General features: G+C 37.5%; 1 long non-coding RNA gene and 1 other non-coding gene across 2 annotated transcripts; both read left to right on the top strand.

The window, feature by feature from the left end:
* The first annotated feature begins 6,492 nt into the window (after window positions 1–6,492).
* LOC143411963 (uncharacterized) lies at window positions 6,493–30,778 on the top strand. Its single transcript, XR_013092932.1, has 3 exons — window positions 6,493–6,593; window positions 21,531–21,631; window positions 30,566–30,778. It is a non-coding gene; the product is annotated as an uncharacterized LOC143411963 (long non-coding RNA).
* On the top strand, window positions 12,874–12,980 carry LOC143379767 (U6 spliceosomal RNA). The gene has a single exon (XR_013088545.1). It is a non-coding gene; the product is annotated as a U6 spliceosomal RNA (small nuclear RNA).
* Window positions 30,779–66,054: the final 35,276 nt, after the last annotated feature.

Raw genomic sequence — 66,054 nt, 5'->3', positions numbered from 1 at the left:
ATACAAAGACAAGTGCATGTGAAATCAGAGGGTGACTTGGGTCAATTCCTACACCAGGACTTTGGAAAGATTCACTACTAAGATATGAACTCTTGAGGTACCAGTCTATGTTTTATTACTTTTACTTCTTGAAAAATATCAAACATAGATCATGACGACAGACAAAAGCCAGTTATTACCTTTAGTGAAGGGAAACTGTATAGTGAAATTCATTATTTGTTTCTGACTACGTTTCTGTTTCCAGATCAATTTTCTGGGCTTCATTAATGGCTTCAGACTTGCATATGGTCCATGTATATCTAGGTGGGCCGGTGGCCTTCTGGAGAATTGCTTTAACTGAATTGTGCTTCTGGGTGACTTTGAGGGGATTATGCTATTCACCTGTGTCAGCAGATTGTTGGAAACAGCCCAGGACAATTCATCATCACATTTAATGTACAGGTATTGTTTAAAATGGATTTCACTATACTTCATAGTGTCTGTTTATGAGGATCCTTAGGAGACAGGCTTCATGGTCTTAATATATATAAAGAATATTTGTGCTTCACTTGACAAAATGGTTTGATTTTGTAACATAGATACCAGAGTCTAATGGGTTCTTGCAAAGATTGCTAAAAGCTAAGAGTAAATTTGTAGCTCAAGGTAAGCAAGGACTATATATTTCACAAACTGGGCTAATTCCTGGCCCCGTTTCCATTCCTGTTCCCTATCCTAATGCAAGTTTTTTTGATATATAATGTGTAACTTTCAAAACTACCTTAAATTCTTTTTGATGCAGACTAGTACAGGAACGTGAGCTCTAGAGTCAGAATGTTTCCTTTCAAATTGCTGTTTCACCACGTACTGACTGTACCTTCGGTAAATGCTAGAGATTGGATCTGGAATGTGTTGCATGCTTGGTCACTAGCCTGTGGCAATACTGGGAGGTGGTGCAACCTTTCAGAGGTGGGGCCTAGGGGAAAGAAATGAGGTTTTTTTGAACAGGACATAGGGACCCCAGCCCTTTCCCCTCTCTGTTTCCTGTGTGCCACAAGAACAGTTTCCTCAAAAGCTACTGGGCCAAGTGACCATAAACTGAAACCTCCAAAACCATGATCCAAAATAAACCTTCCCTCCTTATGAGTATATTTATCTCAGATGTTTGTTACAGTAGCAGAAAGTTGACTAGCAAAGTAAATAACTTAATGACATGAAACCTCAGTTCTTTCATCTGCAAAATGTATGTGACAGTTTTTGCTTCACCGAGTTTTATAGGAGGTAAGTCATGTCAAGTACTAAGTACAAGGCCTGGCCCATAGAGGACATTCAACAAATGCATGCCATTGTAACAAATGTTATTTAATGTTCATATTAATAAAAAAATAAAGAAACACATATGTGAAAAAATCTGACTATAATTCTTAAGAAATTAAAACAATTCTGCTTCCTCCTGATTTAGTTGAAATTTACATGCCTTGATATTAATGACAAGGAGCCATTTTCAGGAAATAGATTTTCAAGTGTTAACAACTCAAATCAGGCAAAAGATTATACTTGATAATAAGCATCCGTCATAGATAGTTAAACGGAAATACAGTAGCTTTTCTATTTGTGTCTCTTTTCCTGCACATATAAGCTAGTCTTCTGTCTTTAGTCTGATGGGTCTATTTACATAGTAGTTCTAGAAATGTTGATGAAATGCAGAATATTTCTCTCCCTTGTATTTAAATGAAATATTGCACAGATAATTTCAGAAGGGAATTTTCCAGACAGCAAGAAATAGTTCTCAGCAACATGAAACATCAGGAACAATGCTAGATCTAATTCTGCAAGAGCATAGCCATATGCTGAGTGCACTATTTCATTTCTAAGGACATAGATTTAATTTCATTTGACAACCTGGCATCAGAGTTTTCCTCTGGTCTTTTTTTCCCCCAAATAGCCGAGTAATATGAAAATGAAGCCTAATAGTAAAAGATTAAATTTGGGAGACATGACTTTCAGGACACCAAGATTATTATGATGCAGTAAATGAACAAAATAGATTAAGGAAAATGCCAATGATATTTGTACAATATAAACACATCTAACACATAGCTAATGAGAATCCTATGTGCACAATGGAAATGTCACTGTTTTTCTAGCTTTTTTTTTCCTAAGCCATTTCCATCTATCATATTTGTAAAATCCATGCAGGAATTCTTAATGGTGTTATAGTAAATTATGTAACATTTTTTTTGTTAGCAAGACAAAAGAGGAATCTTTTTGTATTAGCAATGGTGTTTCATTTTCTTCAATGTTAACGAGCCCTTTGGAATGTTCCTTTATTTAAAATGGTTAAAGCTAGCAAATTTATTTTAGAGGAATCTGGCTATAAAAGTAACCCTTCCTCAGCAGAATAAAATAGACATTATTATGGCTGTATGTATACAGGTGACTGTATGACCAATGTGATTCTGCAACTTGTACAATCAGAAAAATGAGAAATCATGCCCCATTTGATTCAAATGTATGAATTGTCAAGATCATTGTACTGTCATCTATAACTAAAAAAAAATTGCCCTTCCTAACTTATATCTAAATATTTGAAGATTTTTTTTGTTATTGTATAAGAAAATAATGATAGATTACAATTTAGTGCAAAAAAATTAATTTGAAGGTTTATCTTATTCCTATTCCAGTAAATCCATTTATTTGTGTTACATAGCTTATTTTAGCTCTGGTTATGCTGTTTTAAAAATATAATAAATATTTATCTACTTTCATAGCATATGACCAGTGATTCTCCATTTAAATTTTATTTGTTGATTATACATTGTGATAAAAATGTAGAATTCTACATTGTGATGAAAAAAAGTAAGTTATAAATTTGAGGACCAGTGATATTTTCTCTTTTTCTTTCTTTAGTCTTCTTGTATGATTAAAAAACAAACAAAACAAAACAAAACAAAACAAAAAAAAAAAAACCAACCAAACAAACAAAAAAACAGCCCCAAGGGAGTCTTTGATCATATGTTTCAAATTGTCAGTCTAACATTGGGCTAGCTTGGTAACTTTATAGACATCAGCTGTCGGCAATGGGTATGTACGTCGGGGACATTGATATTCTTATGGCCAGCTAAGTGGTTACCATGTTGCCTTGGGAACACCAGCTCATCCTTCTCCATCATATTTCTCTTCTGTTCCTAGGAGACAAGGAATTCCCATTCTTTCAGAATGTTGCTCATTAAACTGCTCAGGAAACCATGGTCCAGGATGACACACAGAGCAGTCATTAATGTGTGTTTAAAACGTCTTTTTTAAAAAAATCTCATTTATTTTTGTACAAGTCAGTGTTACTATTGCAACTTTTGGACAGTAAGACCACATAGTAGAAGGAATCAAAGATTTTCTAAAGTCAGCTGGGGAATTGAAAATAGAAGTTAAAGTCTAGAACTCTAACCACTTATTGTAGACTTCAAATGTTTTGGCTTTCAGATAATGCCATGAAAAATTCTGTTTTGATTAGAGGACTGACTGTTTCTTTGTCAATTGTCTCAATTGCACTGAAATGAATGCACCTATGGGGAAAAAAACCAAACTTTGGTGCGGCATCTATTATTGCCTGATACTTCATATCCATCAATTCATTTTATTTCTTATGGCATCCCTAAGTGGTAAATATTGCTGTCACCAATTTATAGATTAAGAAAATAAAGCAAAAAGACAGATCCAAAGAGATCTAGGATGAATCCCAAGTTTTTGGTTTAGGTTTGGGATCACTATGCCAAAGTGGGGGAGGGATTGTTAAGGGACTGTGGAATATTTTCAGATTTTACTACAAGTTTCACGTACATGGTAGCAATGTGTAATGATAAAGAGTGAAAAAAGTCTTCTCACCCTGGGGGTGTGGCAGCTTGCTCTTTTCCCCAGAGGATCAGTGACTCCAAGATTCAAGGGCAATGCACTGTTTTCATATTAATATAATCTATGATATATTGTATAATTAACATTTAACACTTCAAAATAAATGAAGACCCTTCAAAGAACATTTTTGAGAACTTGTAGTGAAATCCCAAAGTTTCTTCAGGCAGGGCTTTGCTCCTGCTCCCTTCTGTCGTTGGGGTACTTGATGACAAGTTGGACAACTCTGAAGTGCTCACTTTCATTATGGTGGTATTTCCCTGGCTCACCAACTCACGTCATGGCACGCTTTCAAAGTCTATGAGAATTTACTTCGTAGAAAAGCAACTTTGGAAAATGAATTACTCTCCCTGAGAGGATAGCAGTTCCCATATATATTAAAAAAAAAAAAAAAGAACTCTTTTAGCAATGGTTGGATATAAAAAAGTTTCTGTAGAGCAAAGCCAGTTAGCAATGTGGTGGACACTCGCAATGAGAATTTAAAAAATGTTTTGACGCTATGTGCCTGTCAGCAGAAATACCAGAATCCTGAAACTCTCCAGTGTCTTTCTCTGGCAGTGTCCAAGAGAGCTCAAATTGTTTCTTTGATGGTCATTAAAAAATGTCCTGGGATGGTTAGAATTGACACCCTCTGTAGCACCCTGTTGTACCTCTTCTCATAGTTGTGACTGCCCCCAGTGTTTGCTTCTGTACCTCTTCATGGCTCCCTATCCTGATGGTAGTCCTCTCTGGCAGATAGCGTCCTCCTAGTGTGCAATGCTCCTGTGATATCCAGTACTTCCCCTAGCATTGTTCTAGGGGTTGTTTACTATAATTGCTCATTTAACTGTTTGTCTTTTCTGCCAGACTATAAGCTCTCTGAAAGCAGGGCCTGTTGCTGTCTTAACCACCTTAAAAAGGAGTTGTTTAAATACATTGGATGAACTGATGATGGAATGGCCCTGGCCAGTGCTTTTTCAGAACTGGAAGAGGGCTCTCTTCTCAGCAGAGTTATAGTTCTTTACAGGCTTCTAGAAAAATCACTACTGCCCTTCCCACCTTTCCTTTCCCAGGAAACCAGGTCAAGTTCCTGTGAGTCTAGGTTACAGAATGTTTGAGAAAGACCAAGCAGTTGCTTCTGCAAAAAGTTAACCAGTGCTTAGGTCAGAGTCCAGATGCTGCTGACCCTTACCTTAGGGAAGAATGTGGTTCATCCAAAGCCAGTAATATGACATAGGAGGTGGCTATTGTCCTCCCACCTTATGTGACCGTCTTAGCCCACGGACTAAACCATCGAATTCAATAAATGGAGATGAAAACATGCTCTGGACTCAGATTGCTGAGGTTGAATGCCAGCCCCGTCACTCCTAGAGGGGTGACTTTGGGCCAATTGCTCTGCCTTGAGAAACTTGAGCTGCATCTGTGAGGTGGGGCTAATTAATACCAGCCTACTTCACATGGTTGTCATAAGAATTAAAGGAGACAAAACTTGAAAAGTATTTAACACAGTGTCTGGTATGTAGCACATACTATAAATGTGAAATATGCTAGTATTCTTATAGAAAATTCTAGAACATTCTAGTATAATAATTTTATATATGCTGGAACTTCCTGAAAGTGTGCCACATACAGATCCCTCAGTTCATGTATGCACACATGCATACAGAGAGAGAGAGAGAGAGAGAGAGAGAGAGAGAGAGAGAGAGAGAGAGTTAATATAATCAAACAAGAAACTAGCTTGCTTATTCTGGAAAATGGGTTAATTGAATCAAGCAAAAGAAAGGCATGTGTATATTATGAGTCTCTGACCTAACCGGGGAGGGGAGTGGGGGAACAACAAGAAACACAGCAGAAATAGTAATCTATTCCAAGAAAAAACAATCTCCCTGGCTGCTGGCCCATTGAACTGTAGCAACCTCTGCCACTGAGGACGTTACTCCCTGCCCTCGTGTTCCGTCCTAACTGCTGTGGGATACTGAACCTGGGAACTTGTTTTTAACTGAAGGAAAAGCCCATCAGAGTACTCAAGAGGTGGAAATATCGTCAGTGTCTTCCAGGGTGACATGGGCTTCTGGTACTCACCCCTGGAGGTCAAAGTGCCCCAGCTCAAGCTGGGGGAGCCATCTGGAAGAACTAAGGAATTCCTCAAGGAACCCAAGGAATTCTTCAGAAGCATCTGGGCTTTCCTCAAGGGGGGCCGCAGTCTAGCCCATATCATGGTGAAACCAAGTGAAGGGTTCTGCTGCCCAGTAGTGAAAAGGGCCTCCTTTTTGCAGGCTTGTGAATATCAACGAATGCAAAAGAAAGAGCCAGAATGTATTGCAAAAGTTCAATTGCAACTTGGCTTCTAAAGCTTGGCCAAAGGAACATATGAACACTGGGGTGCTGGGACTGTGCCTGAAGTAGAGATGGGAGAAATCTCTGCTCTTTGTTTTTCTGTTTTTCTTACCATTCTTATAAACTAGGCCAAACAGTCTCCCCAAAGTCAAAATGAAGCACGTTCTTCACCTGAACAGAGAAAGAATCCAATGCAAAGAATATACAAGCGGATTCTGCACACATAAGAACTTAATGAATATGGAAAAGCAATTCCATTCTTTAATTCAGCAAATATTAACCAGGCACTCACTCGACGTCAGGCTCTGTGCCAGGCCCTGGGAATATGATAGAAAAGAGAAAAGAGTTCCTTGGTCGCCAGGTGTTGAGAGCGGTAGAAGTGTGGCAGGGAAAAGGTAAGGGGAGAAAGAACAAGAAGGAGCAAAATCTTCCCCTCTTGATTTCTTGGCACCTTATGGAAAATTCAATTGACCATTTATGTGTGGGCCTGTTTCTGGACTCTGAATTCAGTTTCATAGATCTGTGTGTCTGTATGGCTTTACAGTATGTCTTAAAAGCAAGTAGTGATTGTTCTCTTTTCCAAAATTGTTTTGGCTACTTTAGGATTCTGTGTTTCTGCATAAATTTCTACAAAAACATTCTTCTTGGATTTTGATTGAGTTTGTGTTGAACAATAGATCAATTTAGGGGCACTTGTCAAGCGCTTTAGCAATATTCAATATTTGTATTACTAGTTTAAAAAAATCTAACCATTGTAGGGTGCATAGTGATGATAGCTCATTGCAGTTTTATTTGTATTTCCCTAATGGTGAATGATGTTGAATGTACTTTTATGTGTTATTTTGTTTTTGCCATTAGCATAATCTTCTTTGGTGAAGTTTCTTTTTAGATCTTTTGCCCATTAAAAAAAAAAATCATACTGTGTGTATATATGTGACTGCATGACCAATGTGATTGTACACTCAGAAAAATGAGAAATTATATCCCATCTGATTCAAATATATGATATGTCAAGGTCATTGTACTGTTATGTGTAACTAATTAAAACAAACAAAAAATTGAAAAAAAAAGAAAAAAATCAGGTAATTTGTTCTATTATCAATTTTTAAGAATTTTTTACAAGTTCTTGTTTACCCATATATTTTTTTGTGCATTATAGTTGCACATAATGGTGGGACTCATTGTTACATATTTATACTTGCACACAATATAAAAATACAATTTGGCCAGTTTTACTCCCAGTGCTTATTATTTTTCTTATGGCTTAGTAAAACTCCATTCTGTGTATACACCATATTTTCTTATCCATTTACCCATTGATGGACACCTAATTAGATTCCATAGTTTGGTTATTGTGGATTGTGCTGCTAAAAACATGGGTATATATGTATCACTATAGCATGGTGCCTTTAATTCTCTAGGACAAACACTGAGGAGTGCTATAACTGAGCCATATGGTGGTTTCATGCCTTGCCTTTTGAGGAAGCTACATACTGATTTCCATAGTGTTGTACTAATTTACAATCCCACCAACAGTGTAAAAGTTTTCATTTTTTTCCATATCCTCTCCAATATTTATTACTATTTATATTCTTGATGGCTGCCATTCTGAGTGAATGATATGAAATCTTAGTATAGTTTTTTTAAATTTTTATTTTTATTTATTTTTCAATTGTAGTTGGACACAATGCTTTAATTTTATTTATTTTTAATGTGGTGCTGAGGATTGAACCCAGGGCCTCATGCATGCAAGGCAAGCGCTTTACCACTGAGCTACATTTATTTTTTTTGATATTTATTTTTTAGTTGTAGTTGGACACATTATCTTTATTTTATTTAGTTATTTTTACGTGGTGCTGAGGATCGAACCCAGGGCCTCACACATGCTACGCAAGCACTCTACCACTAAGCCACAATCACAGCCCCTTAGTATAGTTTTGATTTGCATTACCCTAATTGTTAATAATATTAACATACATTTGGTGGCCATTTGCATTTCTTCTTTTGAGAAGTGTTTGTTGAGTTCCTTTGCCCATTTATTAATTGGGCTATTGGTTCTGTTGGTGTTTTTGAGTTCTTCATATATTCTGGATATTAATACTCTGTCAGAATAGCAGCTAGCAAAGATTTTCTCCCATTCTGTAGGTTCTCTCTTCACATTCCTAATTGTTTCCTTTGTTGTGCAGAAGCTTTTTAATTTGATGCCGTCCATTTATTAACTCTTGGCCTATTTCCTGAGCTTTAAGAGTCCTATCAAGGAAGGCATTGCCTGTGCTCTTTTGACACAAGTCCTTTACCAGATTTATATTTGCAATTTTTCTCAGCCTGTTTCTTGTCTTTTCCCTTCTCAACTGTATTTTGAGAAACAGAAGTTTTAAATTCTGATATCTGCAAGTTTTTACTTATGGTTTATGTACTTTGGGTTTTAGGAAATCTTTGCCTAGTCCCAAATCACAAAGATTTTTCCTCTTGTTATTTTGTGTAAGTTTTATGGTTTAAGGTTTTCCACTTAGGTTTAGCATACATATTGAGTCAATTTTCTTTGGTAGTGTAAGATAGGGGTTAAGAGTGGCTTTCTTTTATCTTATAAAGTTGCAATTTTTTCAGGCCCATTTGCTGGAGAAATTATCCTTTTGAAATTGTTTCTCTTAAAAACTTAACCATTGAGTCAAATCCTCAGCCCTTTTTAGTTTTCATTTTGAGACAGGGTCTCTCTTAGTTGCTTAGGGTCTCTCTAAATTGCTGAGGCTGACTTTGAACTTGAGATCCTCCTGCCTCAGCCTCCTGAGCTGCTGGGATTACAGGCATATGTCCCTACTCCTGGCTGGAAGGATTTTTAAAAAACCCTTTCCCCTATTGATTTCTTGGCAGCTTATGGAAAATTCAATTGACCATTTATATGTGAACCTGTTTCTGGACTCTGAATTCAGTTTCATAGATCTGTGTGTCTGTATGACAACACCATGTTGTCCTGATTATTTTAGCTTTACAGTATTAAAATCACTACTTAAAAGCAAGTAATGATTGTTTTCTTTTCCAAAATTGTTTTGGTTATTTTAGGATTCTGTGTTTCTGCGTAAACTTCTGCAAAAATATCCTTCTTGGATTTTGATTGATTTTGTGTTGAGTCAATAGATCAGTTTAGGGGCACTTGTCAAGTGTCTTAACAATACTGAGTCAACTGAATTATGAACAACGTATGCTTCACTATTTATTTAGAACTTTAATTTATCTTTGCAAAGTTTTAATGTCTCTTCATCTACATACTATAATGATTTTGTTAAATTTATTTCCAAAGAATGTATACTTTGTGATACCAATGTATATATTTAAAATTTTAATTTCCGTTTGTTTGCTACTAGCATAGAGAAATACAATTGATTTTTCTATGTTGACTTTATATCCTGTGATCTTTTTAAATTTACTTTTTAGTTATGGTTGCTCTTTTGGTAGACTCCTTAGGATTTTCTATGCAAATAGCCTCATTTCTAATGCATAATTAGAGTTTTATATATTACTTTCCAAACAACTTAAACTTTATTTTGGTTTCTGGCCTAACTAGAAACTACCTTTGAAAAGCATTGTCAAGAGGAGACATTCTTCTCTTCTTTACAAGCTTAGGAGGAGATACTTCAGTTTTACATTATGGGATTACCTAGGTTTTTGGTGGATTTCCTTTATGGGGTTGAGAAAGTTTTCTTCTATTTCTAGTTTGCTAAGGGTTTATTTTTTAAATCATACATGGCTGCTTGAAATTTGTTAAAAACTTCTGCACCTTTTCAGACAATTATCTATTTTCTTTTTTGTCTGTTAATATGGGAGACTACATTTATTAATTCTTATATAGTGAATCAATCTTATGTTTCTAGGATAAACCCCACTTGATCATGATGTATTATTTTTACATGAACTGGATTTGATTTACTAAAGTTGTTAAGGATTCTTTTCTCTGTATTCTTTAGGAATATTGGTCTGTAGCTTTCTAGTCTTTCATATTTATTTCAAAGTCTTTTTTATTTGTTCTTTTTACATATACATGACAGTAGAATGTATTTTGACATATTATACATACATGAAGTATAACTTATTCTAATTGGGATCAAATTCTTGCATTCTTGTGGTTGAACATGATGTGAAGTTACTTAAATTTCTTTACTAGTATTGGTATCGGGATAAAATCAGCCTCATAAAATCAATTGGAAAACATTTCCTTCTACTCTTTTGTAGGATTGGTCTTATTCTTTCCTTAAATACTTGGTAGAATGCATCAGTAAAATCCTCTGGACCTACAGATTTTTCTTTGCAGGAAGGTTTACAATCATAATTTTGTTGGATATTTAAATTATTTTGTTCTGAATGAAAAAGAATGGCTGGTCATTTGTTCTGATCTTTCAAGGAACTTATTAATTTTATATAATTTGATGAACTCATTGGCACACTTTTGTAACATTCCTTTGTTATACCTTTAGTGTGTAAAATTGTTCATTCCTGATGCTGGCCACTGTGTCCTCAGCTTTTCTTGTCCAGTTTGGCTAAGGACTCACGAGTTCTACTTTTCAAAGAATCAGCTTTTGGTTTTATCGATCTTTTCTCTTTGTTGTGCCTTTATTATTTTATTAATTTCTGGTTAATTCTTTTCTTCCACGTAGTTTGGGTTCTGTTGCTCTTATTTTTTTTTCTAGTTTCTTACGGTGGGATCTTAGATAATTGATTTCAAACTTTTCTTCTTTCCAATGTAAACATGTTATAAATTTCCCTTTTAGTGCTGTTTTAGATGATCCCACACCTTTGATAGATGCTGCTTTCATTTTCACTCTGTTCAAAATATTTTCCAATTTTATTTGTGATTTCTTTTCTTGACTACTGTCATTTAGAATCATGCTGTTTAATTTACAAATTTTGGAGCATTTCTAGATATCTTCCTATTTGGGTTTCTAATGAATTTCATTGTCATCAAAGAAAATACTTTGTATATTAATCCTTTAAAATTTATCAAGACTTGTTTTAGGGTCCATTGTGGTTTTATCCTGATAAATGTTCTATGCGTACTTGAAGACGTTTAGCCTGCCTTTTTTAGGTGGAGTTTTTTTTTTTTTTTTCTGAGTACATAGATTTGTTTAATCTGACACATTACATCAAAACATCACACTGTACACCATTGATAGGTTATTATTTCTATGTATTTATGTATCCATTAAAAATAAATTTAATGTAGATTTCAAAAATAAATGTCAAAAACCTCTCATTTTATTCTTTGATTTTTAAAAGCCATCTAAAAGATTAAAAAACAAACAAACAAACAAAAAAAAAAAAAACGTTTTCAGCTCCCAGACATAGATCTTTTCCTATAACAAAATGCCTGAGATAATCAACTGAAAAACAGGGAAGGTTTGTTTTGGCTCAGAGTTTTGAATGCCTCAGTTCATGGTTGATTAGTCCCATTGCTTTTGGGCTAATGGGGAGGCAGTATATCCTGTCAGGAACGCATAGTAGATTTCAGACTTAGAACAGTATTGAAGTCCACAACTGGGTTGGGGTTTTAGCTCAGAGGTACAGCACTTGTCTAGTACATGTGAGTCCTTGGGTTCAATCCTCAGCACCTCATAAAAAAATAATTAAAATAAAGGTGTTATGTCTATCTACAACTAAAAATGTATGTAAAAAAAGTCCACAACTATAATTTTGATTGGTTTTTCTTCATGTATTTTGAAGATCTGTTGGCATTGTTCTGTTTTCTGATGAACTGATCCCTTTATTACTATGAGCACCTGATCTGAAATTTACTTTGTCTAATATTGATATAATCAATTTCCTTCTTTTGGCTTAGTGCTTACATAGCATATATTTACCTATCCTTCGTCTGATCTTGGGAGTAATTTTTTGTGAAATTTCTTTTATTGCTCTTTCATTTTTAACCTGTCCATGTCTGTAAAGTCTGTTTCTTGTAGACAGCATATAGTAGGATCTTATTTTGTACCTAACCTGATAATCTGTGTCTTCTAATGTGAGTATTTAGACCACTTACTTTCAATACAATTGTTATCATGGATGACTTTAAATTTACCTTTTTGATAATTATTTTCCTTCTGTACCATCTATTTTTTGCTTTAGTTTTTTCTTTGTTCCTTTATCCGTTTGCATTAATCAAATATTTTTATGATTCAAGTTTATCTCCACTATTGGCTTACTAGCTTAACCTCTTCTTTTATGATTTTTAATTGTTTACTCTAGAGTTTACAATATTTAACTAGTCACAGTCTCTTTTTAAACAATATCATATCACTTCACATGACAAGTGAGAACCTTACAGCAATATACTTCTATTTTCTTCCTCTTGTTCTTTGTACAATTATTGTTACACGTATTACTTTTACATAAATTATTAACCCTCACACTTTGTTTCCTTTAAATTGTCAAATATCTTTAAAGAGATTAAATAGGAATAAGAATATTTTTATATATATTCGCAAGTTTACCATTTCTAGCATTCTTTATTCCTTTGCGTGGATTAAAATTTTCATCTGTTATTATTTTCTTTCTGCTTGAAGAGCATCCTTGAATGTTTCTGCAGTTGTGATAGTGATGAAAATATATTGTTTTACTGTTTATTGTTTTCTTTTGTACAAAATAATTATATTTATAGTGTAGGAGAATGTATGTTTAAAAATGCATCGAGTACTTGCTTTGGCAGCACATATAATAAAATTGGAATGACACAGAGAAGATTGGCACAGGCCCTGTGCAAGGATGACACATGCCTTCAAGAAGAGTTCCACATCTTTGTACTCAAAGCCCTGAAATGTGCACTTAAAATACTAAATCTTATGCTATGTATATTTTACCACAATAAAAAATGCACAGAAACGGATCTAAAAACACACATATAAAACTGTTAATATTAGTTTACTCCTAGAAGAAAGAGTTGGAGGTAAAGGGAAACTTTCAGGATTCTTTAATTTTTAAAGTTTTAATTTGGAAATACACACACACACACACACACACACACACACACACCACATGAGGGCAAATACTCATGGACATTTCCTAAAATTAGGAACATTCTCTATAACCACAGTATATTTAACAAATACAATAAATATAATTTTTATTTTGTTGTTAATGAGTTAAAATTGTATGTAAATTATACAATATGATGTTTTATGAACATATTCATGTACATAAAAATGGCTAAATCAAGCTTTTTAACATATGTATCACCTTATGTACTTATTATTTTGTGTGATGGGAACACTTGAAATTCACTGTCTTGGAATTTTCAAGTATAAGAGGTGTCTCTTCAACACTCTGATTTCATATTCTTTGGGTGGACACCTAGTTTGCTGGCTGTTATGGTACTTCTATTTTTAATATTTTGAGGAAACTCCATGCTGTTTTCCATAATTGCTACAATCCCAGTAATAGTACATGAATCTTTCTTTTTCTCTACATCCTCTCCAACACTTGTGATCTTTCATATTTTTGATGATGGCTATTCTAACAGATGTGAAGTCATATCTCATTATGGATTAAAATTGTATTTTCATGATGATTCGTGAGGTTGAATTTTTTTTTCATATACCTGTTGGTCATCTATATTTCTTTTTTTAAAAATGTCTACTCAAGTTCTTTTTTTCACTTTTTAATTGGGATGTTTTCTTATTATTGAGTTATTTGAGTTCCTTATGTGTTTTGGACATTAACACCTTATTGTCCGTGTAGTTTGTAAATATCTTCCTCCCATTCCATAGGTTGTTTCTTTTTTCTTTTTTTAATCAGTTAATTGTTTACTTTGCTGTGCTTTGAATTTTGATGTAATTCCTTTGTCTGACTTTTACATTTGTTTCCTGTATATCTAATCAAACCTCACTCCCCAAAATAATTGTCCAGAACAATGTCTTGGGCCTTTCTCCCTGTTTTCTTCTAGTAAATTTATAGTTTCAGTCCTTACACTTAGGTCTTTAATCCAGTCTGAGTTGATTTTCTTTTGTATGGGGTGAGCTAAAAGTCTAACTTCATTCTTCTTACATGTGGATATCTAGCTTTCCCAGCACAAATGATTGAGAAGGCTGTCCTTTCCCCATTGTCTGTTCTGGCATCCTTGTGGAAAATCAGTTGACCATAAATGTACTGATTTTTTACTGGGCTCTCTCTTCTGTTCTATTGGCTTGTGTGTTTGTTTTTATTTTAATACCATGCTATTTAGATTACTACAGCTTTGCAGTAGATTTTGAAATCAGAAAGTATGACATCTCTGTGTTCTTTTTGCTCAAGATCACTTGTGTGTCTTTTGTGGTTCCATATGAATTTTTGGATGTTTTCTTATTTCTATGAAAAAAATCATTGGAATTTTGATAGGGATTGCATTGGCTTTGGATAGTATGAACATTTTAACAGTATTGATGCCTTCAGTCCATGAACACAAAATATTTTCCATTTATTTGTGTCTTCAACTTCTTTCATCAATGTTTTACAGTTTTTAGTGCATAGATCTTTCTCCTCTGTGGTTTACTTTATTAGAAAGTATTTTTGGGGTAGATATTGTAAATGGGGTCATTTCTTGATTTCTCTTTTGTATTGTTCATTGATAGTGTATAGAAAAAATACTGATTTTTGTACAATGATTTTGTATTCTAACTATTGAATTCTTTCATTCTAACATTTTTTGGTGGAATCTTTAGGATTTTCTATATATAAAATCATATCATCTGCAAACATAGATCATTTGGATGCCTTTAAAAATGCCTTTCACTTATCTAATTGCTTTAAGACTTCCAGAACAATGTTGAATAGAAGTGAAAAGAGTAGGCATCCTTATCTTATTTCTGATTTTAGAAGAAAAGCTTTTAATTTTTCCTCATTGACTAAAATAGTATCTATGGGATGGAGACAGATGGTTTTTAATGTGTAAAGTAGATCATGTGTATATGTACCTTTTTAATGTAATTTTTTATAATCATGCAAGGATGTTAAATTTTGTCAAATGTTTTTTTCCCACATCTACTGGGATAATCATATGGTTTTCATGCTTCATTCTGTTAATGTGGTATTTTACATTTATTTATTTATTTGTGTATTTTAAACTATTCTTATATCCCAGGAATAAATCCCGCTTGATTGTGGCAAATGATCATTTTAATGTGCTGTTGAATTCAGCTTGTTAATGTTTTGTTGAGATTTTTTTTTATGTTCATCAGAGATATAGGTGTTTAATTATGTTTTCTTATAGTGTCCTTGTCTGACTTTAGTGTCTGGATAATGAGCCTTGCAAAATGAGCTTGAAAGTTTTCTCTCTAAGATTTCTTGAAAGAGTTCCAGAATTCAGCTTTGAAGACATCGGGTCCTGGACTTCTCTTTGATAAGAGATGTTTTATTGCTGATTCAATTTCCTTGCTCATTATAGATCTGTTTAGATTTCCTATTTCTTCATGATTTCATCTTGGTAAGTTGTAGATGTCTAGAAATATATCTACTTCTAGTTTACCCAATTAGTAAATTCATCATTGACAAAATACTTTAATCTACCATTTGTATTTCTATTTTATTGATTGACTTAATGAGAGCCTTTAGTATTTTCCTCTCTTTTGTGCAAAACATAGGTTCTGATTAGAAATTGAATTTAATTTTCATGCTTCTTTAGCCTCTCTCATTCTTGAATTTTTCCTTTTTTAAAAATGACTTTGACATGTTTAAAAAGTGCATATCCCCCCACCACAACTGTTTAATAGCACCGTAAACTTATTTCGACAGTTTTGTGTCTGTACATGGAATCACACACTATGGATATCCTTGCGTGTGGTCTGGCTTTAGGCTTGTTTCATTTTTTCGGTGAGCTGTGGTTTGTGTATTCTTATCATTGCATAATGTTGTATTGGGTAAAGATACTAGAGTATTCATTCATTTTCTTGTTGGTGGGCCTTTGGGTAGTTTCCTGCATAGGGTTATTAAGACTTTGGTGCTAAGAATGTTCAAGAACATGTCTAGATGTGTGTGTATGGAGGGAGACAAGGTAGTTTTATCTAAAGCTTTAGTAGATTCTGACAGTTTTCTGATGTAGTTATACCAACTTAAACTCCATCACATGTATATGAATGATCCGAATGCTTCAAAGACCAAAATAATTAAGTACCACTAGAGTCAGAGCAGGGACTTATAAATCATTGAGAAAACTCTTTTATGGGTCCATATCTGCAATAAATACATGAATAACTAGGAAAAATAGGGAGGGCTTCTTCTTAAAATAGAATATCAAGTGCAAGTAGTAAATGAGGAGAGAGCACTAGAGTTGGAAAATGGCTATTTGTTAGATGAAAGTAATAAATAAGTTCAAGAGATCTATTGTACTACAGGATAACTATAGTTAATAACAATGTATTGCATAATTGCTGCAAGAAGAGATTTTAAGTGTTTCATCACAAAAAAAATTATGTGAGATAACGCACTTGTTAATTAGCTTGATTTATTCCTTGCACAATGTACATATTTCAACACATAGTGTCATACACATTATATATATATATATATATATATATATATATATATATATATATATATATATATATTATCAATTAAAAAAGAACAGGACTTCAATAACACAACAGTTATACTGAGCTTTTTGTTTTGTTGGTTTTTCTCTTTGGATAAAGTAGTTTATAGATGTCAGTTATGTCTGGTTGATTGATGGTGCTGAGTTCTGATAGAAAAATCTTGAAATATTCAACTAGAATAGTGGATTTATCTACTTTTCTATTTCCATCAGTTTTGTCTCATGCATTTTGATACTCTGTTGTTAGCTGGGGGTTTGACCCATTTATCATTATGTAATGCATATTTTTTTTTTAAAATAGGAGGTGTCTTTTTAAATAAGAGGTGTCTGCTTTTTAAAAATGATTTTAGTTGTAGATGGAAAGTACCTTTATTTTATTTATTTTCTTTTATGTGGTGCTGAGGTTCCAGCCCAGTGCCTCACATGTGCTAGGCAAGTGCTCTACCACTGAGTTACCACCTCAGTCCTGTAACGTCCCTCTTCATCCCTGGTGACTTTTCTTACTCTGATAACAGTTATGTCTGAAATCAATATAGCTATTCTTACTTTCTTTTGATTAATGTTAGTATGGTATATTTTCCTTCATCTATTTATTTATTTTAACCTATAAGTGTCTTTATATTTACAATGGGGTTCTTGTAGGTAAGATATATAGATACAGATTTTTTGACCCACTGTGACAGTATCTACTAATTGGTCCATTTAGACCATTGATTTTCAAAGGATTATTGATATTATTGATTATTATTTACCATAATTATTACTGTTTTTTTAATTTGTTGCACTTGTTATTTACTCCTATTATTGTCTACTCCATTTCTGCCTATTTTTGGTTTTAATTGATATGATATGATTTGATGGTTTTAATGATATGATTTTACTTTCTCTCCTTTCTTAGCCATATTAATCATGTTTTTATTATTCAGTGATCATCCTAGTGTTTGCAATACATAATTATAACTAATTCTAATCCGGTTCACATAACATTAAGCTGCTTTTCTGGTCATGAAAATAATTACTCCCTGCAGTCTGTTTCATCATTGCTGTGACTCACATGTGCATGCACATACAGCTGAATACATTGTTGCCTTCATTGTCTGAAGCAAACTTTAATCTGTTGCATCAACAAACAATAAGAAATGTTTTTCTTTTCCTCTCACTTATTCAATTTCTCTGAGTTTTTAAAACTTTTTCTTATGTCAGTCTGAATTTCTGACATATCACTTTCCTTCTCCTTGAAGAACTTCTTTCCACATTCCTGACAAGGCAGGTATATTGGTAACATATTCCCTCACTTTTTGTTTGTGTGAGAAAGTCTTCATTTCTTCTTTACTTTTCAGAGACAATTTTGCAGGAACAGAATTCTAGGATAGTGAGTTCATTCCTCTCAATACTTTGAATGTATCATTCCACTTTCTGCTTGCATTGTTTCTAAAGTGAAATCACATGTAATTTTTATTTTCACTCCTCTATGGGTAAATTCTTAAAATTTTTTTTTCTGGCATCTTTCAGGATTTTTTTCTCTTTCTCTGACTTTCTGTAATTTGAATGTGATATGCCTGAGAGAGAAAGGGAGCGAAAGAAAAAGAAAGAGGGGAAAGAGGAGAAGAGATGGAGAGAAAGAGAGAGAGAGAGAGAGAGAGAGAGAGAGAGAGAGAGAGAGAGAGAATTATATTTATCCTAATTAGTGTTCTCTGAGATTTCTCGATTTGTGATTTGTGTCTGATGTTAACTTGTTAATTTGGGGGAAAAATCTCAATCATCATCATCATTATTCCCAATATTTCTTCTGTTCCTTTCTTTTTTCATCTTCTGCTTACGTTCCTATTAAGTCCATCTATACCTGTAAGAGTGGTCTCACAGTTTTGCTGCTTTTTTACTTTGTACCAGAGATTGAACCAGGGGTGTTTAACCACTAAGCCATGTCCTATACTGGTTTTTCTTTTCTCCTCCTCCTCCTCCTCCTCCTCCTCCTCCTCCTCCTCCTCCTCCTCTTCTTCTTCTTCTTCTTCTTCTTCTTCTCTCTCTCTCTCTCTCTCTCTCTCTATCTCTCTTTTTTTGAGACAGGGTTTTACTAAGTTGCTTAGGGCCTTATTAGGTTGTTGAGGCTGGATTTGAACTTGCAGTCCTCCTGCCTCAGTCTCCTGAGCTGCTGGGATTATAGGGTGTGTCACAGACTTGGCTGTTCCACCTCCCCCTGCCCCAGCCTTTTTTCTATTTTTTAGTTTTGGAGATTTCTGTTGAAATATCAAGCTCAGAGATTTTTCCTCAGCCATGTACAGTCTATTAATCTGCCCATCAAAGGCATTATTCATTTCTCTTACAGTGTTTTTCATCTCTAGCATTTCTTTTTGTTCCTTTCTTGGAATTTACAACTTTCCACTTGCATTGCCCGTCTGCTCACACATGCTGTCAACTTTATCCATTGGAACTCTTGGCTATTAATCATGGTTGTTTTAATTCTCCGATTTAATAATTCCAATATTCCTGCCTTTTCTGGGTGTGATTCTCATAGCTCTGTCTCTTTAAACTATGTTTTTTCCTAGTATGCTTTGCAAATTTTTGATAGATTGAATTATGTATTGAGTAAAAGAATTTTTATAAATAAGCCACTGATAAAGCGGTATTAAGTTGTAGAGTTGAGGAAGCCTTCTACAGTCCTTGCATAGACCTCAGTCTTTTAGGAAACCTGCTCCTCTGGACTGTGAACTTCATAACTTCTTCCTAAATTTCACTTTTGTGGAAGGGATAGGATGGCTGGACGAAGCTAAAGTGGGTTGTTTTCCTCCCCCTAAGTTAGTTAGGCTCTGATACAACTCAAGCAGGTTAGACTGGTTAAAGTTTCTCCTGAGGATTAGATTTTGTTAAGAATAGAATGCTCTGGCACATTTCAAAATTATTCCTTTTCCTCTCTCTCTTCTGAAAGTACAAAGGGATTTTTTCCCCCCAGTAGTCACTATGTGGGTAGGGGTTGGGATTTAGCTCATTGGCAGAGTGCTTGCCTATCACGGGTAAGCCCCTGGGTTCTGTCCTCAGTCCTGGGAGGAAAAAAAAAAAAGAAAAGAAAAAGAAAACCTGGTAAAGCTCCAGGAGGTGAAGCCCACAAATGTGTGAGGCCCCTTTAAAACTGGGACCCCCCTGGAGATTTTACTCCAAGTCTTGCTCACACTCAGCATCTAGTGATTCCTCAAATACAGTTTAGGATTTCCTGCCTTGGCAATGGTTCTTGGGAAGGTTTCTAATCCTGTGTTTCTGCTCTATTAAGTCATGATTCTCGCTATTTGCTAATTTGGGGAGCATCAGTATTCCCTGTGGCCATGCATTGGTTATGATCTCACTTCTCTCATGGGTCTAAGAAGAGTGGATCTTTCAGGTTTTTACCTGTTGTTAGGAAGGAACAGTGATTATTATGTGTTTATCATAGGGGTGGACTCATAGTTTATAATTTACTACTGTACTTAATTATTTTGGTGCTCAGTTGCCCTAGGTTTGGCTAGTGAAGCCCTTACTAGTGGGCTCCTTTGTTCTTATGATATGTGATAACCCTAGTCATTTGAGGCACTTAATGTCTGGCAGAAAAAGATTACCCAGACTTATCTTGTGGTTATATTCTTTAGTCTCAAATTCAATCATTTTTATGAAGTGTCTTAGTTCAGGGAAGTTAATAGGGACCAAGATCTGGTGCAAGATATGCTCACTGCTTCTGGAAAATCTTTGTTTCTGTACCTTTAGGTTGAGAGAACAAGGATGTTTCCTCCTATATACATACATACAAATACACGTGGGCCTGCATGACTACATGTAGATAAATACAGATACATGTAAACATATATATTTTAGTGAGTTTACAGCAATTTCTTTTTCTATGTATCTCTGCATTCTTTTTTCTTGTCTTTTTTATAATTCATATTTGTATTTTTTTTTCAGTTAGAGCTCTGGGTCTCTACAACAACACTTTTACTTCTTTTCTCAGTACACCTAAAATAGTTGCTTCATCCTTCCCTCTACATAAAACAAGTCTGGGGGTGGGGAATTAGAAATTGTCTGTAATTTTGCTCCCTGGCCGATCATCCACCATGAACTGAGGACACATAGTCAAATATTACATTCATTGCTAGGATTAGTTCTTTCTTTTCCTGTTTTCCGTGTGTGTGATTTTACAATTCATTTGTAACCTAATTGGAATGATTGTTTCCATTTGTCCTCCCTTGTGTTTCTCTTGTCCCACTCTTATTGCCTTAATTAATTTTTGAGTATAGGAAAGGTCATATTTCTAGAAGAAACACTATACAGAAAGGCATCTTGAAGAGGTGCTGTTTTTCTCCTTCTCTACTCCCACATTCCTCTTACAGGTAAGCAACTAATTGCTTTGCTTATTTCTCACCTTTCCTGTGATTGTTTTTGTAAAGGTAAAAAGATAGTTATGTATTTTCTTGTTTTTCCTTCTGTTTGTACTAACGGTAGAACACCACACGCGCTCTTTTTAAAAACAGCTTTATTCAGGGATAATCTACATAGCATGAAATTTACCCACTTTAAGTGTGTCTTTACACATCTTTTAGTCCCAATACATAGTTGTGCAAGTGCTATGATTTGAATATGGTTCACACTCCCCAAAACTCATGTCAAAATTTGATTGTCATTGTGGCAGTGTTGGAAGGTGGTAGGACCTTTAAGAGGTGATTCAATCACGAAGAGGGATTCCTATAGTTTTTGCAGGACTGGATTAGTTTTGCCAGAGCAATTGTTGTGCGGTGAGGTTGCTCCTAGTATTTTATCTCTTCTGCAGGCACCCACTTGCCTTCTGCTTCTCTGCTGTGTTATGACGCACTTGAGGCCCTCACCAGATGTGACTGCTCAATCCTGACTTCCAGCTTCCAGAACTATAAGGTAAACAACTTCATTCCTTTATGAACTTACCCAACCTCAGGTCTCCTGTTTTAGCAATAGAAAATGGACTAAAACAGCAACCCATTGCAATAATTCAATTTTAGACCACTTCTATAATTCAATAGCTTCTCTCACAACTATTGGCAGATGGTCCCCAATCTCTAGTCCCAAGGCAGCTGCTGATCTTCATTTTGTCTCATTTTCCCCTTTCTAGACTTTTCATATGAGTGAAATTATGCAATAGGCAGTATTTTGTACCCAGCTTTTTACTTAACATAATGTTTTGAGGTGCATTTATATTGTTGGGTGCACCAATATTTGTCTCCATTTTATTGGATAAAACAAACTAGTTTCCCATCATATATTTATACCACCAGTTGTCTGTCTTTTCACCAGCTGATAGATTTTGGATTGTTTCCATTTTTTTTTTTGTTATCATGAACAATGCTCTATGAACATTTGTTCGTGTGTGCGAGTCTTTGGACAGACCATGTGTTTTCTTTGCTTTGGGGTAGCTACCTACGAGTAGAATTGCAGGGGCATATGGTAAGTGTATGTTTACTTGCACATACAGAAGCTGTCAAACTGTTTAACAAAGTGGCTGTATAGTTTTACACTCCCATGAGCAATGCATTTATATTATTATATTAAATGTGAGCAAGTTGCTGAAAATTAAGTAAGCCAGATATTGTACTTGAGATCTTGCTTGTTTTTCACTTAAGTGGTCCTTTTCTTCATGGGTAGTTGAAAGATAAAATAAGAATAAAGAACAAATGTGACCAAATTAAAAAAACACAGAGACCCAGAAAACTGTTTCCTCTCCCTTAATAGTGAATGGAAACATCTAGGGCGACATTATGAAGGGAAGAACATCTTAGCCTCTTAAAAGTAAAGTTTAGTTGCATTACAAATCTGAATTACTTCTCTCCAGTGAGATAGTTTATGGAAGGAAGCATCTCTTTTTGATGATAGATAGGTGGAAAATTGATGAAGTTAGGGTGAGGTCATTAATTCCACATTTAGATTATTGAGAGAGAATTCAATAATCTAAAAGTTTTTAAGAGGAGAAAATTTAATATAGTTCCCAAGCTGTGCCTTTTGCTTTGAACAGGGTGCTTTGGTGGTTGTAAAAAATCAGCCATAGAAGAAGAATCAGCTGCTCATTGAGTACGTCCAACCAGAGTGGGACAAACACCAGATATTTGCACAATGCTCCCTAGCGCAACAAGACAAAACCTGCCCCTGAAACAGAATTGGAGACAACTGTAACTTCTTAAGAACCAACACAGGTTTATGCTGGCCATTATTTAGGGGATCACCCATATAGTACATTGGGAATCCTGTAGGATTCAAGGTAACCCGAGGATTCATATCAGTAAACAGACTTTCAGTTTATTTGTAAGTTGTATTTTTTTTTTTCCAATACTGGGGATTGAACCCAGGGCCTCCCACATGCTAGGCAAGGACTCTACAATTGAGCTACATCCCTGATGCTCTTTGAAATCAACTTCAGTTACATTTAAAAATAATCAAAGTTTGTCTTTAAAAAAGACCTATTTACATTCCTTTTCAATGTTTACTTCTCTTTGTTTCTGATATTCCTCTAGAATAAATTCTCTGTCCCACATACCCAGCTTATGTATCATTTTGGGGGGCCTGAATGCAGTCAAGATAAATACGAAGCAGTAAAACTCTCTTTGATGAAAGATTCATTTAAAAATATTAAGCTTCTATTATGTGCTTCAGCAAAATGAAGGAATAGTGGGATAGTAAAAGATTTTCGTGATACCCATCCAACTATGTCATGTAGGTGGGTAGTTGCTTTCTCATAGTTTCAGCTCTCATCAGGTTCATGAATTACTAGGCCCAAGGTTTTTAAAGAATTTTATTTTTTAAGAGAGAGGAAAATTATGCCTGAGAGCTTAGGTTGTATTGGAATAAACCAAATAAAATATTTTCTATATCAGGAAAATATTTATCTCTGTATCTGGTTAACTGTAGCTTTACAGAGATATAAGTAAGTACTGAGTAATTATGAAAGGAGAAAAATTGAAGGATAAGATAATACGTGTCCAGAAGGAATGGTGGATATAGCTGACAAAATGTGCCTAATTATCATGTAGTGCCCATTGTAATACCCATTCTGTGTAGTTTCCTTATTTCTAGAAATCATTTTCCACTTATATAGGCACATGTGCACACGCCACATTGATTTTTATCATGGGTTTCTCTTTTTAAGGTTACAGCTGTGCCATTCCACTGATGGGAGGGTATTTGAGAAACGTTGGAGAGGAAACATGCGGATGTTAGTACTTCCAGCATGCTTGGGCAGTGTGTCAATTCAGGATTGATGCCACGGTGTTCACAACACCCCGTGTGCACTCTGGGCTGGCCGTGTGATGAGTTTTGGCCAAGAGTCCAGTATCAAACACAATATGACAGATGGTGGGAAAACTATGAATGTACACCTGGGATGCTGCTAACTCCCAGTGAATAGAATACTTTTGACCATCCTATCTTATTCCTGTGGTTACAGAACTTTATTTTGGGGGCAGAAATCTGGCAGTGTGGTTGCCTTTCCCTCTTTTTGGTGGTAAATGTTTTAACAACTAGTTCTCTAGGAAATTAAAAAGCATTAATTTGCTGGATTTATAGCATTTGCTGATTTCTTTTAAAAAAAATGTTTTTATTAAGCCAGGTGCAGTGGTGTATGCCTGTAATCCCAGTGGCTCAGGAGGCTGAGGCAGGAAGATCCCAAGTTCGAAGCCAGCCTCAGCGAAGATGAGGCGCTAAGAAACTCAGTGAGACCCTTTCTCTAAATAAAATACAAAATAGGGCTGGGGATGTGGCTCAGTGGTTGAGTGCCCCTGGGTTCAATCCCCAGTACACCCCCCCAATTTTTTATTAGTTCATTAGAACTATACATACCATAATATCATTTTTAAATTTTTATTTGTTCTTTTAGATATACATGGTAGTGTGGGGTTCATTTTGACGTAATCAGACACACAGGGAATATAATTTGCTGATTTGTGTGGTGTGAACACTTTCACTGTGGCTGATTTCAAGCCACCAGTCTGATGTCACTTATTATGGAGTTTGGAAGTTATTATTGTGTAGTATTTCCACTGAATAGATGCAATAAATATAAATAACCCCATAAGCATAAGCAATAGCCAGAGATAGGAAATAACTCTGGCATGATGAGTTTTCAGTATTGACTACCTTTGATATTAACTTAATTTAATTTCATATGCATGTAATTTTAGTTTGTAACCATGTTTGTGTTTTACAGCTAGTGTGCCAAATTCCTATAACTTTAATTGTTGAGTCTCACAGAGTGAATTGGCTGTGGCCCCCTTCTGTGCTTTATCTTATCAGAGCTGTACTGATCTCCACAAGAAGGAGGCTCCTGGAGGTACCTCATCAGGAAACATGAATGTAGTGGAGAAGCAAGCTAGAGGGATGGGAGTTGGGGTCGACTCAGCCAGAATCTCTGTTGGGTTTTTATTGCAGGATTTCCTGCCCTTTTCTATTGTGGATCTCCAGGTTTCATAGGCAATGCTGACTGCATCGTGTACGGAAACCAGCTCACAGCAACACCCTTGTTTCTTACGACTTACTCTTTTCCCTTCTATCACCTTCTTGATACTCCTGGCTACATGAGCTCAATCTCTAAATACTGCACATTTCAAATGTTCTATTTTCTAGTATTTCTTTCTTTAAATCAGGGGTAGAACTGTGGCCTCAAGTTCTGCCTCCACTATCTACTCTTGAGAGTGAAGATCCCAAGCATAATTTCTTCATTGATGCTCCATTTGTAAAAATGTTTCATTATTTAATGGTAACATATTCAAAAGCCATAGTTCAGGGCTGTTACTCTAAAGTTTATGCACTTGGCTTATCTGAGCTTCCCCCTGCCCCTGCATGTGTGTGGATTTCTCCGTATCTCAGTCTCCACCTGATCTTCCCCCTTATTTTTTTCTCTCTTCCTCTGTCTATGGCTCCTTTAATTAGTCCATATACAGAATTATTATTTGTCATTTTTATGAAATGGAATATTATATTCTCTTTTCTTTATTTTAATTCTGTGTTAATATATGTCTACTCTTTTGAATAAAAAATAACACGAATTTTACTTAGGAGTTCCTGATTAGTTTTTGGAGGAACTATTAGTTGCCTTTGAAAGAGAAGAGTACTTTTCCCACACCTATCCTAAACACTATTTTTTCAGCTGGACCAAGATATTATCAAAACATGCTATCAATAGAACTGCCAGCCATTTTTTTTTAAATAAAAATCAAAAGAAAAAAAGAATCTAGAGATATACTAATACCCCAAATTCTATACAACACTAGAATCTGAAGCAGCCAATGACATTGAATATGAACTTTCACAGTAGCTTGGCCTCCTGACCTGGTTGCTGTTCTTTAAATAGCAAGAAAAGATGGCCCAAGTGGTAAAATGTATGCCACATATGTGCTTGAACCAGGGAGAGGAGTGCGCAGCTGGATCACACTAGATGTGTGAGAATGGCAGCAAGCATGGATACACTCACAGATGCTACAGGGACAGCCAAAGTGGTGCCTGTTGTTTAGACAAAGAAGCTATTTTTAAAGTTTAACACAAATGGAAAGCTTTTGGCTCCACAAGATGGGGAAGCTGGATTTCTTTTTTTTTTCTTCTTCTTTTTTATCTTTCTTTTTCTTTTTTTTTTCCCTCCCCTCCCCTCCCATCTTCTCTCTCTACCCCATCTACTGTAATTCATTTCCCTCCTTGTTTATTTTCCCCTTCCGGGAAGCTGCATTTCAATTGGATGAGACCCTAGTAGAATCCTCATCGTATTCTTAGGAAACACATTTTATGAGCTAGAAGTATCCAAAAGCAAAACTGTATAATTATAATTATTAATACTTCATAAAATAAGATCCAAAGGGAAATCATTGTGAGGTCACTCGAGTCATTCAACCAATGGAGATAAAACTGAAAACTTCTGGAGGAGAGAGAATGAAGCTTGTTTTCTTTTGGACTCCTCAAAGTGCCGAGCACAGGCAAGATTTCATGAAGGGCTGACAACCTCAGACAGCTTTGTTTTGCATGTGGAACAATAGATGTCTCTTAGGTGTTGGGGCCGAAGAGCTCCATCTCCTTCAACCTCTGACAGTTGCATTCAATTAACAACTATCTTATGGGGACTGATGATAGGCACACTTTTCAAAATGGCCACATCAATGATCCATCTCTTCCACTTCCCTCCCCACCACACAGGAAAACTGTGTTGTTAGAGAATGTATTTCTAACCTGGGGCCAAAGTAGAGGTCTTGGCTCCTTTCTTTGAAGATTTTCCAGGCTCTGTATTTCTGGGGAGAGGGTTACTGCATGGGTATTAGTGTGCATCGTGACATTCAGGGGACAGGAAGCAGCAAAGAGCACTCTTCCTTCTATCAAGGAATAGAGGATTTGTGCAAGATGGAGCTCAGTGACCCTTTGTACGTGTGAAACATGGCTGACTGTCATCAAAAGCTCTGGAATATTTCTCCCTAACATTCCTTGATGGGGGTATAAGTAGATGCCCTTTCCTTCATGGGCCAATTTGGAATTACGAGTAGGAAGAATAAATATTTCTTCTCACAGTAAAACAAGTGAGCGTGGTTTTAATTTAGATCAAGGAGATTCAAGGGAGATCCATGAGTGTTTTTTCAGTAAGACTTCTTCACAATGAAAACAGTTCTCACGGAAACATGACGTGAGAGCCAGTGCCTAATTCAAATCAGGTTTCCATATTGTTCATGCATGTGCTATAGGGAATAAAAAGAGGGGGATGAAATGAAAATAAAATTAGGAGAATCTAGGCACAGAAAGCATAGAAAATCAATACATTAATCCATTAAGATTGACAATAAATATTCTATGATCAATCATAAATGATTTGTCTTCACACCACATTAACAAAGAGAGATTGAGTTGAAATGTATATTCACGTAAGCATCCAGAAATGTGTGGGAAAACTAAAGTCCTTCTCGTTCCACTGGACGAGTGTCCTATTTGGTTTCAGGACTTTCCTGAAGAATTAAGTTTCACTCTTCCTTGTCAGAATGCTCAGGTGTGGAACCAAAATCTATCTGCAGAGTCGCTCAACTTGAAACGCGGGTTATCCTCTCCCTTTATCACCCCCTGTGCCTGAAGTCTCCATTCTTGAGCTATCCGTTGCTCCTTCTCAGATGAAAACTTCTTTAAATCTCACCTGTTAGAGGAAGTTGCTTTTTTCTTTTGCCAAATGATCCAAATAATTTGTGGATTGAGCTGATTGTTCCTCCAATCCCCCAGGTGCCTAATCTTGTAGGGCACAAAACCTTATTCCCCAGGGCTTTATTCAGAGGAAGATTCTTTTGTGAATCACAATACAGCTGGCATCACTTGAGAAAGTGTGACGAGACTAATTGGATGAGCTGGAAACCAATTACTATTGAGTGAAGGAGGAAGTAACAACTGAGGATGGAATACATTGAACTCAGGGATATATATCTGCTGCACTTGATGCATTGGGACCCTCAGTCTGCTACTTGACCCCCATTCTAAAGATACCATAAACATTTCAAAGAGAGGTCTACTTCAGTGAATTTTAATATTAGCTTACCAGCTATCAAATAGGATAAGAAGGATACATAGTGAAACTGGGTGTAAATGAAATTTTAGGAAAGGTACAGCTAATGGCATTGTGAGAGGGAAACTTTATTTGTGTAGGTCCATAGCTAAATCTTGAATCGTTATGCCTCATTTGGCTCCCTATTGATTGGGAAGATAGAGTGTGTTTCCAAGGTAATTTATAAACAAAGGCGAGTCTTGATTTGGATTCTCAGTAAGTACCAGAGGGTTCATATAACCTTTATCACTTAGAATCATGCACCAGATACGTGGATTTTTAAACCACAGGAAATAATGGACCTGGAAAATTGCGTTTTCTTAAAAAAAAAAAAAAATCTTCAATAGCAGGAGCAACACATATTTTGTGGTCACCTTCTGCCTGTGTGTGTCACAGAAGTTTTCCTTGCAGAATCACTCTCTGATTCTCCTTGTAAGGCTGTATCACATGGGCCCAGGTGGAGGTTCTGCCTAGGAGTTCTATTAGCATTTACTGGAACCAGTGTGGAGGAAACACAAATGACTAAAGTCATTGCTTTTAAAACCCTTTTCACAATTGAATTTCCCGTGGAGAAGCAATATCCCAGGAGCATAATAGATCCCCCTCCCCCTTTCTTCCATTTACACAGATACTTTCATGGCGGACTAATCAGTTGCAATTCTAATCTATATTTCTGATTTGTTTACATGCATCATGCAGGCTGGCAATCTTTTGAATTTAAATGTGACTTAAAGTAAAATAAAATAAACCACAAGCAAATGACACAGAATTGCTAACAGTAGGGACCTTGTTTACATTCCACATTCTGAAAATATTTTGTTCAGCTGGCTAGGAAAACCACATGGTTGAGACAGACTGGGTGATGATTTGGTTTATTGCCTGGCTGGGACCAGGATAGAAAAAGGGATGGCATGTGATATGGCTGTCTGTCACCTCAAATCCAGAGAAAGAACACATTTCCAGTACACATGTGATCTATGCTTTAACAGAAGAGCTCTGATAATCCCAGCCAGATCATCATGTGCACCTGGCACTGGGCCAGAACAATGCACCAGTCTTTTGGAGTCTTCAGATAATAACCATCTCTTCCTGTAGTCATCAGCGGATGCCGCTTGTTTTTACAGGACTCTGTCTCTCTCTCTCTCTGATACCGTTGGTTCTTCAGGTCCTTTGTTCCTTCCTACTTTCTTCCTGCTTTATCCTCTTAGACATTCATACTTCTCTGAACCCATATTGAAAGGTCTATCGAGAGGCTTCTGAATGCTTATCATCCCCATGAGTTGTCCCAAATGTTTATTCCAGCTCAGTTCTATGAAACTTAGCAATAGCTCAGGAGCAGTCAGTAGGGGGACACAGCACTCCCAGAGGGCACTGAATATGCAAAGATGCTTCTTAATGTGGTTCCTGTCTTCCAGAGACTGAACATCTCGAAGGACAAACTTGTGCCCGGATGCAATGTAAAGTTACTTGGTGTAAGAAATAAGAAAGGAGGGCAGAGGTGTAGGTGAGGATGGAATTTAGAAGAATTGGATTTTAACCTAGGCTTTTCTAATAGCAGGTCCTCCTGAGGTACAACTCAGAAAATTAGTTACAGGTTGAGTCTCTTCTTGCCTGAAATGCTTGTGACCACAGTATTTCAGACATTTGGGACATTTTCAAGTTTTGGAATGTTTGTATATATAATGATATCTCTTGGGGATGCATCCCAAATATAAACACAAAATATGTTTCATACACACCTTACACACATAGTCTGAAGGTAATTTTATAGAATATTTTAAATAATCTTGTGCATTAAACAAAGTTTTATGGTGTGAAATGGTCTGTTTGTGGCATCATGTTTGTGTTCAAAAAGCTTCAGATTTTGGAGCATTTTGGATTTTGGATGTTTGGATTAGGGATACTCCACTTGTATTTTATTATCTATTTGTTAGAGATATCTTGCCCACCTGAAATAAACCAAGGGAAAATTTTCTTTAGAGACCTATGTTTGCTTTCACATTTTTTTTTCTTTTATCTTTGAAAAAAAATCCATCTCCTTAAGCACATGTGGCCTGAGAGCTTACCAAGGAGTACATCCTGCTTAGGGATTTCAAGAACGGGGAGTGTTTGGAGTAGGTTGCAGAGGCAATGGAAGCAGGCATCTCCTCTCCCAGCCAAGCCCATCTGGAAAGGAGAAAGCGTCTAGGAGCCAGTGTGAGCATCTGATTAGCTGAAACAGTTCCCAGTCACACAGGTATTTCTGCAGTTCTCCACCCTCACTGTTGTCTTTCTTCCCTCTCTTCCCCCAGGCTCAAATTCTCCTCAGCTGACCTCCCATCTCTGCACTCTGCATCTGAGGAGTGGGCTTGGGGCAGCACCACCTTACTTTGCTCTTCTTAGGTCAGCCTTGGAGAAGTAGGGGTGTCCATGTTCAGAGAATGCTCCACAGAACCTTCAGCCTGCCCCTGCTTTCTGCTTGGTGACTTTTCATCTCAAGCGCCACAGATTGTGTCCTCCATGTCTCTCAGCCTCCCCCTCCAGCCTCCCAGGCTGTGGAAAGTGCCTCTTGAGAGTCATCAGCGGGTGACAAATCAAACCCCAGGACAAGAAAGGAGAAAACAAGTGGAACTCTGAAGAAATTCACCAACAAATTTATAAATACCTAGAGAAAAATGCTTCCCCCATGAAATAGATTCACTCATGACACAGAAGAGTAGTGTACTTAATATCTCCTTAGTTCATAATGAAAGAGGATATTTGGAACACACACACACACACTCTCAGGAAATAAAACTTTAATTGAAAGCAATAAAAATGATTTAGAAATTGCAGGATTTTTTTTTTTCTTTTTTACAGCTTCATTGAGGTTGAATTCACTTGCCATTGTCCATGTTAGGCACATAGTTTGATGAGTTTTGGTCAGTGTGCACAGTGGTGTCATCACAACCACAGCAAACTTTAAAAACACTTTTGTCACCCCAGAACCTTCTCTTGTGCTCCTTTGCAATGAATCCCCACCCTCACCCAACCCTCAGCTCCAGGAAACCAGTGACCTGCATTCTGTCACTATACTTCAGCTTTTATAGAAATGTTTATCAATAGAGTCCGACAGGATGTCCACTTCTGTGTCTGGCTTCCTTCACTTACCATTGTGTTTTTAAGATGCATCTATGTTGTTTTGCATGTCAGTGGTTCATTTCTTGTTGTTACTGGGTTCCTTCTAGGGATAGGACACATTTTGTTCATCCATGGATAAACATTTGGACTGTCTCTATTTGGGGGATTATTACAAACAGTACAACTGTGGACATTCACATAAAAGTCTTTGTGGGGGCACATTTTCATTTATTTTGAGTAGGTACTCAGGGATGAAAATATAGGTAAGCTGGTATGTTGGTATACACATATGACAAATAGATGTTTTTCCCCCCCTTTTTTTCCCTTTTTTTTTTTTCTTTTTTTGCAATTTTGGGAATTAAACCCAAGGCCTTGTGTATGCTGGGCAAGTGCTCTGTCACTGAACTACACCCCCAGCCCTAGATGTTTGATTTTTTAAAGCAAAGGGGTTACAGCATTTTATACTCTCACCAGCAGAACATGAAGGTTCTAGTTGTACCATATTCTCATCTATATTTACTATTATCTCTCATTTTAATTTTAGCCATTTTAGTGGATATGTAGTGGTGTCTCTATTACTTTTTTATTTCTCTATTAACCAATGATATTCAGCATCTTTCCATGGGTTTGTTGCCATTCATTCTTCTTCTTTTGTAAATGTCTAGTCAAAACTTTTTTGCCCATTTTCCAATTGGATTTTTTTGCCTAATTATTAAGTTTTAAGAGTTTATTTTTATATTCTGGATACAAGTTCTTTGTCAGATATATGACATGTGACACACACACATATGTCTCTATATGTGTATTCTGTTCTGTGGCTTACATGTTAATTTTTTAAATGAATTTTTTTCAAGGAGCAAACATTATTAATTTTAGTGGAGTTCAGTTTATCAGTTTTTTTCTCTTATGGTTTGTACTTTTTATCCCCCACATAAGAATTCTTTGCTTATGTCAAAGCCACAACGATATTCTCCTGTGTCTTTTTCTGAAGCCAATATTTTGACTAAAGTAGAAAATATGGAAAATGGATCATGGAGAGCTGCCAACCTATAAACTACTGTTATACAAAATAAATGGAGCAAAGCATTCAGAAATAACAAATGAAAGGGAAGAGGGGAAAAAATTCTTTTATAAATCTGCAGACATTTAAATTTTAAATCTAAAACAAATCTAAAAACAAAAGCATATGATGAGTAATCATAGGCAGGTCAGAGGCAGAGAATAAAAAGAGAGAAAATATACCACGCATGTTCCAAAGGCAATAAAAAACCAAAGTATATACTAGAGCTAGACACTTCAATTTAGAAAGGATCTTATATTTGAAGCCCTAACCCTTGAATCTAGGCTGATTTATCAACTCTTAGATCATAAACCTGCTGGTTCCTGAAATGAGAGACCATGATGTTTTCCTGACTTTGACCTGCTGTCTGCTCTGGACCCTGTGATATATGCCCACTGGAATCCAGCCTTTGCCTCTGCTTTTACCCTTCAGGTGCTCATCTCATGTTTTCTTAGATGTGAATGATCCAGCAAGCCTCAGAGAAATAGCCACAAATCCAGGCCCCAGCCTGGCCACCCAGCTGACAGTTCATCCTTCCATGAGGTGGGCGAAGGGAAGACTTTGGAAGATATTTCTTCCAAAGAACTAAGGCCAAATTAGCTTAACAGCTTCTCTCTTATAGTGGAACAAATGAGATAAATGAAGCAACATCTAGAGAACTTGGCATAAAAAAGAGAATTTAATAATACAGTGGAAGGCAATTGGGGGAAAAAACCTTGAATATGCATATATTCAGTATACACATGATCCTAGTATGACTTCTGCAAAGTTGCTTTAAAATAGGTTTCAAATACTAAGAGAAGAATTAAATTTATGGAGTGTGTGGGTAAAAAGGACTGAGAGTAGACTTCAAAGTGACTGAAGATGGGGATTCGGTGAAAGATGTTAAACACTGATTAGGACAAGTTCTGTTCTTGGAAAGTTACAAATAGTGTTAGCAGATAAAAGCACAAAACTGAGTGACTCAAAGGAGAGTATCAGGACATAAGTGATTCCACAAAGATGAGTTAAGACCTTACTATATGCAAAATGCTGAAGGAGACCCTCATTGTTACACAAAATTACATATAAGAGTTTGTGAGGGGAAAGGGGAAAAAAAAACAAGGGAGAGAATTAAGCAACAGCAGATGGGGTAGAGAGGGAAGATGAGAGGGAAGGGGAGGGGGGGATAGTAGGGGTTAGGAAAGGTAGCAGAATACAACAGTCATTAATATGGTATTATGTAAAAATGTGGATGTGTAACCGATGTGATTCTGCAACTTGTATTTGGGGTAAAAATGGGAGTTCATAACCCACTTGAATCAAATGTATGAAAGATGATATGTCATGAGCTTTGTAATGTTTTGAACAACCAATAAAAAAAAAATGCTGAGTTGGGCACAATCAGGAAGACAAGGACATAGAAAAGCACAGGGCTGTCCCTGGGGAGCTTATGATGTTGCTGGAAAAACAAAGCTTACTGTCTCAGGCTGTGACTAGGGAGCAGCTGGCCAGAAGGCTGGGTGTTGTCCAGGAGCCCGTATCAGGGAGTACACTAGAGCATAGGGAGTTGAATAAAGTGGATCCAGTTCTAAAGAAGATACTTTCTAGAAGACTATGGAAAATCTGTATCTATCTCTAGCCAGAAAGAAAAAAAAGGGTTTGTCAGGCAGGAAGCCAGGTGGAAACAGCTACATCCCAGGGTTTGGTCAGGCAGGAATATGGAACTCAGGGTGATTTTCCAATTCAGCAAAGTAAAGACATGGTTACCATGTCTTGGTGGGCATTCCTTGTTCTGAGGGCAGCCTTCTGTCTGCGTGTCTTTGGCATGTTCTGGGCAGGGGGGCAGCTTGCTGTGGACTGGGAAAATCTATCATTGAAGGTGCTTATAGGTGAGTAGCGCCACTCAGATTAGCTATTGAAATGTGTATGAGCACCTGCCATGTCTGAATAAGATGCCTCACAGTGCCCATGTGGAAATAGCTCTGGTTTGGAGTGAAATATAGACATGCCAACAGATGATTTCTGTACCGTGGATTATGGTAAATGCAGAGCAGAAGTTTGCATATTGCCTTGAGTGCAGAAGGAGAGACACTCAGCCTCATGTCAGGGCCAGAGCTGCTGAAGAAATCATACTCAAAAGAGAGAGGAGGGAAAGAGGAAAAAGATCAGGACATAAAGTGTGCTAGTGACAATGTACAGTTTGGTGATGCTGAAAATTAGTGGTGTGAAGCAAGGGATAATGGGGGCCATCCCCAAAGACTGGTGTATAAAAAGATGCTTATCCCACACTGAGTCTGCACCAAATCCTTTGGGGGGATATGGAGCCACACAGGAATTTAAAACAAGAGAATAATATTGCCAGACCTGCACATTAGATAGCTCATCCTGGTGGCAGATGGAGCAGAGAACCTATCTGATCAAGATGAGATCGGATGGGAATCAAGTACATCCCAGTGAGCAATAACAAAGACTGGATTGAGATCAGAAGAGACGGGGAGAAATGAGCAGACTGGAGGAATGTTGAGGAGGTAAAGCCTGTGGTAGGTGAGGGAACTGGGTTTTCTCCCAGGTGCCTGACTGGGCGGCTGGATGGATCCTGATGAAATGAACATATGATACCGAAAACCAGCAGATAAGAAGCAGGGATAGGAGAGATAGGAATGCAGGGAGATTTCTTGCTCTTAAAAAATAGCACTTTATTATTACAAATGCAGTATGTGAGCATCGCAGTAAACTAGAAAATGCAGAGAAGCCAAAAGTAGAATAAAAAGATCCCCTTCAATCATCCATTATCACTATTACATTCTTAGCCTACACCTTTCTAAATCTCCCCCCCTCCCAGGAGATCATACTTTCTGCACTGGCCTCTGAGTTACTTCTTTTTTTTTTTTTTTTTAAGTTAACAATCTCTTTATTTTCCTGTCCATAAATTTTCTTCTTATCTTTGTCCTCAAAACATCCTTTATGCTTGGTTTGTCTAAATCCAGTTCTAACCCAGAACCATGAAATGCACCTGATTGTTACATATCAGACATTATTTCATTCCTCATGGTATTCCCCCCCCCCCCCAATAATACTACCTTGTTAAAGAAACACTGGCTATAGAACACCTGCTGTGGTCAGTTAACTGCAGAACGTCCCATCTTTTGGACCTACCTGAGACAGCCTAGAGGAGGTATCATTTAGTGTATTTCTCCATCCTACAGGGAGATCCTTCCACAGTCACCAGTGAAAGGAAGACAAGTAATAAGCATAGAAAATGACAAGCTTAAACGAGGCAGAAAGACAGGAAGTGCAAAATCTTCAGCAAAGAGGAGTGGTGTTTGAGAAGACCCTTAAATATGGGTAGAACGTGAATAGTTAATCAACAAGAATCCCAGAGAGATGGCACCATGAATAAAGGTTCAGATAAGAGAACACATAAAGCTCTGACCTATACTTTAGGTTAATTCTGCCATTTGGAGAATGCTGGCAGAGCTAACCAAAACTACTGAATAGTAATGGGTACTCCTCCTGATTGTCTTGATACATGCTGGAAACATTATTGCCAGAAGTGTTTAAAAAATATATCTTTCAGATTACCTCACCAAAAAATACTGGTGATTCTATCAATTTTACCACCAAAAAGTGTTCAGTCAAATGAAATTCGTTTAGAATGTGTATTTGATACAAAAACAGATTTCTATTCTTTTACCTTCTGATCATGTTTCATTTGGATCACTTAAAGTTGTACTCTGGCCCAAGAGTTCAAGGATGATCTAAATCTTTGGAATGCATTGTACCTGAGACAATGCTACTGAATATCTTTTTCTTTGATATTCTCTGGAAACTTCTCATTATTAGAGTAGATAGTTCCCATTAGAAGCTAATTGAATCAAAAATAATGTAGAGCCGTGCTTCTGAAAATAAATAATAACAAATGTCTGTTTAAATTTATGTTGGTAATTGATATATTCTTGTAAGATTGGATGATTGAAATAAACAAAGCCTTCCTTCCTATTAGTTTGTTAACCTAAGATTGCCATTATAACCCTAACAAGAAGATGTTTAGATGCAGTCTTAGAATGTTGAGAAGTCTAACCTAATAAAGGAATTTACTTACATTCCAAGCCGCAACGTCATCTTCGCCTCTTTCCTTTCCTTAGTTACACTGAGCAAACCAGTCCTGAAATCCCATGAATGCTTCATCTGAAATGTCTCTTGTTATCATGCTATTCTACAGTTCTTATTTTGAACTCATTCCAGACACTCATCATGTAGACGATTGTAGTAATAAGTTGACCCCTTTTTCTGGTGTTCTACATCTTCACCTACATATCTTCTACCAGATAAATTATTCTGAAACTCAAACTCCAGCATACTACAAACTACTACTACTACTACTACTACTACTACTACTACTACTACCCCCCCACCCCCACACTTAAACCCTTCAAAGAGCAAAAGACAAAATCGCATTCCATTAGTCCCACAAAGAAAACTTCTGACACAGCCTGACTTGTCTCCCTCTTACCCCTTAGACTTGCTTCACAGTCATTCCCAACTCTAATTCTTTGCTCCTGCCACGTTCCTGTCTGGATGCTCTTCCTTCTCTGACTGTATCCAAGTCCCACCTGTATTTTAAGGTTCATCTCAAGTCTATGGAGCTTTTCTAAATGGTCGTATGGCACAGTAACCTCCATCTTTTATGACATTGCATAATCCAGTTGATTCATGTCATTCATTTTGGTTTGCTATTATTTCTCACTTGGCCTTTTGTTACAACTTAACTATTTTCATGTTTAAGACTACACAATCACCTCCACTGAACTTTGCTGGAAGAAAAGTCCCATACTTTGTGCTATCCTTTGGTTTAATGGGAATTCATTTTCTATTAAATATTTCTTTTAAAACAACAACAACAAAATGTTCATTTTTAGGCTGCCCAATTATTTTGTCTTTCTGTCAACCGAGTTAAAGTCTGTTGGAACATTAAAAAAAAAAAAAAAAAAAAAGAAAGAAAGAAAAGAAAAAAGAGAAAAGAAAAATAAAAGAAAGAAAGAAATTAAAAAAAATTTCCAAGACTAAATTAAAAAATAAAAACAACTTTGCAGATCAAGCATATGGCAAATTTAAGACATCTTTAAAAGTATGCCAAGAAAAAAAAATGCTACCTTTAAATATGAGAAACAGTTCCCACATACAGAACTATAATGGCCTGTTTCTATCTTCAAAAAAGTGGTTTACTTCTGTAATAAAAATCCATTTCCATTAGCAAAGTAAAATTCGTATAACCTTAAACTCTGGGCTGGACTTAAACCTGATTGAATGAACAACTCCTACATCATTGCTTTATTCTCTTGTGAATTTTCAAGTGCAATAAAATACAATTAAAATTAAAATAAAGCAGAGATTTTGTGTGTTTATTTGCTAGAGACTCCCATTTCTTTTGTATGCTTTATGACTCTACCATCAATACTAATGTCTCTAATTGGTTTCCTTAAATTCTAGCAGAGAATTCAAGTGCAAAAAGAATTTTCTTATATAATTAAGTATTATGCTTTTTGGGTGAGTAACAGAATATTTTCTAAGACAAATTAAAATTTTTTTGCTATGATATATAGAAAATGTCAGACTTTTCTGCTAAATATTAATTAACAATTTATTCATCTAGAACTCAAAGAGAATCATGTTTTCAAGGTGAATTTTCCAGAGAGCTCAAACTTACCATTAAGCATATAACTATGGGGAAAAAAAATCAGGGGCTTTGGTGTATCCTAGTGGTAGAGCATTTGCCTGGCATGTGTGAGGCCCTAGCACTGAAAAAGATGTAAAAAGAGAGAGAAAAAGGAAGAAAGGAAGGACAATGTCAATCAAAACAAAAACTTTAAAAAATGAATATACCTTGAACTTGACCTTCCCTCAGTATCGTAGGGTCCTCATCACAGACATCAGGTAAGATGTAATATTGGAATCAAATGATGTCTTCAGAGATCATGGAGTTTGTGTACATCTACTTGTATTTTAAATGGGTACATACTATTCTGTCTTGATACCTGAGTTTCTGTTTATTTCTCCATAAACTTGTTCTTCAATTCAGTTACCCCAAACCTTCCTTTGCCAAGGCTTCAAGAGTTTATCTTCACCTTTGCCTACTTCTAGGCTCTTGGTTGTGCTCCATGTCCTCCAGGGTTATATTTTGTGAGAAATGTGATGTACAGGGAAGAGGAGATCTAATGGTTCCTTCTTCTACCCCAAATCTCTTCTGTTGGGAGAAATAAATCTACCATGATAAGTTTATAGAAACAGAGGCTCAAATGAACTCACGGATGTTTGAAGGAAATGGCAGGATCCATGGAGTGGGGGAGGTGAATGTATCTTGTGAAATCCACACTGTATTCTATCTTCCAAAAGTGGTTTACTTCTGTAATAAAAATCCACTTCCATTAGCCAAATAAAATTCGAATAACCTTAAACTCTGGGCTGGACTTAAACCTAATTGAATGACAAACTCATACATCATAGTTTTATTCTCTTGTAGATTTTCAAGTGCAAAAAAAAACAATTAAAATTAAAACAAAACATAGATTTGATGTGTGTACTTGCATATTTACCTTAGTGTCTGAGCAAGCTCAGGAAGAACTGAGCCAATGAACAGACTTTCCAATGCAGAAATACTCTTGAGAGTTAGACACATCTATATGTTTTTCTCCCATCGGGCTCCAGGTACCTTACATAAAAATCTACCCTGAACTAGACAGTCAAGATAAGACAGGGACTCTGGAAGCAGAGAGATGAAGACAATGTATGAAATGTCACTATCTTTCCAAAGAAAATACCCCGTCATTCCAAGATCCTTGGGGAATGTTGAAGAGCAGCCATTGACCCAAAATTCTAGATCTAGATCCCCAAGTTTCGCTTCCCAGGACCCCCATATGCTGATCTTGGGGAGACTCTCCCTTACTCTGGTCTGAGCATCAGTAAAACCTGGGGACTTGATTTCCACAGCACAGCTGAGATATTGCAGGGGCATGCATATATTTGCCTAATAGATGTGTCACATTTCTGTCTACTTGCCTCACCTGACTTGGATCTTCATGAGGGGAGAGGCTATTTGCAACTCTACCCCAGAGCAATTGATGTCCCCATCAAATGTGTGATAAGGAGATAAGCCACAGGGGACACTTTTAGAAATGTCTTCTTTTTTGTTCTATGAATCTCTGAATCTTAGACACCGACATTAGGTGAGGCTACCCAGAATTACTGTTAACCAGATGTATTTAGCTCTAGTGGGTCAATTTTCTTCTAAAAATCTTTTATATTTGTGAGATGGAAGGTGAAAAGGGTTAGAACAAGTATCATACATTTACCTCAAATTAACTGAATTTTGTGGAGAAGAATGTGAAATTTGTTACATCCCCAGCCCTTTTTTTAACTTTTTTTTTTTTTTTTAAAGAGAGAGGGAGAGAGAGAGAGGGAGGGAGGGAGAGGGAGAGAGAGAGAATTTTAATATTCATTTCTTGTTATTTGGCGGACACAACATCTTTGTTTGTATGTGGTGGTGAGGATCGAACCTGTGCCGCACGCATGCCAGGCGAGCGCGCTACCTCTTGAGCCACATCCCCAGCCCTTTTTCTTAACTTTTTAAAAATTTGAGACAGGATCTCACTGAATTGCTGAGGCTGGCCTTGTACTTGTGCACCTTGTGTCTCAAGCCTCTGCTTCATTTAATTCCAATGACTATTTTATATTAATAACTTTCACATTGTACCACCAGAGACTTAAATCTCTTTGGGTTTAAGGACCACCTACATGCCATTGTTAGATTTTTGTATTTAGATAGGTTACTACTTAATTTAACTTTTTAGCTGAATGAATTCTAATGCTTTTTACTTTATTTAGGCTAAACTGTCTTCAGTATACAACATAATTTTAGTTCAGTGCTCAAAAGGGAGGCTTAAATTCCTGGCTTATCTGAATACCCAGGAAGTACTTAGATAAATTTGTTAGGTGGCAGGGGAGGAAGAGGGGTCTGTTAGTTGTTTGCCACAAATTATAAGAGGTTTAAACAGATGGTGGTCACAGTCACATGTCTAAGTGAAATGATGTTTCCTTTTTCAAAAGTTCCTTGTGGTTTCCTCCCGATTAGCATAAGCTTGTGATTTAGATTATCAGATTTTTATCATTTTACATCTGCAAAGATACAAAGGCTACCTCAGCACTTATTGTCTCATACAGGGTATTTATTATTTTATTAACATATTTTAATTGTACCTATTTATGGGATTCCCTGTGATATGTCCACACTTGCATACAGCGTGCACTGTTCAAATCCAACTTCCCTTTATCTACCCATACCCCAATCTCTAGTAATCACTATTTCATATTTGACATTTTTTAGCTTCCCCATATGAGAGAGAACATGTAGTACTTGGTTTTGTTGTTGTTGTTGTTGTTGTTGTGTGTGTGTGTGCGTGCCTGGTTTATTTCACTTAATATAAAGTCTTCCAGTTTCATCGAAGAGGTTTAAAGTCAATTAGGAAATTCTTTCAAGGCCAGTTAACACTGCCCACAGTCATCCTTACCCCTCCAAAACATTTTAATCTAGAATAGGTTCTCCTGTTTCTCTTGGCATTTCTGGGGAGGTTTTGTTACTTACAGAATTGGGACACTGGTAGTAAAAATTTAATTTAGACAAAAATAAATCTTGCTATTTCTCAATTATTTACTCTTTTTACCAAAAAGGAAAATTGTGTTTTTTCCCTTTTTTGGTTTCATCTTTAAAATATTTCTTTGATGCCCTTCTGATCTCACCAGTGCTTTATCTAACCCTTTGGCAGAGCTTTGGAGAAACAGTGCTTACTATTGAGTATTACATTTGTTAGAGAAGACGAGAGTCTGAGAGTCAATATAGATCATTTCAGCTTTCTCTGTACTTACATTTAAATGAGTGAAAAACAGATCTTATAAATATGTAAGTCGATAGACAGGGTTAACTACCTCTTTAGCAGTTTTAAATAACAGCTTACTTGTACAAATGCAAGGTTGTTGGATTTGTATACTCAGACCATTTATAAGAGATTCCTTTAGTGTGGGTGGAGGAGAGTGTGAAATTTGAAAGCTTATTGTGGAATCAGTCTTTTGTGATTTCAGAGTAGATGGATAAACTATTATATAATAGCTTCCATTTCATGGTGACTTTATAAGCGAGGCACTGTCCCAAGCATTTTCCATGCATTATTTTATGTATTTTTCATAACAATTCTATGAAGAAGATACTATCATTACCCATATTACATGGGTTAAAAAAGCAGAACCAGAAGAAGGTTAAGTAATTTGCCTGCCCAAAGTCACGTAGGTCTCACAAAGTGGCGTTTAACGGCTAACCCAGCTTGTCAAGGGAAATTGATCATGGCTTTGGCTCGTGGCACATTTCCAGTCTGTTTTACATTGGGATTCATGGTCTCTATCTGTTCTCTTTGGGGGCAGGGTTTCAGTTATATTAGAGGGTCCTTCCCTACACAATTTGTAGACTTAAAGATTTTGCATGCTATTTAAAAATAGTCTCTTCAGGTGTTCCTATTAATAATTTTGGTAGAAGGAAGAAATGCCAAATAAATATGGGAACTGAAATGAGAACTAAATGAACCTGAACACTTGATTTCCTTACCAGGTATTGGAGACAGTGACCCCAGCTCATGGCATTCACAATCGCACCCCAAGTCACATCTCTGCCTTTTGCCTTATCTCTCCTCCTCCTGCAACAGGCCCTGTACCTCTGACCACGGTGACCAAAGGTGGGTGATTCATGGCACCTCACCCTGCCTGGCTCCAGATATGGTAAGGTTGTGTTTATTTAAGAATCATAACAAGCAGGTTATATTATTTGGGTTAATTTACGCTCTCCCATTTTAACTAAAGAAAAACAATTCATTGTTGTTTTTAATTCAAGGAATCTGGCCAATAAACTGAGCATTTCTGAGAGGTACTGTTAACTGATCTGACCACTTTAGGCATTAAAGTCCTGCTGAAACATTCAGTCATAGTACACCCAGGCCAAACTGGTCTTAATAACAATGCCAGAAAGACTTTCATTTTACCCGTAACATTAGAAGGCAACACAGAAATGAATTGAAATCGACAGAACCCAAATAGCTTGATAGCACCGAACGTTTCATTTGTACCACAAACTCCTCTTGTTCTGATTCTAGGCTAACCAAAGTTCTTACAAATTTGTTTTTCACACAGTTCATTTATGGGTATGTGTGTGTGGGAGCGGTATTGGGGGTACAGATACACCTGTATTTTTCATTAAAAATGAACCATTTGGCATGTGGTTTATTAACTTCATCTCCAGTGGCCTTGGTTAAGGCGATTCAGCCTTTCTGAGCCCAGTCAACCTGAAAGAGAGACCAGCATGAGCTTGTGAGTGTGCAAGTTGATGGGCCATGCCTTGGACAATGGTGGATTGGAACTAGTGTCACTTGGGTGGTCATTCTGTAGCCTTTCCCCCAGGAGACACCCAGATGTGGCTGTTCACTCTGTTTAAAACTTTTATACCACTCTTATCTCCCAGAATGAGACTATAGTGTCTTCCCTGATTCACACCATCAAGATTATGTGACTCAATCAGCTATTTGGGTAAGAAGACAATTGTCTTATGCAAATTCTCTCTAAAGATATATTAAAATAAAAGAGAAAAATGTCTTAACCCAAATTATCCTGTGTGATTGGCATAACTGTCTCAAGTAGACACAACCTTAATCACTGAGTCTGAATATTATCCCATTTATAAAAAAGGAGGATCATGATTATCTAAACTACTCATTATCTGTAAAATTATTTTATGCCATGTTGTGAATAATCCCAGAAGGAAAAGTGTCACCTAAAAACAAAGTAAGAGAGAAGGATGGCTTGGATTCAGTGAACATATATTTTGAACACCTTCAATGTATTCAGGTGTCCTGCCAGGTGCTTTGACATGTTACCTCATTTAATTTTAAGAACAACTCAGCCGAGTGAACAATGTCTAAATTTCACCATTGAAGAAATGCAGGATGGCTTCTTAATTTTGATGGCTTAGAAACTCGATTAAGATCAGGAGTAAAAAAAAAAAAAAAAAAAGGAAGAACCAAATTTTAAACTGCACATCTCTATCTGCATCCTCTAAACTACATTATTCATCTCTAGATCACTTGGTCAAATATTATGCTGCCTTTTGATATTTTTTTTTAGAGCTCTGAACAAAGTTTAAAAATAAGTTATCTGCATTAACAATAGGAAATATTCTAATTAGAAATAGTTAAATAAGGATTATTCTGTGTTTTTTCTCTCTCTCTCTCTGGACATATGAATTGTTAGAATCATCTGACATAGAAAATTCTATAGCTCATTTAATCGCTATGGCAGATGTTTCACTTTGAAATAAAAAAAAAAAAAATTCCTCAGAAGATTAAAAACTCGACTTGTTCTTGGCTGCCACTGTGGACCCAAACTCAATTTTGGATTCCAGCTTCTAATTCTGCCTACAAGTCCACGGCTGACTGATGAGACTGATTTAATATACTCCAATTCAAGAGATGGTCATTGCAACTACTATGTGATAGATACCCCCTTAAGAAACCCACAGAAAAGGCATAATGTACAAGTAAATAAACAACTATAATATAGTGTAATAAATACCACTAAGTCCCTAGGCTGTCACCGAGAAACCAGAGAAACCACAGTATGGCTTTGTGAAGATTTATTGGCTGTTCTCATTGTTGGTAAACTCTTGATCCAGGAAAAAAAAAATCATTCTACTGGATAAAACAGGTGTTTGTCTTCAGGTGTGCCATTGTTTATTTCTTTGTAATTATATATACTTTTGGATTTTTAAAAATGAACATACATTACTCTGAGAATCCAAACAAATAATGAAGTAACTAGAAGAAAACGTGAATACAATTACACCTTGCTGCACAATCACCACCTGAGTCAGACTTTGCCTTGTTCCTTTTCATTGGGTGACACTGTGATGGCTGAGTTCTTTGGGTTCATGGGAACAAAACAGGTGTAATGACAGCTTAGAACCTGGAAGATTAAGAATGACGTGCCCAAACTCAACCTGTGACTATAATTATTATTTTTTTCTTTTGTTTTTCAGTTGGGGATAGGAATTGGAAACTGAAGTCTGATTATGGTTAGGCCTACAGAATGGTGATTATTTCAACAATTGAATGCGTTTCTGTACCTTGATGAAGATTCGAGAGGTCAATCCATTCAGAGTTGGTTGACTTGAGTAGCTATGGCTGTTGATACACATGAACTCTGTGTCGGATCAGTTCTGTTTTTCCTAGGACATCTCTTTTTCCCATATTGGTCTGATACAAGCACAGAACTGAAAGGAAAAATACACCAAATCACACTGTCATCCTCTCGATGAAGGAGTAGGAGTTAGGACAAAGCCAGGATGAAGGGAAGTGGTGTTTGAACTGCCATCGAGCTGCAGAAGGTTTTGGAACAGGCTCCCCTAGGGAGCAGAGTCACAGTGGTGTTCCTGGATGTGTTGATAGGCAAACTATAGACGGGCAGTTTAGAGCCAGACAGAATAAGCACATGCTTCAGTGGCATAGATGTTAGGCTCTTCAGGGAAAGGACCTGTTTTATTTGATTCTAATTTTCTGAAAAGTGCCACCTACATGTCAAGCGTGGCAAATAGCCTGTAATAATCTGTTGTACTGTGCTTGTGCTATCTGATTTTACATTTCTCCATGAGAAGCCATAAAAGATGCCTTTATATTGGTGGTGCTCCCTGATTTGCCTGTGGCTAGGACTATTGGATAAGCCCCTTGGACTGCGAAGAGACAATTGGAAAGTGTTAGAATGTATTATCTCTGAAAGGGCAATCATAATGATGGTTTCCAAAAGGTCCCTACCTTTGGGATGCAGATGAATTGTGACAGCCAGAGATGGAAAAAGCCCTTATTTTTGTGTTTGCTTCCCTGGAAAAATGACATGCTGAAAACAGAATAAATACATTCTAATAGTTTTCGTGTTCTATATGAAAACAGAAGCTTTGTTGATTTTTTTCTTAAAACAATGAAAAACAAAAATTTATTTCACAGTGTATTAGGTAGTAGTTTATTAATGTTTTTTTTTGTTGTTGTTGTTTATTGCTTTTGACCTACACACATAAACCACTTTGTCCACACCCATACAAAATAGTTCAGGACAAGAAATAAGGCCATTTTAAAAAAAGGAAGTTGGGCAAATGTTTGTGCATGTGTCACAAATATGTATGATTTTTTTCTCTATTTTCCTTTAACTGATTCAGTGAATATTAGAAAGAAAATTATTTCTCCCCCTCCTCCTCTTCCTTTTCCTCCTTCTTCTTTTTGATGTTACTTGAAGAATTTATTGAATAAAAAGACAAAGGGACAAAGTGGGTAGTATATTGATTGTCCTGGTGAAGCAAAATGAAAGTTTCCAGACCTTGAGATCACTAAACACATGTGGTTAAAAGAAAAATCTTGAGAAGGCACCCTGGCAGTTAAGTTTCTAGATAACACACTCACATATCAGATTAATCCTCCAAGCTTCGGTAGTTAATAAAGGAGGATTTATTGCATTGCAATCCTGGTTTCTTTTCTATGAAATTTATGACCTTCCCATGTAGTGCCAAGAGCACCTGAAGGCTATGTCATGAACAAATCCCAGCCACTGGGCCAAGAGAAAGCACAGGTGTGAAGAGCAGGGCTGACAGCAGGAGATTAGAATAATCATATACCTGTTACAAGCAGACCCTATCTGCTGTCATCACCACGGTATATGTTCTGGGGAAAATATAATACACATGTGCTTATGTCACTCTTCCTTAATATCAAAACCTCATGGTGGACTGAATCTGCAGGCAGATCTGTGGTTTCCTGAGCCTGGAATAAGAATTAAAATGGAAGGATCGATACATTTGACACTGAATCAAAACCTTCCACATTGTCAATCAAAACCAGGACAAGGCCTTAGTCGAACTTAGACCACTCGGGAAGGTTTTAAAAAACATAAAGGGTTTCTTTTCACATGTGGCTTCTGTAAAGTCCATGGTGATGGTAGATCAATTGAATTAAGGAACAAAAATGAGGATATGCCAGTGGTTCAGATGTGAATCGGGGCTTTTCATGTCGCTTCTCCACATGGGTTACCAATGCTTGTCGTCCATTTGTGGGTTGAAAGGGAATAAAATTTAAAAGCCCTCATTGATTAAAATGTGTTATAGTATTGGAGAAATACTTAGGACATTCCAAAAACATGTTGAAAAAGATCTAAAAAGTAAACTCTTTCATAGTCCAAAGATGTTGGCATTTCTATTGTTTTCTTGAACTCTAACATTTTTGAAAATACCTTAGGACCTTTAACTATCCACTGCAATTAAGAAGAAAAATAGAATTCCTACCTATAGAAATCTAAAATTTGTCTTAATGTAATTTTGGGCTTTCTTTTTAGTTAAAGTCTTAGTGTTTTCTCACTTTCACAGAAAATGACACCATTCTTTACCTTAGGACCTTCATATATCTAATATAAAGCTTTTATGGAAATTACCAAATCATAATACCTTTAAAATGCAATTAAATCAACATTTACCAAACACCTAATGTAGATCAGGCACTACTAGATACCTAAAGATAAGGGGACACAGTTTCAAGCAATTTAGACAGGTGTTCCTTTGACAAATACAATTTGATAGATGCAATAACAACCTAATGTTAGGGAAAAATAGGAACATATGGAAACAAAGTGGAGGAGTAAATCATTTTAGGGCAATTCCTCAAATATGCTTGCCAAAACCCCTCACCTGAATATTTGCTGGCAGGAAGTTCCCCCTTACACGTATGTAAATCCCTTAGTAACCGGGGAGAATATGGAAGACATTCAACTGCCATCACAGCAGACCATCCTCTAATGGGGGAGGCAGGTATACACAGAGACACAGCAATAAAAGTATTGGGCCACCATTTTTGCTTTCCACAAAATTGTTGTTTGCCTAAGGACTAATATCTAACAACCATCTATCTATTGGGTCACTATTCCATCTATCATTTGGGTCTGTCTATTGGGTCACTATTCCTGACAGAAGGGCTCAAACTAGAGTTGCTAACTATAACAAACAGGCACAGGAATCATCTGCAAGCATTAAAGGGCTTCTTTTCTCAACAGTTAGGTGGTCCTAGGTTACTTCTTTCTTAATGTGAAAATCATTTTTTGGCTGGTATTTTTACATTTTTGTGGATATAAACATTTCCAGGTGTCTCACACAGACTTGCACATCTAAGGAACTTTGCTGGGTTAACCATCTTTTCCCACTTATTAAATTTAAATGGAACCACAAAGAACCCTGAGGAGCCAAAGCAATTCTGAGCAAAAAGAACAAAGCAGGAAGAATTGCACCACCTGATTAGTAGGCTATGTAAATCAAAATAGCATGGTGCAGAAACAGACAAATAGACAGTGGAACAGGTTAGAGCTTGGAAGTAAACCCACACATCTACAGCCAACTTATCTTCAACAAGGTGATAAGAACAGGCCTTGGAGAATGGATGTCCTCTCCAATAAATGGAAAATTGTACATCCACATGAATGATAATTAAATTAGACCCCTATCTGTCCCCATATACAGAAACTATTCAAAGTGGATTAAAGACCTAAATGTAGAACTCACACTATGAAACTACTAGAAGAAAACTTCGTAGGAAATGCATCCGGACATTGGAATGGTCAAGGATATTTTTGGATAAAACTCCCAAAGGTCAGGCATCAAAAGTAAAAATAGACAAATGGGATTTCATCTTACTAAAAAGCTTCTGCCCAGCAAAAGAAACAATCAGCAGAGTGAAGAGTCAATCTGTAGAGTGGGAGAAAATACTTGCAAACTATATATATGACAAGGGGTTAATAACCAGAATATGTAAGAACTCCAACAGCTCAATAGCAAGAAAAGAGTCAAATAACCCAATTTAAAAAATGACAATAGATCTAAATAGACAGTTTTCAAAAGAAAACATACAAATGGCTTACAGGCACATTAAAGAAGAAATCGTTGGCCAGTGCACAGAGTGAACAGCAGAAAGAACAACTGGACCGCCTTCGGAAAGATATGGGCTCTGTAGCCTTGGACACAGGGACTGCCAAAGAGAGCGGATCTCCTGTGTTGGACCCCTCTGACTTAATCCTGACTCAAGGAACCTTGGATGAAGAGGATGAGGAAGCTGACAGTGATACTGATGACATTGACCACAGAGTTACAGAGGAAAGTCACGAAGAGCCAGCATTTCAGAATTTTATGCAAGAATCAACGGCACAGTACTGGAAGAGCAACGACAAATAGGAGATTGCAGGAAATTTCCGTTGATTCTAGAAGTCCCAGATTCTGGGACTCCACATGAAGAAACTATTCTTATCGCTGATTCAGGACTAGGATGAAGAACAATTTTCTTCAGAATAGCAGAATTTTTCTTTTGAGAGAATCTTATGTCTTAGAAGAAGTCAGGGAGATGATTCTTGGAGCTGGCAGGTAGATATGTCAAGTCTGCCTTGGCCTTTCACTTACATTTATGCAAGGAAGGATGTAATGACTGCTTTTGGAAGCTGACATGCCTTCAAGCCTAAGTTTTATCATTTGAACTTGCATACTTCTGCTGGTGATAGAATACAGAGAGAACTTATCCTGGCAACCACTTTAGATCTTAGCCTCTACTTTCCCAGCACCATGTCCTCAACTTACAACCTGAGTTGTTCTTTTAGTAGAAAGGGAGAGGGGACACATAAGCTTGTCCAGGGTAGCAGTGGAGTCTCCTTGGCAAGTCAGAGTTGTTATGAAATATGTCTCACACTAGCAGCTCATTAGAGGATACCAAGTTTGTTGAAGAAAGTGGGCAGAACGTAAGATTTCTGAATAAGAATTCTCTTAAATGGTAACTTGGATAAAGAGTTTCTAATTATAACTTTATCCTAAAAAAAAAATGCTCAAAATAATCATCAGGAAAATGTGAATCAAAACACAATGAGATATAGTCTCTCTCCAGTTAGAATGGCTATTGCATTTATAATATATATATTTATAGGTATATTTAACATATGTGTATATAACTAAAAAAGCAATATTTGTATGAATATAAATTAATAATAGCAATTGCAAAAAATAAAATGGAAGCTGCTCAAAATATTACAAGTAAAACTACCATAGACCACTAATTCCATTAAGTGGGTATACATGCAAAGGAAATGAAATTAGACTGTTCAAGAGACATCTACAGTCCCATGTTTATTGCAGCACTATTCACAATAGCCAAGAAATTAAGGGTCCATCAATTGATAATGAATTTAAAAATGTACTACCTGTACGTGATGGAATACTATTCATCCATTAAAATGATAAAATACTGCTATTGGTGTTAACATGGATGGAACTAAAGGTTGTTATGTTAAGTGAAATAAGGCAGGCATAGAAAGACAAGTACTGCTCAATCTCATTCATATATGGAATCTAAAAAAGCCAATCTCGGAAGTTGAGGGTAGCATGATGGTTACCAGAGGCTACAGGAGTAGGGGAGAGGGTATGATAGGGAAAGGTGAATTGGTAGGCATTAATAGTTACAGTTAGATGAGAGATAGAGGTTCTGGTATTCTATTATGTAGTTGGGTGACTCAAGGTGACAACAGAACACCTTGTAGGTATATTTTAATGCTTAAAGGATTTTGGAAGTTTTCATCATGGTCCTGGATTCAAATATCATTACTACAAAATAATAGTAATAATAATGATTATAGACTTTTTAAAAAAATGAATTTATAATATAAAGATGATGCTACAAATAAACCAAAACATTGACTCATTAAGAAAGTATTAGGGTGGGAGGGGAGGGGAGGTGAAGGGGAGAATGGAAGGACAGCAGAACAAAATAGACATTATTATTGCTGTGGGTATATACGTGACTTCATGACCAATGTGATTCTGCAACCTGTACACTCAGAAAAATGAGAAATTATATCCCATCTAATTCAAATGTATGATATGTCAAGATCATTGTACTGTCATGTGTAACTAATTAAAACAAACAAGCAAAAAGAATATTGTGAATGGGGTAGTTTTCCTAATTTCTCTTTCAGTGAATTCATCGCTGATATAGAGAAGAACATTTAATTTATGGGTGTTGATTTTGTGTCCTTCTACTTTGCTGAATTCATTTGTTAATTCTAGAAGTTTTTGGTGGAGTTTTTTTGGGTCTTCTAAATATGGAATCATGTCATCAGCAAATAGTGATAGTTTTAGTTTCTCTTTTCTAATTGTATCACTTTAATTTCTTTTTTTCTGTTTAATTTCTCTGGCTAGAGTTTTAAGAACAATATTGAATAAAAGTTGTGAAAGAGGAAAAAAAAGAAAGTATCAGGGACTGGGGTTGTGGCTCAGTGGTAGAATGCTTGCCTAGCATGTGTGAGGCACTGGGTTCAATTCCCAGCACCACATAAAAAAATAAATAAAGATATATTGTGTTCATCTACAACTAAAAATATTTTTTAAAAGTATCAGGTAGTGTATGAAACATAAATTCAACCTGAAACCCAATTTCGAATCATTAGGTTATCTAAAGCAATCATGTCATTGGTCATCATCACCCCATTCCCTCTGCTTTAGACTGAAGTTCTTTAAAATAGTCATCTGCTGAGTCTGGCACAGTGCCTGGCAATGTAAGAAGGCAATCTATAAACATGGACATGATGAATGAAATGAATGAATGATTCATTTATATAGTCTCTTAAGTATCCATCCACCTATCGTTTAGTTGCATGTTGCTTGGGGATGGGATAGTTTCTAAGCAATGCGTCATTGGATGATTTTATTACTGTGGGACCATCATAAGTTCTTCAGGATTGTTGCAGTGATAGGCTGGGATAAGCCTGACTGCTAAGCAATAGCTGTCACTGATTTTCCACTCTTACAGTTCTTAGTCACTTTCAATTTGGCTTTTATATTGGTCACTCAATGTGGCCTTTTGCCTGCAACATTAGCAGTGGAGTTGACATACTTAGGATCCCTGAAAATCAACATTCATCCCTAGAAAAGCAACATTCATATTTATTTAAAAACAAATACAGGGCCCTATGTATAAACGTGGCTATATAACCAATGTGATCCTGCAATCTGTACGTGTGGAAAAATAAGATTAAGATACGTACCCCATTTGAATCAAATGTATGATATGTCAAGATCATTGTAATGTTTTGAGCAACTAATAAAAAAATTAAAAACAAAAAAACAAATACAGTAGGGATGGAGGTGCAGCTCAATATGGAACATTTGCCTCACATGCATAAGGCCCTGGGTTTGATCCCCAATACCGCAAAACCAAACCAAACCACACATTACTTTTATGACATCAATATTTGATAGTCAATGAAAAAAAATAAATCAGACATTTACATTGGTGATAATAAAAATTTTATTTGTATTTAATATAAAATTATACTTAGTACTTTGTATCTAATATAAAATTCTGTTATTTGTGAACATCAAAGCATAAATCAATTCATGTTTATTACTGTCCTGGTAAAAAAATCTCTCTCTCTCAACAAATATTCAAAGCAACAGAAAATATTGTCATCTTTTACAGAAGACCTTTATTTCCCATCCTGATAAAAAGTTGATAGGTTTGAAGATAGAAAAAATTTTCTGTTCCCAATAATTAGGTATTTCAAATCCCCCATAGTAAGTGCACAATGAAATTTCAAAATAACACTGTTGATTTGTTCTAACAACAGTATATATTCGTTTTTCTAAAAGTGAAAAAACTCCAAAGAGTATAAAAAATAAAATCAATGGCATTAAAAAATAAAATAAAATCGATCTCATTACTTAGAAATCACCATGAATAATTTAGTGCATTTTGAATCTACCTTTTTTATTAATATACATGAAATTATATACTTTTAGATTACAAATACATATATAATTATATATGTATATGTACATATAATTATTTTTACATGTTGTTTTCACTTATAATATGAAGAGCATTTTGCCAAGCCATTAAACATTCCTTGAAAACAAAATTTCAAAATGGCGCTCCCGTTTCCCACCATATAGAACTACTTCAGTAACTCTCCCACTAGAGTTGGACTTTCTAGAAGTGTCCTGTTTTGTTTTCTACTAAAAAATAGAATGAAAATATTTTATCAGCTAGTCTCAGAGTTCTGTTTAGAAAAGAAATCATCTTTGTTCAGGAAACTTTGATGCTCTGCCTTTTTAGTGGTCAAAGAACTTGAAGAAAATCCAATTTTTTTTTCACATATTTTTTAGGTGTCAATGGACCTTTATTTTATTCATTTATTTATATGTGGTGCTGAGAATCAAACCCAGTGCCTCGCACATGCTAGGCAAGCACTCTACCACTGAGCCGCAACCCCAGCTCGAACAAGTCCAATTTTAAATTGTGTGGATTGCTGTGACTTAAAACATTCTCCCACACCAAAATCAGTAAGAAACTGCACACCTCAGCTTTGCGTGAGAGGCTTGTGGGGGAATCAAGGAAAAGTCCCCAGTTGGGGCAGAGGTGAAGAGCAGAAAACAGTTGCTGTGAGTCATGAGTGAGGTCAAGTGTCCAGACGTGAACCGAAGTGACAGCCAGAATGCAAGTGCCCAAGAATGTGCAGAAATATCAGAGGAGGGCACTGTGCTTCCCTAAGGACAGAGAACTCAAGGCTCAGGCCAATTTTATTTTAATTTTAAAAGGTCGAGATGACCTCAGCTGACATCTATGAAATAAATAACAGAGACAAAACAGCACAAAGTTAGGTTTTGATTTCAGATCCACTGGGGAGTCTGTGTCTTCTAATAGCAGGATTTTAGCATATACATATGTTTTCTTGTTTCATACTTTCAGTTTAGAAAAATATCCTTCTACTCTTTAAAAATTCTTATTGGTTTTATTTTTTTCGCTTTGCTTTACTTAAAAGGACTGTGCTCACTTTCTTCTTTATACCCTAGAGTGATGTGGAAGCCACGTATTGTCACAGGTCAAACTCCCTGCAGAGTGTGGCTAAGAAAGTATACTAAAAAACCGTCTATAGCCTGCCATGGTGGCACCTGCCTGTGATCCCAGCTACTTGAGAGCTGAGGCAGGATTGCAAGTTGAAAGTCAGCCTGGGCAACTTAGGGAGACCTTGTCCCAAGGTAGAAAAAAAAAAAAAAAAAAAGACAACAGCATCTGTAAGAGGGTGAGTGATGTAGAGGGCAGAGAAAGAAGCTGAATCATGATGTAGTTGCAACAGAGACCTCTGCCCAAACTACATGGGGCTCTGAAATTGGGATGGTCCTTCAAAAATGTTCCAGATTGAAGTATGAGAGGGAGGAGGTGGAAGAATTGGGGGATGGCTAGGTATTTATACTCCTGTTTTGGCCAGTGATGGATGAGGCTGTTCTGTTCTTGGAGAGGGGTCATGTCCTAGGAGCAAGGAAGTTCTGTCAGCTGAGGGCAGTGCCTGGGGAGAAGCCCAGGGTGACCTTTGAGCAGGCAGCCCGCCCAGCAGCCAGGGGAATGAATACCTCTGTTGAGAAGATGGGATCTGAGTGGAGTCCATGCTATGCCCTGCACACAGCTTGTTATGTTTCTACTAGAACTTAACCTTGTAACTAAAAATGCTTGGACTGCCTTTCTTTCTTTTTAATACCAGAATTTATATTATAGTTTACTGGAAAGAACTTTTCACTTGTTTTGGGGGTCAAATGAAAAATTTAGCAGGATTTTATTTCTTCATTTCCCAGTTTGGGTTGACATAATCTGGAATTTTAGACTGACACAATTAACAGCACCATGGCATCATGTTTCTACATTCTTTATCTTGTCTTTAAGAATTATTTTTGTCATTAGTATTACATTTTGCAACCATTCCAACATCTATAGTGAATTAACCGTGTTTAAACTTGTAAAGATTAAATACTAATTTCCTCGGCTGCCTCCACATGAACAAATTTATGAATGGATGAGAGCCCCCAAGCCCGTGAGAATTACATATGCTTTGCTGTTTAACACCAAAGACAGCATCTCCAAACCAGCATTCATACTGCAAGTCCAGTCTTAAAAATCTGATTATGGAAGTGACGTTCTGACCTGATCCCCGCAGCACGATCACTTTGGTCTCATGAGAAAGCGACTTGGTGTTGAAGTCAGTAGTTAAAAACTACAGAAGGTTCCAATTCTTCCAGTCTGTAAGGGAGACAGCAGCCCAAAAGAAAGAGATCAGAATCATATTCTCTTTGATACACCCATGCGTCACATTCTCTGTGGTTCATTCTTGTACCAACTTGGATGAACTTGGGGGAAAGTATCAGAAATATGCAAGAGCATAGTTATGAGCCCAGGAAATCCATGATGGCGACATCGACGGTGATTGCTACTGGACCAACTCCAGAAACCAGGGTCTGGAACTTCGCCTCACCTCTTGTAGGCATCAGCTTTTTGACAAATTGCTAGATCTTTTGGTACCTCCACTCCACTGTTCATTCACGTGGGGAGTGCTGGCGGGGGCCGTCACTCTCGATGTCATCAAGAGTGTCACTCATGGGCTAGGGGTGTGGCCTGGTGCTAGAGCTCCTGCCTAGCAGACATCAGGGCCGGGTTCAATCCTCAACACTGAAAAACGGAAATAAGACAACAAAAACAAAAAAGGAAATAAAACAACAAAAACAAAAAAGGAAATAAAACAACAAAAACAAAAACGGAAATAAAACAACAAAAACAGGTTCTTGCATGGCGAACCAGGGAGTCTGCATGTCAACCCTCTGACAACGAGGGTGTGTTTCACCTCGTATCATCAGAGACGTCCAGGCCTTGGATCCTCAGAAAGTTACCCCAGTAGGATTTCAGACAGGGGAATTAGGTTCCTATGCCTATCTGTTATAACTTGTTTTTATATATATTTTTAAATTTAGCTTTTAAATTAAATTTATTTTTAACTGATATATAAAAACATGAAAGTTATACATATTAACGGGTTATCGTGTGAAGTTTTGATACATGTAAACATTGTGTAATCAGATTTAACGTATCTGCTTTCTGAAACACTTATCCCTTCCTTATAGTGGAAATATTTCTTCTAGCTTTTTGACATATACAACCCAGAATTGCTATCTATGGTCACCCTATTGTGCAATAGCATATCAGGATTTCTTACTCCTATCTAATTATGATTTGATCAATCTCTCTGTATCACTCCTTTTCCCCTGCTCTCCCCGACTCTGGTAACCACCACTCTGCACTCAATTTCTTTGATTTTAACCTTTTACTATCCCACATATAGATGAAATCATGTGGTACTTGTTTTTCTGTGCCTGGATCATTTCACTTAACATAGTGATCTCCAATTCCATCTACGTTGCGGCATAAATCGGGATTTTATTCTTTTGTATGGTTGAATAGTATTCCATTGTGTATATGTACTATATCTTCTTTATCCATTTATCAGTTGATTGACACTTAGGTTTATTTTAAGGAGAGTGTTTTAGCTGCTTGAGTGTGAATTGAATTTGGATGGAGATGCTGTGGACCTATTTCATGCAATGTGGTGATATCACTTGTAAAGTTTTGAAATGCTGACATGACTTTTTAAGTCTGAGATATATCATGGCAGGCTTTTCATGCATTCAAATCATGGGTGACACCTTGTATTCAGAAAATGATACATTAGGCCAGCATTGGGTTTTTTTGAACCCTTCCAGCTTAAGAAGATCTAAATCTCTTTGTTTTGTCTGATAAATATGTAAATAATTTTTAAGAGAAACTGTCTTTAATTTGGTTCTGTTTTTCCCCCCAGTTGTCACATGTGGGCATTACTTATAGCTGTGTATGTTCATTTCACATTAAATGTTTTAAAGTTCTCATATTATTTACTCTCTAATGATAAGAAGTCATCAGCATTTCCATATGTATGCATTTTTTTTTTTTCCTGGAGCTCATCTGACTTACTAGTCAAGCAGCCCTTTCACTGACTAAATTCCCACAAATAACATCACTGGAACTGATAACAAGGAATATGGTGCCTGTGCAGGTATTTTCTGTTTGTCTCTTGTCCTAAGAATGCCCTTCCCATTTCCATGTGACATATAGATTGGAGCAATTAATTAGGCAATTTATAAGTAATTCCTTCTGACAGTCTAGCCACCTTCCTTTAGCAAAAATATAAGATGAGCAATCTGGGGGACACATATTAAATTCACTAATTAAATTAAATGCAAAACCAATGACTTCTGGGAGTCATGTTTCTCTTGTAAAGCAAATGGATGTTTGATAATTAATAATTAGATTGTAATAATCCTTCTAATTTACAAACAGTGCCTGACTTTAAGGGTAAGTTCATAAAAACAACATTAATTGTCAAATGTGCTCGAATGCTAGTGCCCAAACATTTCTATTATTAGATTATCAGATGGCAATTTCCTTGTGGATGTTATCAATAAGATTTTTTTTCCCCTGGAGTTATAAGACTTGTCCTGTATCTTTCAAAATCTCAGAAGAAAGAACATACAGATTAAAGCAACATGCATACTAATATCCTGGCCATGCTGTGGTGTGACAAGAATGGCATTTGTCATTTTCAAAAGATGTCATCACATGGAAGGATTGCCCTTTCTGCAAAGGACACATACCTGGGCTTGGTAATAGAGTCAAATAGATTCTCTGTGATGGGACTTGAAGGCCAGTGAAAGGCTTTCTGCCCCATAAGCATCTTTCCTACAGCTCCTGGTCTGCCTGACAAACCCTTATGTTCATTGAAAACATTGGTGAATGATTAACTTTGCAAGTGGATGCTGAATACACTGGGTGTTGAACTTATGATAGGGTGATGTCTCCATTAACCCACTGTAAGTTGGAAATCTCTTATGTCAAAAATGCATTTAATGTGCCTAACCTACCAAACATCATTGCTTAGCCTCACCTACCTTAAACATATTCAGGACACTTACATCTGCAACAACTGGGCAAGTCACATAACACAAAGCCCATAACGTGTTGAATATCTCATGTAACTTACTGAATACTGTACCAAAAATGAGAAACAGATGGTTAGATAGACACACTTTTGCAACGTCTTATAGTTGAAAAATCTAAAGTTGAATGGATATAAGCTGGACACTGTGGGTATATGGATCCAAACATCAGGGTGGAGGTTTGAGTTGGTGGTATGTATTTTGGAGAGAAGATTCCCCAAGGAGATTAGGTAAAGTGCAAAGACACAACGTTAACATGGTGGCCTGAGGAATACAGTGTTTAAGTGGCAGGAGTGGGTGAAGGACGTGCCTGGGACTGGACAGAGCAGGGGAGCTCCGAGCAGGAGAGTCATCCTAGAAACCACTGAAGGAGAAGCTGGTGCTTCAAGGTTATGGTCTCCAAGAGGAGAGCGGCCTGGAGGGAAGGAGAAGAAGGAAGAAGAAGCGGGAATATGCAGTGATCAGGGATCCCAAGACCAATCTGCTCTGCAAATGTGCTTAGGTCTGGGTCTGAACCCCTCCTACCCCCCAATCCCACCAAGGGGCACCTCTTTCTCATCCCAGAGGACAGAACCCGGACAGAGCCAGGTCTGGCTCACATGCATGGACCCAGGTATATTTCAGCTAGCAAATCAAAGAAAACCCTCTCAAGAGATAGACACAGACATGAACTTAAAGTCTGAAAGAACCCAAACTGCAAAGGCAAGTTAAGAATCAAACAACTAGTCGAGGAACAGCCATGAGCACGCTCTGTACCAGAGCTTGGGCAGAGAATTGCTGGGCTCTGACAGGAACAGGCGCCACCCCAGACAATGCAGCCACTATGACTGCCCGGAACCAACATGGCAGAGCTCCAATCACCAGTGAGGCCCTTCATCCTGGGAAAAGTCTGTGAAGAAGCAAGCCCTGGTAGGAGGGAGAAGGAGAAGTGGAAATGCAAATCAGTGAGTGAAAAAATAAAGAGGAGCCAAACGGTCCAAACTGAAAACCCAAATATTTTCCCATTTTCAACTTCCGCAGTAAGTGGAATAATATATAATATTAGGGAGCTCGAAATTGCTATGTAAACAGAGGGCAGTCATACGTCACCTAAGGATGGGGATGTGTTCTAAGAGGCGTGACCTTGGGTGATTTTGACGCTGTGTTTGCTGTTCATTACTATGATACACACGCAATCAATTTACACGAAAAAAGGTTTGCTTTGGCTTAACAGTTTTGGAGGTTTCCATCCATGATGGGTTGGTCCCATGGCTTTTGGGCCTGTGTGAGGCAGCACTCCATGATGGGAGTCGGGGATGGAGCACATGGCCCACATCATGGCCAGGGAGTAAAAATGGGAAAGAGGAAGGGACTGCGGTTCTGCAGTCCTGATCAAAGGCACACTGCCAAAGACCTAAGACCTCCCGCTAGGCCTTACCTCCTGAAGTTTCCACCACCTTCCAGTAGCACCGTGCGGGGGACCAGGCCTTTACCCCATAGACCTTGGGGGGGACACTTGAGACTCACACGAGAGCAGACATCTAAGCTCATGGAACCACCATGGTATATGCATCCCTCTTTGACCAAACTGTCATACAGCATATGACTGTATTTAGTTACTTTTCTTTTTATCTAAGAGGAAGATGTGGGGTAACAAAGGGATTCTTGCACCTTTACTTTTACAATCCAGCCTGGTTCCTGTGCTCACAGAGCAAGACCGGGTCTGGGGAGACAAACATTAGTCAAATAACCATATTGCTAATGGTAAAACTAAAACCAAACATGTTTCATAGGAGGGAAACATGTCTTAGAAAGAGTCAATGAGACACTTTGCTAAGAAATTGACAATTTCAAGTCAAGGGAGCATGAACAAAGGCCCTGTGGCCTGAAGACCATGACCTAAAAGGCTATCCTGGGGGTCTGTCTGAAGAAGGGGTGGGATAAAGAGTTTTATCTTTATCTTAGAGCCATGGACACTGCTGAAGAGTTTTAAGTTTTCTAAAACTCACTCTGGCTTCTGAGTGAAGGAGAGTGCTAATCTGTGGTAGTGCAGGGGAAGGCACTTCAGAAGAAGCTACTGAAGTCATGCACACAGGAAGTGATGGTGGTGTGGTTCAGGGAGAGAATGGATTTGTGAGATGTGCAGGAGATGCAGTCAACAGGACCAGCTGTTAGAATCAATACGCGAAGGAGAGAAAGGGAGGTTCTGGGAGATTCCTTGACCTCTGGCTTATGCAACAGGAAACAGGGTGGTGTCTTTTGCTGAAACAAGGGAGTAGAAGAAAACCCTGGGTTGGTGGGTGGGAAGATGCAGAATTTAATCTGGGAACTGTTGGTGTGCCACCAAGACATCGCCTGGAGATGACTGGATGGGACGGAAGTGCTGATGAAGGCCTGGTCTGGGGTTTCTCGTTTGTGAGTTGCTGTGTGAGTTCCTGTTCGCCAGAGCGTGGAGAGTGAAACCAAGAGAGGGCTGCCACCGAGTGGTGAACATTTCACAGCCACAGCCGGGTTCTTGCCAAGGAGAAGAGGCACCCAGAGAGGGAGGGCGAGGCCAGAAGAATCCTGTCTCACTGAGGCCCAGGGACAAAAGTGTTCCAGACAGTGGGGGTATGATGACAGTGCTGAGTCCTGCTTTTCAGTCATGTGAGCTGAGGACTGTGGAATGTCCAATGACTCCAGGGACTCGAAGGTCCTGGGGACCTTAGCAAGACCCGTTTCAATGAACAACGGAGTGGAGGCCAGAAAGAGGACTCGGGGAGTGTGGGGGACAGCCAGGGAGAGAGAGGGTGAGGATAGAAAACTCAGGCACAATGTGATGAGAAGGAGCTGAAGAGGTTGGATGGGCACAAGAAGCAAGGATGTGGGAGGCCCAAGGGAGGCCGGAGGGGGAAAGTCTACCTGAAAGGGGAGGGACACTGAAGAGAGGGGGGGTTCCCTGGAGGTAGACAGGGAGGGGTGCAGTGGAGGGCGGATAGGAAAGTTAGGTACTCAGACTTCAGTCTTCAGGCAAGGTCTCTGCTGAGGTAGGGAGGTGGGAGGGGTGTGTGTGTGTGTGTGTGTGTGTGTGTGTGTGGTGAGACTGTCATTGGAGGGAAGAACTTCACAACTTTTTTTTTTTTTTTTTTTTTTTTTTTTTGTGGAAAGAAGAAAAGGGAGTTAAACGCAGAAAGAGGTTCCAGCTGAGATAGGTTTGATTTGTTTGCAGGGAAGCCAATCTACTCTGCGTGTGCCCCTTCTTTCCTTCCTTCCTTCCTTCCTTCCTTCCACCCTTCCTTCCTTCCTTCCTTCCTTCTTTCCTTCCTTCCTTCCTTCCTTCCACGCTTCCTTCCTTCCTTCCTTCCTTCCTTCCTTCCTTCCTTCCTTCTTTCCTTCCTTCCTTCCTTCCTTCTTTCTCCTTTTCTCTTTGTGGTACTGGGGATGGACCCAGGGCCTCACGCGTACTAGGCAAGCACACTACCACTGAGCTACACCCCTACTCCTTTTGATTTTTATTTTGAGACAGAGTCTTGAACTTGGGATCCTCCTCTCTCAGCCTTCTGAGTTGCTGGGACGACAGGATGCGCCATGGGGCTGGCTGCAATGTGGCCTTTCTTTAAAAGACATCATTTGCCGCCTGGTGTGGTGGCGCACGCCTATAATCCCAGCAGCCTCGGGGGCTGAGGCAGGAGGATATTGAGTTCAAAGCCAGTCTCAGCAAAAGCAAGGCACTAAGCAGCACCCTTTCTCTAAATAAAATACAAAATAGGGCTGGGGATGTGGCTCAGTGGTTGAGTGCTCCTGAGTTCAATCCCCGATACCCCCCAAAATCATGATATCATTGCTGGGGTCTGAGATAGAGATGGTTGGGTTCATCAGGGTCAAAATTTTGGCAGAAGAGGTCAACCAAAAAACCTTGACAGTCAAGGGAATGCAGGATATTGGCAAAGGAGTTATAAATTGTTGACTTCTGAGCTCCACTAGATGAGGAAGGCCAAGAAGGCAGCCGGAGGTCAATTCACTGTGAGACTGAGGGTGGACATAGGAGCCTGGAGTCCTGATGAGGCTGAGGTCTGATTAGTGACTGAGAGGCGGGTGGCCAGAGTGAGTGGCAGCCCTGATGCACGGGCCCTGGAGTGGATGACTCGAGGGCAGCTGGGGAGCTAGGGAGGAGGGGAACAAATGGATTGGTGTGAACAGCAAGCGCTGGGCATCATGGCTGGCCTTGGAGGCCAAATGCTAAGTAAGACTTTGATAAACGACAGGGGAGATAAGTGACCAGGAATCAGAACTAGATAGACAGCAACAAGACAGAAGAATAGAGCTGGAAAAAACAAAAGTGGGGTTTTTGCAAGAGGAAATAACAGCAGTGGATGGAAGCAGAAGCAGAGCTAGGGGACAGCGGCTCTGCCTCCTCCTCTTACTTAGGTACATGTGTGGTGTGGGGTCCAGGGGACACATTGTGAGGAATAAGAAGTGTCTTGAGCCAGGTGTAGTGGTGACACCTGTAATCCCAGCAGCTCAGGAGGCTGAGGCAAGAGGATCACAAGTTCAAATCCAGCCTCAGCAAAAGCAAAGTGCTAAGCAACTCAGTGAGACCCTGTCTCTAAATAAAATTCAAAATAGTGCCTGAAGTTCAATCCCTGGTACCAAATAAAATAAAATAAAGTGTCCTGAGGTGGAGTCAGATTTCATTTGAGGGAAAATGAAGGAAGGAAGCTCTGGAGAACTGAGGAATTGAGGTGAGTTTCTTGGATGACAGTAGAAAATCCGCAAGCCCCAGGCCCAGAGCATCATTGTGAACACAGGCAGGAAAGAGGGCACACTAGACTGTAGGTCAGGAAGAGGGGAAAGGCCTTAAAGGAACAATGGAATGAAGAGAAAGAAACTGTTAACCACAGACCTCTACCAATGTTAAGCCAAATCAAACCAAGAAGAGCAGAGCCCCTCAGGAGTTCTCTGACCCCCAGGCCAAGGGAACTTTCAATTTGGAGATCAATCTGTCAAAACTGGGGTTTGAAACTAGGATTAAACAATTCTCTTAACATTTAATCCTAAATATTCACATTGGAGCTAAAAAAAAAAGTTTTTTGTACTGTACTGAAAAAAAGAACAGTCATATTAATAAGGAGAAAATAGACACATGCTTGACAATTAGAGATGCCAATTCAATCCCCTCTTGGATTTTTCTTCTTCAGAATGAACAATTTCAGTCCTTTACTCTTTTGCATAAGTCTTATTTATTTGATCCTGGTTGAATTTAGGGATAGGATATTCTCCCAAGTTCTCAATCCATCCAACTGTGGACTCAAACGAACACAGTGCTCCAGGAAAAGTCTGACTAAGTCTAAGCATCACGGGAGGATGACCTCACCATTTCTCTGGGGACTTGTCTTTGTGTCCTAACTGTGCAATTAAAAAAAAAAAAAAAAAAAAAAAACTGGTGTTGGAACTGACTCCAGTTTATCTGTTTTCCTTACGGGCTCCTTTTCTGACATGCTGCAGCCTGTCACTTCTCATCTTCTATTTGTATAATGTGTTTCCTTCTCTGAAAGGTGCTACTTATGCTGCATTTATCTCCAGTGAACTTGAGAAAACATTCTGACCACTTTTCTATTTTGCCCTTTACCAGAAGCCTGGGGCTGGCCTTCCCACTCCTCCTCTGAGGCAGTGACTCATGTGCTCAGGTTCCTTCATGCCAATAAACTTTGAGGACATTTGTTTGATAAGCCTGAATGGTTATCTTTTGGTCCTGGGCTAATGCTTTATAATTGGGCCCTTTCAGTCGAGGTGGGGTCTTGATGGTCTTCTTTCGGACCTTTATCAGCAGAGAACAAATTCCCTAATGTTTCAAACCTCCGGTCAAACTTGTAAATGTTACTGTCAAAGAGGGATATTTCTAGCTGGGTGTGGTGGTGCACACCTGTAATTCCAGCAACTTCAGAGGCTGAGGCTGGAGGATCAAAACTTTGAGGTCAGCCTCAGCAATTTAGTGAGGCTCTCAGCAATTTAGTGAGAATCTGTCTCAAAATAAAAAATAAAAAGGACTGGGGACATGGGTCAGTGGTTAGGCACCCTTGGGTTTACTCCTCAGTACAAAAACAAAAACAAAAAGGCTATTTCCAAGTTAATTGGGCAGACAAGAACTTATTCTTTAAAACCCATAATCAGTATTGGATTATTATATTTTTAGGTTTTTGTACATATTGTATATTTCAGGGTCCCTTATGTCATCCCGGAGATTGCTAACCTGTAAGATGTTAGGTTGATTTTTAACTTTACCATTGCACACAGCAAGAGGATCCTTAAGCAGTCAGAGTGAATGTAGAGTCAGAGAATGCTGGAAAAGAGACACCTCAGTAAATACAAATCCTCCCTCCAGCCAGGGCTGATTTCTTCCTGTCCAAGTCCTAATGGATGTTACTTTATCTCTCTTGCTTTCCTCTCTTTCTCATGTTCGTTTTAAATATCGTTACAAACATTTGCATATAACTCTTGTTTTCCCTGGGAAACTACAGCCCAACTGTGGGAAGGTGTGATGAATAATTTGTCTCTATTTCACTCACAGTATTTTAGATAATGCCTTACAAATGTCAGCGCGCAATACCTATTTGTTGACTGAACAATGAAGGGACACATTTGATGTAGGAAAGTTCAGTTTAAGGGTGGATTTTTTTTTTATTATTTTGATTTTTTAATATTTATTTTTTAGTGTTACATGGACACAATATCTTTATTTCTTTTTTTTTTTTATGTGGTGCTGAGAATCAAACCCAGTGTCTCACACATGCTAGGCAAGCGTGCCACCACTTGAGCCACATCCCCAGCCCCTAAGGGTGGTTTTTGATTTGGCAAATTAATTTAGTTATGATCAAAGTCTTTCTTCTTTCTGGTAAGGATTGAAATGATTAACAAAAGGAAAATACTTGATTGGAAATCCAGAAATGAAGATGTAGAGGAGGGGAAACCTCTGTGAATTTTCTTTAAAAAAGCAGTTAAGTCAGTTTTCCCAAGTAAATGTAAGGGAAGTCACAGGTCCACTTGCCTTTCTCAAATCTGGACAAAATATTTGGAAATGTGTGATAGGCAGCTCTAATAATTCTTTATTACAGCAAGTCAGTGAGAACCATATGCCTGGATCCTGTTAAATAGTTCCAAACAATCTGATTATGAGCAGATAAATCATGCACTAGGTATTTCTGGATAAAGCACATATTTAAAAAGCATATTAAACATGCAAATATGATATTTTGTATACCATCTCTACACACATATAATTACCTAGACCAGAAAAAGAAATCTACTGTTTTATCATGGTTATTATAGGTATCATTAATTCATATTCATAAATTTTTTTATATGTCAGTCTGATACACTGTGCTCCAAAGGATCACAGGATCCTTCATATTTACAGCATGGAATTTTCTTTACTGAATTTATAAAAATTTCTGGTTAATGCAAAATGAATCCTCAACATTCTGATTAGGGAAAAAAAATGTCACTATATAAAAAAATAGTCATCGGCTCAACCACCTCATCGAATGTAGTTTTGCTCTATTAATGAAAGGCCAATCTCTTGTTAATGTTGTCCATGAAACATGAAATACAGAATAAATACAGAATAAAAGAAGGGGAAATAAAGATATTGTGATCCAGTATCTCCTGCAGTACTTCTTGGTTGTCTCTTTCTAAATGCAAACTCAACAGGGCTGGGTCCACTGGGATGCTGAACTTCTCCACCTGAAACTCTGGAAGGAAAACGAGAGCCTGAGCCCTTTGTCTGGTTGAGTCTGGAATGATTTCTTCAACTACAGACCCTATAAGTCTAGAGAGAAATTTGTAAACTGAGTGCCTGTTGAGTTGCTCAACCCTCCTACATCTTGAAGAGTTGGACCAGCCTAAAGAACATCAACACTAACACATAAAATATAACCCCTTTCAAAGTACTGAATACAATTGCTGTGCTTTCTGGTAGTTTCCTCGGTGCGAGGCATTCTGCTAAATGCTGTGTGCATGTATCTCATGTAACTCCTTGCCACCAGCTAATGGGAGGGCATTGTTATCCCCATTTCAATGTTGAAGAAATGCTGAATTTCAAAGAACTAAAAGACTTGCTAAAAATCAACCAGACAGAGAATGGAGGTTCTAGCATTCTAAACCAGACCTCCCTGATCTCCGCGTCCTGACCCATGGTCATCCCGAGGAAGAGAGGGCCTGCACCTGGGTCATTAGGCATCGGAGTCCAGGCTTCAGTCCAGTGCTTGCCAGAAAACTTGGGAACCTGTCCATTTTTAACCAGCCCTCCTCAATCTTTCCCTGAGGTATCTTGATAGAAGAATTGTACTACACGATGTTCTGCAGAGAAAAGAATTAAAAAATAAACACAGAAAGGAAAGATGCTGCGATGTGAATTCACCTCTTAGAGATCCGAATTACTTACAGATTCTTAAAGGCTTGGGAAGCCTGCCAAGAAAGAAAAACTAGGTAGTGTGGTGTTCCCTACACTTATTTGCATACTGAACCTGTTTTGTTCCATAGAAACCTGTAAATAACCCTTGAAATTTGTACTCTTCACAATACATATTGGAAAATGTTGACGCAGAACATTTACTGTGCTCTTTTTGGAATCCTTCTGTCCCATTCCATGGGTTCTTGTTGTTAAAGCTTTTTGGCATCACACTACCCAA

This window comes from Callospermophilus lateralis, chromosome 13, assembly GCF_048772815.1.
Source record: "Callospermophilus lateralis isolate mCalLat2 chromosome 13, mCalLat2.hap1, whole genome shotgun sequence".
Classification (NCBI taxonomy): Eukaryota; Metazoa; Chordata; class Mammalia; order Rodentia; family Sciuridae; genus Callospermophilus; species Callospermophilus lateralis.
This window is presented reverse-complemented; position numbering and strand designations above follow the sequence as displayed.